Genomic DNA, 71,531 nt, shown 5'->3' on the forward strand with positions numbered 1-71,531 from the left:
GCCAGGCTGGTCTCGAACTCCTGGCCTCAACTGATCTGCCTACCTCGGCCTCCCAATGTGCTGGGATTACAGGCATAAGCCACCGTGCCTGGCCTGCCTGAGACATTTTGAGGGACTGACCAGGGGTACAGCCATAGACACAGGTCCTTGTCACTCACTGACCAGCAAGGTCACTGCCTTTGCAGGAGATGACAGGGAAGAACCAGGAAGCACCTCCTCTCCCAGCCTGGGGCTTCCCACCATCTCCTGACACCTCCACCAGAAAAGTGACCTCATTTCTCAAAGACAAAACAGATTCTAGGTCATATCCCCCTGGAATGAGAGACCAATTGATGTGATTATCTCCAAGAGAAAGAGGGGCACCTACTAAAAGTAGAACCTGGTGTCCCAGAAGGGAAGACATTGGGGAACCTAAAAAGGGGTCTCTGATAATTACCTGCCAAGATTTCACAGCGAAGGGCATCTCCATGTAATGCCAAAAAAAAAGAAAAAGAAAAAGGAAAAGAGGCTAGAAGTTTTAGAAGGTGCTCCTTCTTCATCCATTCTGCAATTTCACTCGATTTCGCCCAAAAGCAGAATTCTGCTCCCTACATTGCATGAATCAGTATATAGAACAGGTGGCACCAGCAAAGATGGTTGCAAAAAGGAATTTCTATAAAGTGTTCTTTATTATAAAAATCAAGAGAGCTGCCAGGTGTGGTTGTTCATGCCTGTAATCCTAGCACTTTGGGAGGCCAAGCCGGGTGGATTGCCTGAGCTCAGGAGCTCGAGACCAACCTGGGCAACATGGAGAAACCCCATCTCTACTAAAATACAAAAAATTAGCTGGGCGTGGTGGTGGGCCCCTGTAGTCCCAGCTAGTCAGGAGGCTGAGGCAGGAGAATTGCTTGAACCCAGGAGGAGGAGGTTGCAGTGAGCCAAGATCACACCACTGCACTCCAGCCTGAGCAACAGAGCAAGACTCTGTCTCTAAAAAAAATTAATAATAATGCATAAATAAAATAAATAAAAATCAGAGAGCTAATCTCACAAAGAAATATAACTCCCTATTGGCCTGAGTTAGAAGTATTTGGGCTTCAGTATATTGGGAGGAGGGAAATATGTATAGTTGTGTATATGCATGCACACATACACACACACACACACACACACACACACACAGAGGCATGGTGGGGGAATGAATGTGGAAATGGTTAGAGTAAAATCAAGAGCAAGTTCAGAATAAGTATCTCTGGATAGTAAAATAAAAAATAAGGCTGGCCATGGTGGCTTGTGGCCATAATCCCAGCACTTTGAGAGGGTGAGGCAGGAGGATGGCTTGAAGCCAGGAGTTCAACACCCAGCCTGGGCAACATAGCAAGACCTCACCTCTACAAAAAAAAAAAAAAAAAAAGTCAATTGTGATGGCATGCACCTGTAGTTCCAGCTACTCAGGAGGCTGAAGAAAGAGATCTCTTGAGACCAGGAGTTGGAGGCTTTAGTGAGCCAAGATTGTGCCACTTCATTTCAGCCTGGGTGACAGAGTGAGACTCTGTCTCCAGAAAAAAAAAAAAAAAAAGATTCTTATTCATTTCATTATGTTTCCCATATTTTATACATTTTATACAAGGTGCATACCTTGCTTTCATAGCTTATTTGTTAGTTTAAGAGAGGTATTTAGGCTTGGAGAGTAGTGAAAAATTTTCCCAGTCCTCGGTCTTATGTACATAACGTTTCTGTAGGATTTTTTGAACATCATTGTTTCTGTTCAGACCCACGCAGGTGAATCACTTGGAAAATGAGAGCTAATCCCAGCTCGGCAATGAATGGTTCCTTCCAGACAGGCCAGGCACAGTTGCTCACATCTGAAACCCCAGAGCTTTGGGAGGCCAAGGCGGGAGGATTGTTTGAGCCCAGGAGTTTGAGACTAGCCTGGGCAACATAGCAAGATCGTGTCTCTACAAAAACATTTTTAAATTAGCCAGGCATGGTAGCACATGCCCATAGGGCCAGCTACCCAGGAGGCTGAGGCAGGAGGATTGTTTAAGCCCAGGAGTTCAAGGTTGCAGTGAGCCATGATGGTACCACTGTACTCTACTCTGGGTGACAAAGCAAGACCCTGTCTCAAAAAAAAAAAAAAAAAAAAAAAGCAGGGCACGGTGGCGGTCAGGAGTTCGCAAATAGCCTGGCCAACAACGGTGAACAAATTGTTCTACTAAAAATACAAAAAATTAGCTGGGCATGGTGGTGGGCATCTGTAATCCCAGCTACTCAGAAGGCTGAGGCAAGAGAATCACTTGAACCTGGGAGGCAGAGGTTGCAGTGAACCGAGATCGCACCACTGCACTCCAGCCTGGGCAACAAGAGTGAAACTCCTTCTCACAAAAACAAAAAAACAAAAAAAAACCAGATAACTCACCTGTTCTTCAAATACATATCAGGCTAGAGAAGTGTCCAAAATGGGTCATCAAAGCCAGGAGCTAGCAGTGAGTTTTTGGAAGTTGATATAGAGAATGGAAACTGGGGTTGGGAGATGGAAATGAGAAGTTGGTCTGATTAAGCAATGGTCTGCACCAATTTCAATGCTTAGTAATAGTATCATATACTAGCAGCGTGTTGGTGTCAGCGTGTTAAACTAATAAAAAGCCAGAATGTAACAGCCTGCATAGCCCTAATGCATTTCACCAGAGAGCCATGTGGAAGCCAAAATCCTCACATGCAGATCTGGCATGAGGAAGCTTCCTAAGCGTCTCTCAGGTAGCTTGGTACAAGTTCTGCCCAGCAGAGGTGCTTCATACACCAGGCAGCAAGCCTACCCAAATGAGATCCCCTGGTTGGGAAGGTGGACGTACTTCATGAACAAAGCAAAGGTAGATGGTTGTGTGCAGAAGGTCATCTCACGTGAGGTGTCTCCCTGGTTCTTTGTGAAACCTTCTCTGGACCTCTTCTGGTTTTGAAATAGCTCATTCATGGATTCATTCCATTAATAAAAGTCAAAAGTAAACACATAATGCTTACTAGGTGTCAGCCATGGTGCTAAGCACTTCATTCATATTAACTCATTGTCTCCATGCCACAATCCTATTATCTGAGTTGACAGATGGGGCAACGCAGGCACAGAGATGTTAAGTGAATTGCTCGAGATCACGTAGACAGCAAGTGGCAGAATCATAATTTGAATCCTAGTTCATCTGGATCCAGAATACAGACCATAATATTCTCCTGATGCTCATGAAAATTTGTTGAACCAGATACCACTGGTCCCAGCAGCAAATGACTGTGCTAACCCCATATTCCCAAGCCTCCATCGCCAAAGGTTATCTGGCCCCATTTCTTGCTAGTGGCCCTAAAGAACGTAACGGCGGGTCTCCAGGATGGCTGGCGTGGGAGTTGCTGGTTGCCCATCTTATTCCCCCCACCCCCCATTACTGAATGATCCCTTGATTACAAACCCAGGGTCATTCATTCTTTCTTGACTGTCGCACCTCTCATTCACTCAATACGAAAATATTTGGACAGGCACGGTGGCTCATGCCTGTAATCCCAGCACCTTTGTAGGCCGAGGCAGGAGAATTACTTAAGGCCAGGAGATCAAGACTAGCCAGGGAAAAATAGCAAGACCCTGTCTCTACAAAAAAAAAAAAAAAAGAAAAGAAAATTTAAAAATAAGCTATGCATGGTGGCACATGCCTGTAGTCCTAGATACTTGGGAGGCTGAGAGTGAGAGGATCCCTTGAGTCCAGGAGGTTGAGGCTGCAGTGAGCCATGATTGTGCTACTGCACTCCAGCCTGGGTGACAGAGTGTGATCCTGTCTGAAAAAATAAAATAAAATAAAATAAAAATAAAACATGTATTGATTCTTCCACTTACATATTCCTCTAATAAGTACGTATTGAGTGCTTGCCATGAGCCACTATCTGTGCTGAGTGCTCGGTGGTGGAATACAATGGTAAATAGGAGAGGCGAGATCAGTGCCCTCATGAAGCTCACAAGTGAAAAACAAATGTCCATCATTGGTCAGAAGGATAAACAAAGTTATGGTATATAAATGCAATGGAATATGATTCAGCCATGAAAAGGACGGAAGCATGGATCCGTGCTACGACATGGACAAATCTGGAAAACACGATGCTGAGTGAGAGAAGCCAGATACAAAAGGCCACATAGTGTGAGATTCCATTGACATGAAATGTCCAGAACAGGCAAATCTACAGAGACAGGGAGCAGATGAGTGGTTACCAGGAGCTGAGGGGACAGGGGAATGAGAGTGAGCACTCGTGGGGATGAGGTTTTATTTGGGGATTGGTGAAGTGTTCTAGAATTCGATACAAGTGGTGATTGCACCACATTGTGAAGGTGTTAATGCCTCTGAATTGTGCACCTTAAAATCATTCATTGTATTTATGAAAATTTCATCTCACAAAACAATCAAGTAAAATGATCATAGCATGCGATTGATTCCATCCGTTTCTTTATTCTATGTGTATTAAGGACCCACTATGTGCTATGAACTATACAGACACTGAGGATACAAGACTAGCATGCTTCCTGTTCTAGAGGCTCTTAGAGTCAATCATCAGAGAAATGCCAATTAAAATCACAATGAGAGGCCGGGCACGGTGGCTCATACCTGTAGTCCCAGCACTTTGGGGGGCCGAGACGGGTGGATCATCTGAGGTCAGGATTTTGAGACCAGACTGGCTAACATGGTGAAACCCCATTTCTACCAAAAATACAAAAATTAGCCGGGTGTGGTGACGCGCACCTGTAATCCCAGCTACTTGGGAGGCTGTGGCAGAAGAATCGCTTGAACCCAGGAAGCAGAGGTTGCAGTGAGTCGAGATCATGCCACTGCACTCCAGCTTGGGCAACAAGATCAAAAGTCTGCCCCCCCCAAAAAAAAAAACCAACCACACACACACAATGAGTCTGGGTGCAGTGGCTCAGGCTTATAATCTCACCATTTTGGGAGGCTGAGGTGGGAGGATTGCTTGAGCCCAGGAGTCTGAGACCAGCCTGGGCAATGTTAGCAAGACTCTGTCTTTACACAAAATTTAAAAATTAGCCAAGTGTGGTGGCGTGCGCCTATAGTCCTCGCTTCTTGGGAGACTGAGGCAGAAGGATGGCTTGATATCAGGAGTTGGAGGCTGCAGTGAACCACGATCCCCCCACTGCACTCCAGCCTGGGCCACAAAGTGGGGCTCAGTCTCTTTAGAAAAAGAGAGAGAGATATATATATATACAGAATATCTATTATTTTAAAAGTAAAAAGAAAAAAAACAGAGGTTGGCAAGGATGCAGAGAAAAGGGAAAGCTTATACACTGTTGGTGGGGATGCAAATTAGTACAACCTCTAGGGAAACAGATGGCAATTTCTTAAAGAACTAAAAATAGAACTGCCCTTTGATCCAGCAATCCCACTGCTGGGTATATACCTAAAGGAAAAGAAATCATTATATTAAAAAGACATCCACACTTACATGTTTATGGCAGCACTATTCACTATAGCAAAGTTATGGAATCAACTTATGTGCCCATTAGCAGATGATTGGATGTTAAAATATGGTATACAAGCTGGGTGCGGTGATTCTCCCCTGTAATCTCAGCATTTTGGGAGGTCAAGGAAGTCGAATTGCTTGAGTCCAGGAGTTTGAAACCAACCTGGGTAACATGGCAAAAACCCCACCTCTACTAAAAAAACAAAAATAATTCACGTTTTTTTTTTTTTTACAGGCAGGCACCTGTAATTTCAGCTATTCAGGAGGCCAAGGTGATGGAATCAGCTGAGCCTGGGAGGCAGAGGTTGCAGTGAGCCGAGATCATGCCACTGCACTTCAGCCTGGGCAATTGGAGTGAGACCTTGTCTCAAATATATAAACATATATATATATAATATACATATATGCTATCTAGAGAGATCACATAGATATGCTATCTAGATAGCATATATATATCGGATACAAGTGCCCTATAAATAGCATATCTATCATATATCTAGATAGCATATATATATCACATAGATATGCTATCTAGACAGCATATATATAGCATATCTATACCAAATACATATGCCCTATATATAGCATATCTATCACATAGATATGCTGTCTAAATAGCATATATATCACATAAATATCTATATATCTATAAATATCATATATATGCTATCTAGATAACATATATATCACATAGATATCCTATCTACATAGCATATATATATAGCATATATGTCACACGCATGTGCTCTATATATAACAGATATATATCACATATATATGCCGTGGAATACTTACTCAGCCATAAAAAACAGTGAAATCATGCCTTCTGCAGCAACATGGAGGGAACTAGAGGCCATTATCTTAAGTGAAATGACTGAGAAATAGAAAGTCGAAAAAACTCATGTTCTCACTTCTAAGTGGAAGCTAAACCATGGGTACACATGGACAAACAGAGTGGAAAACAGACATTGGAGGCTGCCGTAGGTAGGAGGGTGAGAAGGGGGTGAGGGATACAGTACTACCTATTGGCTACAATGTACACTATTTGGGTGAAGATTGCACTAAAAGCCTAGTCTTCACCACTAGGAAATATATCCATGTAGCAAAACTGCACTTGTATCCCAAATCCATAAAAATAAAAAATTTTTAAAGGCTCTTAATTCTTCTAGGGCAGGTGAGAGATGCCCAAAAGTTAAAAAGTAAACCAATAAATGAATAAGATAATTTCAGATAGCGGTGAGTGCTATGAAGACACGAAAGAAAATGTAAGACTAAGCCAGTCGTGGTGGCTCACGCCTGTAATGCCAGCACTTTGGGAGGCCGAGGCAGGAGAATCACGAGGTCAGGAGTTCGAGACCAGCCTGGCCAACATGGCGAAACCCCGTCTCTACCAAAAAAAAAAAAAAATACAAAAAATTAGCTGGGCATGGTAGTGGGCGCCTGTAAGCCCAGCTACTCAGGAGACTGAGGCAGGAGAATCTCTTGAACCCGAGAGGTGAAGATTGCAGTGAGCCCAGATCGCACCACTGCACTCCAGCCCAGGCGACAGTGCAAGACTCTGTCAAAAAAAGAAAAAAAAAAGAAAGAGAGAGAGAGAAAAGAAAAGAAAAGAAAACGTAAGACTAAAAGAGCTATTTTTGGGTAGTCAAGAGCCCCAAGAACCCAGCCAGCAAAAATCTGAAGACTGCAAAGTGGCCAGCCATGGGAGTATTCTACCTGTGGGAACAGCAAGTCCCAAGCTTCCAAGTGCGAAGGCGCTTAGGACACCCTGAAGCTGAAAGAAGGGCCATGTGCTGGAAGGTAACGGCCAGAGGAATGCCTGGTGAGAAGCATGGCCCTTCTTCCATGCTTACCGACATGCGACAGAGTGTGACCTGGACAGTTGGAAGCGCTTAGGACATCCTAAAGCTGGAAGAAGGGCCATGTTGCTGGAAGCAACGGCGAGAGGGATGCTAGATGGGCTCTTTCTCAAGGAGTCAGGATGCCAACGCACTTAGGCCAAGTTCCAAAGCAAAGACTCCATCCTACTCCTCCCCCCACCTCTGGAATTCCACCTTCCTTGTTGCGCCCATCGCTATGGTGACGGGCGCTCTCAGTACACTGTCTCTACAGGCCAGGAAAGAGTTGTGTGTCTTTGGGGTCCCTTCCGCTCCGCCTAGGGGTCCCCGGCCAGGCCGAGAGACCAAGCAGGGACCATGCGCGTGTTGGCACCCCCGGCTGAGCGCTGCCAGGACACACGCGTTGGGGCCCCAGCATGGCGCGAGGCAGCTCAGGCCATGGCGAGGACCGCGCACATTCTGACCGATCGCTGCGGGCAGGAGGCGGTGACCATGTGGCAGCCCAAGGACAGCGTGCTGGACCCGAACGTGGCCCACCACCTCGGCCGCGCCGCCTACATCCAGCCCTGGCGCTTCCGCGTGGAGATGATCAAAGGCGGCGGCACCTTGGAGAAGCCGCCGCCAGGCGAGGGCGTCACGCTGTGGAAGGGCAAGATGAAGCCGCCCGCCTGGTACGCCCGCCTGCCGCTACCCTTGCACCGCAAAGCGCGCGCCCTGCAGACCACCGAGGTGGTGCACGCGCACGCGCGTGGAGCGCGCCTCACCGCCGCCCGCCTCGGCCGCGCGCAGCACCAGATTAACGGGCGGGTGCGACAGCTGCTGCGCCAGCGCGAGGTCACCGATCACAGGCTCAGCGAAGTGCGCAAGGGTCTGCTTATTAACCAGCAGAGTGTCAAGCTGCGGGGCTACAGGCCCAAGTCTGAGAAGGTGGGACCCTCCCCCACGCCCAACCCCAGCCTAATTGCAAAGACTGAGGCCTCCGCTATGCGGTGTCCAGCCCCAGGGAAACCCTTTCCATACTTTGGGAGGCCAAGGCTGGTTGATCACCTGAGGTCAGGAATTCGAGACCAGCCTGACCAACATGGTGAAACCCCCGTCTCTACTAAAAATACAAAATTAGCCGGGCCTGGTGGCGCATGCCTGTAATCTCAGCTACTTGGGAGGCTGAGGCAGGAGAATCACTTGAACCCGGGAGGCAGAGGTTGCAGTGAGCCGAGATCGTGCCATTGCACTCCAGCCTGGGCAACAAGAGCAAAACTCCATCTCAAAAAAAAAAAAATCTTTCCTTAGAGAGAACACCCAACTCCGGTGAGTAAGGGCACAAGAAGATGAGGGCCGGATGCAGTAGCTCACGCCTGTAATCCCAGCACTTTGGGAGGCCTAGGTGGGAGGACCGCTTGAGTCCAGGCCTTCCAGGTTGCAGTGAACTATGATGGCACCACTGTGTTCCAGCCTGGGTGACAGGTGAGAACCTGTCTCTACCAAAAATTTTAAAAAGTTAGCTGGGTGTGTTGGTGCACACCTGTAATCCCAGCATTTTGGGATGCCGATGCGGGAGGATCGCTTGAGGCCAGGAGTTGGAGACCAGCCTGAGCAACATAGTGAGACCCCGTCTCTACAAAAAAAAAATTTTTTTTAGTGGCCCAGCATGGTGGCATGCATTTATGGTCCCAGCTACTTGGAGGCTGAGGCAGGAGGATTGCTTAAGCCCAAGAGTTTGAGGCTGCAGTAAGCTATAATCAGGCCAACCGCAACCCAGCATGGGCAACACAGTGAGATCCCATCTCTCCAAAAATTGCAGGTAAATTAGCCAAGTTTGGTAGTTTGTGCTTGTAATCCCAGCACTTCAGGACACCAAGGCAGGAGGATTGCTTGAGGCCAGGAGTTTGAGGCCAGCCTGGACAACACAGCAAGACCCTCTCTGCACCAAAGTTTAAAAAAAAATAGTCAGGCATGGTGGTGCATGCCTCTAGTCCCAGCTACTTAGGAGGCTGAAGCAGGATTGTTTGAGCTCAGGAGTTCAAGGCTGTAGTGAAATATGATAGGGCCACTACACTTCAGCCTAGGAGATAGTGAGACTCAAAAACAAACAAAAAAAAAAAGATGATGGATACAGGCCCAGGAAGAGATGCCTAAGCCCCCAAGACCCAAAGAGTGAGCCCTGCCCAAGGAGATGAGATCCTCAGCTTCCCTGCCCCAGAGGAGAAAATTATCCAAATCTCCCAGCCAGGGAGAGAGGGTGCAGCCCCTGATTCAGACTCCTTGAAAATCTCCCCAAAAAGTAAAACCCACAGCCCTCAGCCCAGGCATAAAATCATCCACCTAGATCCTAGGCCCAGAGGGTAAGACCCTTCCATAGGTGTGAGACCCTCAGTGCCCCAGTCCTAGTGAAAACACACTCCCAACTCCCAGCTGAGGAGAGCAGCTGATACCCTGGTCCCAACCCAGGTGAAACTCCCCCCAGAATGTTAAATAAAACCCAATTCCCCTGGCTTCAGGAAGTGAAAATCTCCACCCCCAGGCCTCGTCTGTGGTGAAAGGAAGAAGTCCTCCCTACAGAGAGAGACTTCAGACTCCCAACCCTCACACCCAAAGGTTAAGCTCCCATCCAGGGAGAAAGAGTAAGACTTCTAGTACCAGTCCTGGTGAAATCTTCCCCTTAAAGTGAAATCTCAAATCCCCACCCCAAAAGGTACAAAAATTCCTGCCTCCCGGGGGAGAGATGAGACCCCACCCACAGAATGGGATTCCTACCCTCAGCCCCCAGATCCAAATATTAAGACTCCAAAAAGGTAAACCCTCATCATCCGTATGATATGATCCCTCCACCTGTAGCCAGGGAGAGGAGATAAGACCATCACTGAGGAAGGGGTGCCCAGCTCCCAGCCTCAGGGGGTGAGAACAACCCTCCCCCAAGTTGAGACACCTTCATCTCAGCCCCCTGGGCTCCTATCTGTAAAAGAGAGACGCCCCCAACCTCAAGCTCCAGAGAGCAAGACCCGCCAAGTCAGAGAGCCCACTGAAAAGATCAAACCTTCTCGAAGAGTGAGACACCCCACCCAAAGGATGAGAGTACCCTCAACTTCATCCTTCAAACTCAGAGTTTATGAGGCTGGCAAACCCTCTACCACCCTGGAAAGAGGAATCTCTTCCCAGCCCTTTCTTAACGATGTGAGGGATTCTCTCCTTGTTTTCTAGGTCCCTGACAAAGCTGACAGTATGCTTACATGGGAGAAAGAGGAGCTGAAAAGCATGAAGAGGAAAATGGAGAGAGATATGGAAAAATCAGAGGTCCTACTCAAGGTTAGGGGTGCCTGTGGACAAGTTACGGGGGCTGGAGGGGGATCCCTGGCTGCCTAATGGACAAACCACTCTGACCTGGGGACTGTCACAATAGCAGTTCCTTCAAGCCACACTGACCAGATATTCACTGCATTTCGCTTTGTGAAATGGAAAAAGGGAGGTCATGGGAGATGACGTTGGGTCTCAGAATAACAACGAACACCCACTCTGTACCAAACCCTGCGCAGTCATTGAATCCACTCCTTAAGGCTGTCCTGTGAGGCAGAAACTATGATTTCCTCAATAGAGATGGGGAAATTGAGACCCAGAGAGAGACCTCACCTAATAAGCAAAGCCATCAGTGAAAGCGCTGTGGTTTCAGCCCGAGTGACTAGAGTCTAGCTCTTTGCACTCTAACACGTGCTCCAGCTTCAGCCAGACTTGATCTCTCGCTGCATCCTTTGCACTTGCAATGAGAACTTCTTCATGAGGGCACAAATGAAGGGGGAAGAGCAGCCAGACTTCAGGGGGCCTTTTGGACCTGTTAAGGTTCGCTGGCAATTTGTGTGCTTTCGACTCATCCTTTTGATAAATACTAATCTGGTACCTGATTCCCAGGCACCAGGCTTGGCATCATAGATAAAGTGGTGACTGAGAAAGAACTAGCCTTGTCCTTGAAGAGTTAACATTCTAAAGGCATTCAAAGAAAATACAGGCTGGGAACTTGTTTTATTTCCTATTGTGAGATTGAACTGTCAAGTCTTTTATTGTTGTTGAACTTTCCTTGCTTTTATGTATAGATCTCCTCAGCTACACTACATTTAAAAAAGCATTGGACCTTGAAGGCAGATATAGTACTAAATTATATTTCATGTAGCAAAGCTCAGTAAGGTTGTGTTGACTGGGGAGTGGGGAGGAGGGGAGAAGAAGGGACAGGCTGGGGGACGAGGGTGTGGATGAGGCAGGAGACTCAGGGGGCTGCTGAAACGCTGTCCGTGGTGCTGAACCGGAATACTGCATATCTTCTGGCCGCTGTCATATTCCTTTAAATCTGATGATTCCTGAAATATCCTTCCAGGAAGTCGGAGGCAGAGAAGGGAGAAGCCCCTGAGGATGGACGTGGGAGCAAAGGGCTATAAAGAGGGAAATGGATCATGCCCATAATCTCAGTACTTTGGGAGGCCAAGGCAGGAGGATTGCTTCTTGAGGCCAGAAGTTCAAGACCAGTCTGAGCAACATAGCAAGCCCTCATCTATATTTTAAAATAAAATAAAACTAGCCAGGCACAGTTGCAAGTGCCTGCAGTCCCTATTCAGGAGGCTGAGGGAGGAGGATTGCTTGAATCCAGGAGTTCAAGGCTGCAGTGAGCCATGATCATACCTCTGCACTCCAGTCTGGGTAATAGAGGAAGACACTGTCTCTGTGAGAGTGAGAGAGAGAGGTGGGAAAGGACAGATATAGATAGAAACAGAGACAGGCTGCTTGGCAGGACCTAGTCTGAATATTGCTGGAGAAAAATACTTACCACCAATCAGATTTGTTTCAACTTAAAATCATGAAGTCAAACCTCAAATTGGCACTCAAACCTTTCCCAGATACCTCGCCTTAAGTCTCTAGAAGACTTGCTGACCTGCTGGGCAAGTGATTTCATAACTTCTCTTCCTTTAGTCCTCTCCAGCTCCCTGTGCCTTCCTTGCTCTACGGTGATTTCAATGAAAACCACCAAAGGGAACCTCTCTCATTTTTCCTCTGTCAATCCTATAATTCCACCCTTCCACCCTTCTCCTGCATCATCAACATTTCCTTCTCTCTTGGCTCATTGTCACCAGTGAACAAAGGGAGAATTATTCTTTCATGGGTACAGATCTGTTGGGATGATGAAAAATTCTGGAGGTGGATTGCAATCCAGCCTGGAAGACAGAGCAAGATTCTATATAAATGAATGAAGGAAGGAGGGAAGGAACAGAACAGGTAAAATTAATCTCCAAGTCGGCTTACTGGAGATGATGGTTGTACGAATACACTTAATGCCACTAAACTGTACACTTAGCAAGGTTAAAATAGAAACATGTTATGTCATATTTATTTTACTACAATAAAAAGCCCACCTCTCTTGATCTACATGCCCCTCTAGATACCCATTTCTCTAGTCCACTGCATCTTATCTGCATATGTCAACTTGCTCATGTTGACTCCAGGCAGGCTCCTCAGCTAAACTGCATTTGAATAAGCATTGGACCTTGAAGGCAGATACAGTACTAAATTATATTTCATGTAGGAAAACTCAGTAAGGATGTGTTGACTGGGGGGTGGGGAGGAGGGGAGAAGAAGGGACAGGCTGAGGGTCGAGGGTGTGGACGAGGTAGGAGACTCAGGGACTGGTGGAACGCTGTCCGTGGTGCTGAACTGGACAGCTGTGCTTTTTTTTTTTTTTTTTTTTTGAGTTGGCTCTATTGCCCAGGCTGGAGTGCAGTGGCGTGGCGTGATCGCAGCTTACTGCAACCTCTGCCTTCCGAGTTCAAGCAATTCTCCGACCTCAGCCTCCCGAGTAGCTGGGATTACAGGTGCCTGCCAGCACACCTGACTAATTTTTGTATTTTTAGTAGAGACGTGGTTTCACCATGTGCGCCAGGCTGGTCTCAAACTCCTGACCTCGTGATCCACCTGCCTCGGCCTCCCAAAGTGCTAGGATTACAGGCGTGAGCCACTGCGCCTGGCCTGGACTGCTGTCTTGCTGGTCACTGTATCCCCACCACCTGGCACATCGCCTGGCATCAGTAGGGGTTTAATTAATATTTGAATTCATGAACAAAAGACTTTTTAAGTCCGCTTTTTAACCAAATGAATAAATCCCAAAGATATCATATTCAGAGAAAGAAGCTGGACATAAAGTGTACACTCTGTAGGATTCCATTTATATGAAGTTTTAGATTCAGCAAGGGTTTTCCTCAAGGGACAGTTAGTAAATGCTTTCAGCCTTGTGTGCTGTGCAGTTTCTGTCACAACTACTCAACTTGGCCAGTGTGCCATGGAAACAACGAGAAATGATATGCATATGAATGGGCATGACTGTGTTTCAATAAAATTTTACTTACAAAAACAGGTCTGCCATCCATAGGATGGAAATTTATCAACTCCTTAACAACAGGCAAAACTCGGCTGGGTGCAGTGGCTCACATCTGTTATCCCAGCACTTTGGGAGGCCCAAGCAGGAGAGTTGCTTGAGGCCAGGAGTTTGAGGCCAGGAATTTGAGGCCAGCTTGCACAGCATAGCAAGATATCATCTCTACAAAAATGTTTAAAAATAGCATGCACCTGTAGTGCTAGCTATTTAGGAGGCTGAGCTGAGAGGATCTCTTGAGCCCAGGAGTTTGAGGCCACAGTGAGCCAGGATCATGCCACTGCAATCCAACCTGGGAGACAGAGCAAGATTCTATAAATGAATGAAGGAAGGAAGGACTAAAACAGGTAAAACTAATCTCCAAGTCAGCTTACTAGAGGGGGTCAGGGAGGGACAGAGGAAAGGGGAGCCAGAGAAATGTATGGCATGATGGAAATATTTTATATCTTGATGGAGAGTGTTTATAACGGTGTATACATGTGCAAATGACTTGTTTTGATATAACTCTCAAATAATTGCAAATATTAAAGGAATATGATATGCTTCATTTTATTGTGGAGGAAGTAAGATTTCGATGGCGGGATGCTGTCCAGATGAGATACAGCCTGGTGGGAGTGGGGAACTCAGAGAATAGCAGTCTCTTAATATTGATCAGAGCAGAGGAAGGGAGACTTCAAGGCTAGAGGTGGGGATGGGATGAGTGCCAGTTGAGAATCAAGGGGGTGACACAGGAAGATCAAGATGTGGATACAGTGAGTGCCAGCTCTCCATGTTACAGTGGGGAAATGCATGAGACAGGCTCCTTTCTCAGGGTGCCAGAACAGAGCCAGGCACAGAAACCAAGCAATTGACACCCAGCACAGGGAAGCTGTTGCTGTCTCTTACTGCTCCCCTCACCCCACCCCCAAAGAGTCACTGAAGGCTTCTGAACTGGGTAAGGAGGTAGCAGATGTCTGAGCTTCAACTTAGAAATTGCTTCTTCCCAAGAACACAAACAAGAGCTGGAAAGGGGCCGGGTGTGGTGGCTCACACACAAAGTAATTCCAATACTTTGGGAGGCTGAGGCAGGAGGATCACTTGAGCCCAGGAGTTCAACACTAGCCTGAGCAACATAGCATCACTCTGTCTCAAAATAAAAGAACAGGAAAGGGTCAAGAATGGAGTGAGGAAGGAAACCAATTTCTCAGAACCAATCCATATCCCAGCACTTTGGGAGGCTGAGGCGGGTGGATCACCTGAGGTCAGAAGTTTCAGACCAGCCTGGCCAACATAGCAAAATCCTGTCTCTACTAAAAAATAGAAAAATTAGCTAGGTGTGATGGCACATGCCTGTAATCCTAGCTACTCATGAGGCCGAGGCAGGAGAATCCTTTGAACCCGGGAGGCGGAGGTTTCAGTGAGCCAAGATCGCACCATTGCATGATCTGTCTGGAAGTGAGCAGACTCACTTTTACCTGATTATTATGCACAGTGCCATAAACAGAAGACAACTTTGTGAATAAAAAAGTGATTTTAAGACATTTCTCTAGCTGGGGACAGCAGCTCGCGCCTGTAATTCCAGCATTTTGAGAGCCCAAGGTGGGCGGATCGCTTGAGCCCAGGAGTTTGAGACAAGCCTGGACAACATAGTAAGACCGCGTCCCTACAAAAATTAAAAAAAAATAATTAGCCAGTGTGGTGGCAATGTGTCTGGTGTCCCAGCTACTTGGGAGGCTGAGGTGGGAGGATCGCTTGAGCACAGGATGTCCAGGCTGCTGTGAGCTGTGATCATGACACTGCACTCCAGCCTGGGAGACTGAGTGAGACCCTATCTCAAAATATATATATATATAACTTCCCTGGATTACCTGACATCCAAGTGAACACCCATCACCTGGGAAAAATGTAAGCAGAATTGCCTGACCCTTGACCCTTATTTCCACGTTCCCATACCTTAACACACCTTCCCTTCTCTAAAAGCCACGTTTTCAGGAATATCTATTCAGCACCACCAACTCATCCATGTGTTTATCTGTAATGGCTATTGAGGAAACTGTACTGTTCATGGTTGTTTTTGTTTTTGTTTTGAGACAGGATCTCACTCTGTTGCCCAGGCTACAGTGCAGTGGTGCAATCATGGCTCACTGCAGCCTCAACCTCCTGGGCTCAGGTGACCCTCCCACCTCAGCCTCCTGAGTAGCTGGGATTACAGACGTGAATCATCACACCTTGCTAATTTTTTGCTTTTTTGTAGAGATGGAGTTTCACCATGTGGCCCAGGCTGGTCTTGAACTCCTAGGCTCAAGCGGTCCTCCCATCTTGGCCTCCCAAAGTGCTGGAATTACAGGCATGAGCCACCACACCCAGCCTGAATGCAGTGATTTTTTCACAGTGTGTTCATAGGTCAAAACATCAAGTTGTACACTTTAAATAAATACAATTTTTATTTATCAATTATACCTCAGTAAAGCTGGGAAAATTAAGTGGAAAAGAATACGTTTTAAATGAACTTACTACAAAAAAATGATAAGTATGTGAGAAAATGGATATGTTAATTAGCTTGATAACATCCTTCCACATTGCATACACAAATCAAAGCATCACATTGCATGCCATAAATATATACAATTATTATTTTTCAATTAAAAACAAAAATTTAAGTAAAATAATAAAGTAAACCTTGAGGGGTGGTGTGATGTGAGTCAAAGGAGGAAAAAGAATCATTTTTTCATAAGATGTAGACATGTCTCTCCTAAAAAAGATTTCGTGAAAGAAAATATTTATCTGGAACATTGGGGAAATAAGTTAAATCAAAAAATATTCCCAGGCCAGGCACAGTGGCTCATGCCTGCAATCCTAAAACTTTGGGAGGCTGAGGCAGGAAGATTGCTTGAGCCTAGGAGTTTGAGACCAGCCTAGGCAACATAGTGAGACCCTGTCTTTACAAAAAAATAAATAAATAATACAAATTAGCTGTCTCAGGAGGCTGAGGCAAGAGGATCGCTTGAGCCCAGGAGGTTGAGGCTGCAGTGAGTTACGATTCCACCACTGCACTACAACCTGTGCAACATGTGTCTCAAAAGAAAAAATAATAATATATATATACCCATAAGTAAAAACCTTTACCAGTATCAAAAAAAAAAAATTAGGCACACTGCCTCACACCTGTAATTCCAACACTTTGGAAGGTCAAAGGAGGAGGATAGCTTGAAGCCAGGAGTTCAAGACCAGCCTAGACAACATAGTCAGACCCCCTTCTTCACAAAAAGTTTTAAAAATAGCAAGGCATGGTGCTTTACTCCTGTAGTCCCAGCTACTCAGGAGGCTTAGGCAGGAGGATTACTTGAGCCCAGGATGTTGAGGCTCTAGAGAGCTATGGTGGCACCACTGCACTCCAGCCTGGATGACAGAGCAAGATTTTGTCTCAAAAAAAAAAAAAAAATGAGAGGGTCAGTTTCCGTTTAGAGGTAGAAATGCTTTACAGCCTATAAGGCTCAAGCCTGCAGCAGAGAAATCACTTTCATCCACTTCCCTCAACCTCCCAGTTCTCACTCTGCCTTCTCCTCCCCTCCCCAACCAGACCCTGGCCTCCTGCCGAGACACTCTGAACTTCTGCTTCAAGGAGCGGCTCCAAGCCGTGGACCTCATGAACCAGCCTCTGGACAAGGTTCTGGAGCAGGCCAGACGCCACTCATGGGTGAACCTCTCCCGAGCCCTCACTCCACGCACACAGGGTCAGAAAACGCCTCCTCCAGACCCTGTGGGCACCTATAACCCAGGTAGGAGTCCACTGTACTGGGTTGTATTGGTGCCCACCCAGATCCCCTTGACTGTCAGTGCAGCCCGTCGCCCACTTAGCTGTCCCTTTCCTGGGAAATAGCCCTAGAGTCAATGGGAGGACTGAAAGCCTATCATGCTGAGCACACATTGTCACTCAGCTTTTCCCCCTGCACTCTCCTGCCCACACTCGCTGAGGACTCAGTCATTCACAGGCTCTGCTTTTTTTTTTTTTCCTTTGAGATGGAGTCTTGCTCTGTCACCCAGGCTGGAGTGCAATGGCCTGATCTCAGCTCACTGCAACCTCCGCCTCCCAGGTTCAAGTGATTCTCCTGCCTCGGCCTCCTGAGCAGCTGGGATTACAGGCGCCCACCACCACGCCCGGCTAATTTTTGTATTTTTAGTAGAGGCGGGTGTTTCACCATGTTGGCCAGGCTGGTCTCGAACTCCTGACCTCAGGTGATCCACCCGCCTCAGCCTCCCAAAGTGCTGGGATTACAGGTTACAGGCTCTGCTTCTAAGGAAACCAACCCAAGACGCTTCTTACACTATCCCCCGCGCCCCCTGGACTTTCACCCAGTTCCTCAATAAAACCCCCTCGCCCAGGGCCCACCACCACCTGAGAATAGAGAGAGGGACAGGGGCTCTGGGAACGGAAGACTTGGCACCCCCACGGGCATCCTGGGCATTTGCAGCGTGCGCCTTGGCGCTAAACGAAGCCAAGCGGTTGTTGGTCGAGTCCAAGGACACCTTGGTGGAAATGGCAAAGAACGAGGTGGACGTCCGGGAGCAACAGCTGCAGATAAGCGACCGTGTGTGTGCCTCGCTGGCGCAGAAGGCGAGCGAGACCTTGGAGCTGAAGGTGAGCGCATTACCTGCGGCTGCGGGCCAGGGTGGGACAGGGGAGGAGACGCGGACTGGGAGCCAGCATGATCCCCCTGCGCTTCCCTGCCCCCAGGAAAGATTAAATATGACGTTAGGACTGATGAGGGGAACTATCCTCCGGTGTACGAAATATAACCAAGAGTTGTACACCACCCACGGTCTCATCAAGGTACGGTTCGGGGTGAGAGCCTTCGGGGGTGGAGGCAGGGGTGCCGGTGGGTGGAGGCTGGGTTTCAATGCGCTTGCACACTGCACCCCACCAGGGTCCTCTGTCGAAAGTTCACCTGGAGACCGCAGAAAAGCTGGACAGACCCCTGGTTCGCATGTACCAGAGACACGTGGGCACCCAACTCCCGGAGGCTGCGCGCCTCGCACAGGTAAACCCCCTCCCCCGTACCCCTCTAGGCCCAGCCCCGCCAATGGTAAGGCTCCTTCCTCAAGCACATCTGGACCAGGTATGATCCCCCTCTCACCCAAGTCGGCCTGTCCTTCAACTCCTGCCACGAAGTGGGGAGGCGGGGGCTTCACTGGGTACTGAAGTGGGTACTGGCGGGGGCTTCAGTGGGTACTGGCTCAAATAAGTCCCCTCAACCCCTGTCCTCCCCCCTCACACACACCCTCACTGTCCAGCCCTGGCCTTAGTCTCTCTAACCTGTAAAATGAGGAGCACGTCAGCACCCACTTCAAATGGTGGTGGTGAGGACAGATGAGTTCATGCATGAAAGGTGTGTAGCATGGCACCTGCATAGAATACCCTTAAAGCTGCCCAGCTGTTATTATTATTATTAACTATTATTGTTATTATTATTTGAGACAGACTCTCGCTCTGTCGCCCAGGCTGGAGTGCAGTGGTGCAATCTTGGCTCACTGCAACCTTCACCTCCCGGGTTCAAGCGATTCTCCTGCCTCAGCCTCCTGAGTAGCTGGGATTACAGGTGCGTGCCACCACACCCGGCTAATTTTTGTATTTTTAGTAGAGACAGAGTTCTGCTATGTTGGCCAGGCTAGTCTTGAACTCCTGACCTCAGGTGATCCGCCCGCCTCGGCCTCCCAAAGTGCTGGGATTACAGGTGTGAGCCACCGCGTCCAGCCCTGAGCTGTTATTATTAAGCACCCTTCCTAAGGAGGATCCTTCCTACACATCTTGACTAGATGCATTCCCCTCCCTCAGCCTGCCCTGTCGCGGTTTTTTTTTTTTTTTTCCAGGCACACCTGGCCCATTCAGATGTGTTCCCCTCCTCAGCTGTGTTCCTTACACACACACCTGGCGCAGGTGTGCCTGCCCACGCCAGGTAGCCATCTGCTCTGGCTCACGGGTCTGTCCTGCTCCCTATCCAGGGCACCGACAAGCTGCAGTGCCACATCACGTACCTGGAAAAGAACCTGGAAGAGCTGCTCGCCACGCACAAGAACCTCACCTGGGGCCTCAACTGCAAGAACATCGGGCATGAGGTGGACGGCAACGTGGTGCGCCTGCGCCTGCGCCAGCGGCAACCGCACGTGTGCTACGAGCAGGCGCAGCGCCTGGTTAAGGACTGGGACCCGCGCACGCCGCCGCCGCGCAGCAAGAGCAGCGCGGACCCCTAGTGACCCCAGCGTCCCCCGCCCCAGCCAGCTGATTGGATGCTGGCTGGGACCTCGGAGAGCAGACACAGCCCCATGGCCCTCCCTCTCCCCTGACGCACCCTCCCTCCAAGCACCCTCTAGGAGAATTATAATTAAAAATAACAATAATTATCATGTATTAGGCACCTACTGTATGTCAACCACTTACCCTAGGACACGTTATAAGCGCATATCCTGGTAGTTAATAGGATGGATTTGGGTGCCAGATGGCTGGGATTTAAATTCCAGCTTCCTAGTTTCAAGCTGTGTGGCCTTGGACAAGTCACTGTCCCTCTCTGGCCTTGGTCTCTCCAACCTGTAAAATGAGGAGCATGACAGCACCCACTTCAAATGGTGGTTGTAGGCGGGGCGCGGTGGCTCACGCCTGTAATCCCAGCACTTTGGGAGGCGGAAGCAGGCGGATCACCTGAGGTCAGGAGTTCGAGACCAGCCTGGCCAACATGATGAAACCCTGTCTCTACTAAAAATACAAAAATTAGCTGGGCCTGGTGGTGCACACCTGTAATCCCAGCTACTAGGGAGGCTGAGACAGGAGAATCGCTTGAACCCAGGAGGCGGAGGTTGCAGTGAGCTGAGATCAAGCCACTGCACTCCAGCCTGGGTGACAAGAGCGAGACTCCGCCTCAAAAAAAAAAAAAATTGGTGGCTGTGAGGACAGATGAGTTCATGCATGAAAGCCCTATAGTATGGTGGCTGCATAGTATATCCTCAAGGCACCTGAACTGTTATTATTGGCATCTCCATTTTACAGTTGAGGAAACAGGCACAGAGAGGCTGTGCAGCTTGCCCAGGGTCACACAGGAAGTAGCAAAGCTGGAATTTTCATTCCAGACTCAAGAGCCTGCACTCTAAGTGGAACTTCTAGGAGCTCTGCTCTGTCCTACCCCATGTGGTGTCTGGTCCTGAGCCCAGCACTGAGAATAAAGCAGTGAGCAGGGCTGATGTGGTCCCCACCCTCAGGGAGGTCACAGGTTGATCCAGTGCAGCTAATGTCATCCATTTAGGTGTGGCTCTGGTTCAGGTCCTTCTGCTTTTCCAGTAGCCTCTTGGACACCCCGCCATCACAGGACCCCTCACACTGAGTTGTGATTCTTATCTGCTCTTCCCAGGAAGATCCAGGGTGTTGCACACATACAGAAAGAATGTGCATTACAGTCACAGGTATCTCCTAAGCAACTGCTCTGTGTCAGAGGCTGTGTGAGGTGCCAGGGATACAGCAAGGATGTGTCCCTCTGTCGTGGAGCTCACAGTGTATATGCCGAGAATGGCCTTCACAAATGTTGGTATCCTTTTGGCAAAGCCAGCCAATTGTATGGACCTAAGCACCAACGTTTAGCAGAGAAGAAAATGAAGCTCATTTTTCTTCTCATTTTCCCAGGGTTACACAGCCAGAGATGGGTAAAGCAAGATTTGAACCTGTCATGCTCCACATCTCAAGCAGGGACCAGGATCTGAATGAGTCCCCAAAACAAGAGAATGGAGATTGGGTCAATTACAGCCACTGGACAGAAAAACGCATGGGCAAAAAAGAGAGCCATCTGCCCAGGATGGCAGAGCTAGGTAGGAGTTCAGCTGGGGATCGGCTCCATTGGTCTGACTCAGAAGCATTGTGTGTCACAGCCAGCTCCCTTATGTCAAGACAGACTCTACAGCTTGGGGGTTACAGGCCCCCAGTCTCCCTGGGGCTCAGACTCCCACATAAACTATTCTTCTTCAAGCACTTCTTCCCAGTACCAATCAGGATATCAACAAGAAACAGCACACTCCATTTGAAAGAAGTTTAAGGGCCAGGTGCGGTGGCTCACGCCTGTAATCCCAGTACTTAGGGAGGCCGAGGCGGGCGGATCATTTGAGGTCAGACGTTCAAGACCAGCCTGGCCAACATGGTGAAACTCTACCTCTACTAAAAATACAAAAATTAGCCAGGCATGGTGGCGGGAGCCTGTAGTCCCAGCTACTTAGGAAGGCTGAGGCAGGAGAATCGCTTGAACCCCAGAGGTGGAGGTTGTAGTGAGCTGAGATCGCCCCACTGCACTCCAGCCTGGGTGACAGAGTGAGACTCTGTCTCAAAAAAAAAAAAAAAAAAAAAGAGAGAGAGAGAAAGAAGTTTAAGAGACCACAGTTGATCCTCATTATCCCCAAATTTACTTGCTAATTCACTTACCGAAATTTGTCACTTCAAAATCAGTACTTGTAGTGCTTTCACAATCATTTGCAGGCATGCACAGAGCCGTGAAAACATTTTTAGCCACCTGATGTTCACACTGCCCCTCTGAGGGCAAATAAGGTGATGCTGCCTTTTTGTGCCAGCTGTCTTACCGTAAACAAGTGTCCTTGTGGCAGCCTATTTAGCATCTCTGTCTCTCTCTCTTTTTTTTTTTTTTTTTTTTTGCATTTTTGTGCATTTTGTTGGTGGTTTTTGCTGTTTAAAATGACTTCCAGGGGTTAGTGCTGAAGTGCTGTCTACTGTCCCTGAGCACAAGAAGGCTGAAATGTGTCTTAGGGGAAAAATACATGTGTTAGACAAGCTTCATTCAGGCATGCATTATAGTGCTGTGGCCGTGACCTCCATGTGCGTGAATGCATCACATATATTAAATAAGGTGTCTTTTTTTTTTTTTGAGACAGAGTCTCACTCTTTTTGCCCAGGCTGGAGTGCAGTGGTGCAATTTTGGCTCATTGCAACCTCCGCCTCCTGTGTTCAAACGATTCTCCTGCCTCAGCTTCCCAAGTAGCTGGAATTACATACACACACCGCCACACCCAGCTGATTTTTTGTATTTTTAGTAGAGACAAGGTTTCACTATGTTGGCCAGGCTGCTCTCGAACTTCCGACCTCAAGTGAACTTCCAACCACCCGCCTCGGCCTCCCAAAGTGCTGGGATTACAGGCATGAGCCACCGCACCCGGCCAAATAAGTTCTCTTTAAATAGAAACACCTAAAACAAGGTTATGTCTTGATTCGTTGACAAAAGGGCTGTGACCACAGGCTCACAGAAACCTAATCCTGTATTTCCCCATGAGCCATGGTTCAGCGTTCACTGATTCAGTGTGCGTGGTGGCTTTATGGACCATTACCGCAAATAACAGGAATTAACTGTGTTTGCAAAGGTGTGGGCAGCTAGTAGGGAAACCTCAAAGGATAGCTAGCATAATATCCACATGCCAGTGATTGTGGGGAGCCTTTTCCACCTGTGTGTCTGAAGGGAAAGGGCTGTTAGCAGATGGGAGCATGTAACTCTGTGATGCTGCAGTGTAGACGCCGGGAAATGCCCCTACCCACCTCTCTGTCCATTGGCCAGTGTCCCCGATGGGCCGAACCACCCTGCTGACTTTTGACCTTCATGCAGGTCCTTCCCGGAGCTGGGAATTATCCCTTTACCCTCACCTTTGCCCATCTTGATGCCCAGAAATCTTGCATAGGAGGCAAATGCTCCCCTTGCAAGCAATGTCTCGCCCTGGGGTTTGCAGCCTGCCACCCTCACCTTGCTGTCACCGCCCCAGTTTGTGACCTCAGCTCACACAATGTCCCCAAACAGCATTTGCACAATTCCCCCCATTGCCTCAGAGCTGAGATTTCAGCTGCTGCCCTAGATGTGAGTCCTGTGCACCCAGCAAGCTTCTCCACGACACCATGAGGTGGGTGTCATTATCCCAACCTTAGAGATGAAGAAATAGGCCCAAAGCAGTACAAAATGTATAGATGCCACCACCCAGCAAGTAAGGGGCTAAGTATGGGCTGTAAAAATTGTAGGCAGGGCAGGCGCGGTGGCTCATGCCTGTAATCCCAGCACTTTGGGAGGCCAAGGCTGGCAGATCATTTGAGGTCAGGAGTTCAAGACCAGCCTGGCCAGCATGGTGAAACCCTGTCTTTACTTTAAAAAATGCAAAAATTAGCTGCACATGTTGGCACATGCCTGTAGTCCCAACTACTCAGCAGGCTGAGGTGGGCTTGAACCCAGGAGGCAGAGGTTGCAGTGAGCTGAGATCACACCACTGCACTCCAGCATGGCCAACAGAGCAAGACTCCATCTAAAAAAAAAAACAAAACTGTAGGGAGTCCCCTTACCCCCCAAAAGTCCTCCTGGCTGGACACAGTGGCTCACACCTGTAATCTCAGCACTTTGGGAGGCTGACTTAGAAGGATTGCTTGAGCCCAGAAGGTTGAGACAAGCCTGGGAAACACGGTGAGACCGTCATCTCTACAAAAAAAGTTTACAAAATTAGTTGGGCATAGTGGCCCATGCCTATAGTCCCAGCTACTTGGGAGGCTGAGGCAAGAGGATTGCTTGAGCCCAGGAGTCTGAGGCTGCAGTGAGCTGTGATCACACCACTGCACTCCAGCCTGGGTGACAAAGCAAGATTCTATCTATAAAAAAAAAAAAAAAAAAAAAGTCCTCCCATGCCCCTCAAACAATGATCAGGTATCACCTGCATGAGAACACCTACGTGCACCAGGTTCCAGAGTCACACTCCAGACCTACGGAATCAGAATCTCAGAAGGCAAAGCACAAAAATCCGCATTGCTCACGAGCTTTCTAGGAGGGTCCAATGCACACCAATGCTTGAAATGCATTGCCTGCTGTTGCTGGTTTCCCAGGGCTGACTTCTGCATTGGGCATAGTAAACACTAATGAGAGAGCCCACAAAAAATATTTTTATTGTAATTTCTTTCTTTTTTTTTTGAGACACAGTCTCGCTCTGTCGCCCAGGCTGGAGTGCAGCAGTGCAATCTCAGCTCATTGCAACCTCCGCCTCCCAGGTTCAAGCGATTCTCCTGCCTCAGCCTCCCAAGTAACTGGGATTACAGGCAGCCGCCACCACACCCAGCTAATTTTTGTCTTTAGTAGAGACGGGGTTTCACCATGTTGATCAGGCTGGTCTCAAACTCCTGACTTCAGGTGATCTGCCCACCTTGGCCTCTCAAAGTGCTGGGATTACAGGTGTAAGCCACTGTGCCCGACCTGTAGTTTCTTTTTAAATCAGAAGAAAAATATGAATATAATAATAAATATATGACATATTGCATTGTATGTTATTTATGTGATACACAATTTATATTCATCTCTATACTAATGTAGGGGTGTTTTCACATTTTGGGAGTTTTGGGGGGTTTTTGAGACAGGGTCTCACTCTGACACCCAGACTGGAGTGCAGTGGCATAATCATAGCTCACTGCAGCTTCAAACTTCTGAGCTCAAGTGAGCCTCCTGTCTCGGCCTCCTGAGTAGCTGGGACGACAGGTGCGTGCCCCCATATCTGGCTAATTTTTGTATTTTTTTGGAGCGATGGGGTCTTTCTCTGTTGCCCAGGCTGGTCTCGAACTCCTGGCTTCAAGTGATCCTCCCACCTTGGCCTCCCAGAGTGCTGAGATTAGAAGCGTGAGCCACTGCACCTTGCCTTTTCAGCATTTTTTTCATCGTGGTAAACTACACATAACAAAATTTACCCTCTTAACCATTTTTAAGTGTTCAGTTCAGCAGCATTAAGTACCTTCACAGTATTGTGCAACCTTCACCACCATCCATCTCCAGAACTCTTTAAATCTTGCAAAACAGAAAGTCTATACCCTTTAAATAATAACCGCTCCTTTCCTCCTCCGCATCCCCCAACCCCTGGCAACCACTGATACCATAGATACCACTTTCTGTATATGACTTTGACTGTTCTAGGTACCTCATATAAGCTACATCAATAAAGTTTTATGTATTTATTTTTTGATGGAAGAAGGAACTCACAAAGGTAAATGTGCCTCAGGCCCATAAAACCCAAAATTTGGCCCTACAACTTCCCCTTAAAATATTGGGCACATTCCTCTCATTCATGTATTTATTTTACTTATTTAATTTATTTATTTTTTATTTTTTGAGACAGATTTTCACTCTTGTTGCCCAGGCTGGAGTGCAATGGCACGATCTCCGCTCACTGCAACCTCTGGCTCCTGGGTTCAAGCGATTCTCCTGCCTCAGCCTCCAGAATAGCTGGGATTACAGGCATGCGCCACCACACCCAGCTAATTTTTGTGTTTTTGTTAGAGACGGGGTTTCGCCGTGTTGGCCAGGCTGGTCTCGAACTCCTGACGTCAGGTGATCCGCCTGCCTAGGCCTCCCAAAGTGCTGGAATTACAGGTGTGAGCCACTGTTCCAGGCCGACATTGGGTAAATATTTAAGTGAATACATAAACAAATAAACAGATAAAGTTTGCGGAGTGTTACTGTGTGCATTGCCTCATTTAATTTTCCACTTTAGACCTGGAAAGTTCCCTTTGTAATCATCCAGTTCACCATGCTTTGCTGTCTTCCTTATTCTCTTTCCAATTTTCCTGGAAAGTGAGAAACTGACATGGGAAGCAAGCAGCACAGCATCTGCTGTGGGAGAGATGCAGACCTGGGCTTGACCCTTTAGAGCTGTGTTACCTCGGGCAACTTGCTCAATCTCTCTGACCCTCTGTTTTCGTGACCTATAAAACTGTGGATGGGCGGGGCACGGTGGCTCAGTGAGCCTGTAATCCCAACACTTTGGGAGGCCGAGGCAGGTGGATCACCTGAGGTCAGGAGTTTGAGACCAGCCTGACTAATGTAGTGAAACCCCATCTCTACTAAAAATACAAAAGTAGCCAGATGTGGTGGCAGGCACCTGTAATCTCAGCTACTCAGGAGGCTGAGGCAGGAGGATCGTTTGAACCTGGGAGGTGGAGGTTGCAGTGAGTGGAGATTGCACCACTGCACTCGAGCCTGGGCGACAGAGCTAGACTCCGTCTCAAAAAAAATAAATAAATAAGATAAAATAAAAAAATAAATAAAACTGGATGATAAAGGTACCTCTCTCATCAAGTTGCTGGGAGGATCCGTTAAGACAATGGGGTTTTTGCATAGTATTCCATGGTGTATATGTGCCACATTTTCTTAATCCAGTCTATGATTGTTGGACATGCGTTGGCTGGGTTGGTTCCAAGTCTTTGCTATTGTGAATACTGCCGCAATAAACATACATGTGCATGTGTCTTTATAGCAGCATGATTTATAATCCTTTACATGGATGAAGCTGGAAACCATTATTCTCAGCCAACTATCGCAAGGACAAAGAACCAAACACCGCATATTCTCACTCATAGGTGGGAATTGAACAATGAGAACACATGGACACAGGAAGGGGAACATCACACACCAGGGCCTGTTGTGGGGTGGGGGAAGGGGGGAGGGATAGCATTTGGAGATTTACCTAATGTTAAATGACGAGTTACTGGGTGCAGCACACCAGCATGGCCCATGTATACATATGTAACTAACCTGCACGTTGTGCACACGTACCCTAAAACTTAAAGTATAATAATAAAAAAAAGACAATGGGGTTTTTCATTTAGTTCAGGGCCTGGCATGGGGGGAGGTCTCCACACATGGTTTATGCTCCTTTTGTTTATCGAAATGACATTCACATAAAATGAGCCATCTTAAAGTTAGTGGCATTTGGTGAATTCACAATTGTTGTGCAACCAACGCCTCTATCTAGTTCCAAGGTATTTACATCCCCCCAAAAAGGAGACCCTGTGCCCATCACCAGTCACTCCTTATTTCACTCTAAGAAAGACCTTACTGCTTCTAACCATGGAGGCCATGCTTTGCAAAGTAGTGAGTTCCCTGGCCAAGAAGCAATCAAGCACGGGCTATAATTTTTCAGGGAGCCTCATACAGGACTAAAACAGTGGGTGTTTTGTTTTGTTTTGTTTTTTTGAGACAGAGTCTCACTCTGTCACCCAAGCTGGGGTGCAGTGGTGTGATCTCAGCTCACTGCAACCTCCGCCTCCCAGGTTCAAGCGATTCTCCTGCCTCAGCCTCCCGAGTAGCTGGGATTACAGGCATGCGCCACCATGCCCAGCTAATTTTTATATTTTTAGTAGAGACAGGGTTTCACCATGTTGGCCAGGGTGGTCTCGAACTCCTGACCTCAAGTGATCCTCCTGCCTTGGCCTCCCAAGGTGCTGGGATTACAGGTGTGAGCCACTGCACCCGGCCTAAAGTAGTGTTTCTTGACCAGGCGATTCTCCCACTACTCTTAGGGACATGTGGCAATGTCTGGAGACATTTTTGGTTGTCACAACTGGGGATGGAGTGTCTTGCTGGCATCTATTGGGTAGAGGCCAGGGATCCTCTGAAATATCCCACAGTGGACAGGGCAGCTTCCTGCCATGACAAAGAAGTCCTCAGTTGAAAATGTCCGTTGTATCATGGTTGAGAAACCCCACACCAAAATAAGATAACTCAGAATCATCTTCAAAGTCAAAAACTCTTGAACAAAGCCTGGAAGTAGAGACAGCAGCATATTGGGATTGGTTATTTCAATGCATTCTTCTTTCCATCTATAGGGACACTCCGAGGTCTCATCACCAAGTATTTCTTCCACCTAAAACTCTAGGATATCTGGGGGAATGAGCAGCTCTCTCCATCAAGTCCAAATGTATTGTGATATGGTTTGGCTGTGTCCCCACCCAAATCTCATCTTGATTTGTAGCTCCCACACTTCCCATGTGTCATGGGAGGGACATCTTACACGGTGGCAGGTAAGATGATTAATTTTCTATAGCTTCCACATTGTATTCCAAAATAACTGTCCCAGCACCCCTCCTCATGCCTGTGGTCAGCAGGGAGAAGGAAGGAGGAAGGAAGAAGGAAAAGACATGTTCCTCCCCTTTAAGGGCATGACCTGGAAGTTGTACATACAACTTCTGCTCACTTCCTATTGTCCAGTACTTAGTCACATGGCTACCTGTAGTTGCAAAGGAGCCTGGGAGACATAATCTTTAGCTTGGTGGCCATATGCCAAACTCATATTTATATAACTCTGCCACTAGATGCAGTATGGATTTGGGGGAAACTTGAGGTTTTCGTGACACTCTTCATCCATTAACAAAGAATACTTGAGGCTGCAGACTTGAGGAAATGCTTGAAAGATGGAATGAAGAGTTGAGTGATCTAGGGATCAGGTTGACCATGAATGAAGTAGGGACAAGACTTTCAGTCCCAACAAAGTATTTAGTTCATGGAATTCTGCAGAGGATGGTGACTCACTTTCTAGAACCTAGAAATGGGAAAGGGAAAGGGCCCAATCACCTCATTTTACAAATGAAGCTGCTGAAACCCAGATAGGAGAGGCAATTTCATTTAGGTCTTTCACTGAGTTTGTAGCAGCTCAGGGCTAAAATTGAGGTCCCCAACTCCATTCTCAGTGCTCTCTTCACAACTCCATTCATCCTCTAGAGCTGTAGACTGAGAAAGCAAACCATGAGGCTTGTGGCTTTGACACGAAGGAAGCAGGACACTGCTAGATCCTTGAGGAGGCATATCTTGGCTAAGGATAGGCTGAGAGGGCATGGAGAAGCCATTGAGACCCGTTGTGGCTATGGAACTATATTCTGGCCAACTAAATGAGAGTAGAAGGGATATGTGAAATATTCCAGCAATTCCTTTAAGGGAAAGGAGCATGCTTCTTTCCCCTTCCCCTTTCCTCTTTCTTCCCAACTAGAACATAGGATGTGATGATAGGAGCTGAAGCAACCACTTTGGGTTACATGGTAAAGATGTACGTTCAGGCAAGCAGAGCAACAAAATAGAGAAAGTTTGGCTCCCTGGTGATTACTGAGCCTCCATTCCAGCTCTGAGCTATCTATCTGTATTTCTGCATGAAAGAAAAAAAATATAATTCTATTTCTTAAGTCAGTTACATATATGTGTGTGTGTGTGTGTGTGTATATATATATATATATGTGTGTGTATATATATGCATATATTTCTTTGAGACAGAGTCTCACTCTGTCACCCAGGCTGGAGTGCAGTGGCACGATTTCAGCTCATGCAACCTCTGCTTCCCAAGTTCAAGCGATTCTCCTGCCTCAGCCTCCCAAATAGCTAGGATTACAGTTGCCTGCCACCACACCCAGCTATTTTTTGTAGTTTTAGTAGAGAGGGGGTTTGGCCATGTTGGCCAGGCTGGTCTCAAACTCCTGACCCCATGTAATCCACCTGCCTTGGCCTCCCAAAGTGCTGGGATTACAGGCATGAGCCACCACACCCAGCCCAGTTACTTATATTCTGTAAGACTTCCAAGCTTATAAGTAATATATGGGGTCAGGAGGGGGCGGATTATTTCTTTCAGTTCCGACATTGTGTTAGTAGAAGTCCAGGGTCCCCTTTGCCTCTCCACCTCCAGAGGCATAACCATGGACCACTAAGCAGCTCTCTCCTCCCACCTTCCCCAGTTCATCACTGGAGTCATCTACTGACCTAACCATATGTCCCTGCAAAGCATTGTATCTCTGTTTGGTAAGACCCAAAAGGGGGTGATCTGCCTGCCTCAGCCTCCCAAGTTCAAGCGATTCTCCTGCCTCAGCCTCCCAAAGTGCTCGGATTACAGGCGTGAGCCACCGCGCCTGGCCAGTGATCCTTGTTTTACAGGGTAAGTTCTGAGTGCCAGAGGTGGCTAGGAAGAGCAGAGCCATCTTGCTCTGAAAAGTCCCTGCATACTTGTCCAGCCTTACCCCTCCTCCCTCTGTGCTGCAGGAAATATTAGAGAATGTGGATTCTGGAGGCAGCTATCGGTTCAAATTGTGATGCGGGTGATTATTAATTGAGAGACCTTGGCCAAACTAAACTCTCTGTGCCTCAGTTTCCCCCATATATATTTGTTATAATAAAGATTCTTATCTTGCAGGGCTGTGAGAATTAAATGAGATAGTGTTCCTTAAAGTGCTCACTACAGCGCCTAGCAGACAGTGTGTGAGTGCTCCATCAACAGAGAGGACAAATATTGACCTGAGTCATTAAAAGGATCAAAGGAGGGCCAGGCACAGTGGCTCATGCCTGTAATCCCGGCACTTTGGGAGGCTGAGGCGGGTGAATAACGAGGTCAGTAGTTCAACACCAGCCTGGCCAAAATGGTGACACCCTGTCTCTACTAAAATTATAAAAATTAGCCAGGCATGGTGGTGCACGCCTGTATGCCTGTAGTCCCAGCTACTCAGGAGGCAGAAGTGGGAAAATCACTTGAACTTGGGAGGCAGAGGTTGCAGTGAGCTGAGATGGCACCACTACACTCCAGCCTGGGTGACCGACCGAGACTCCATCTCACACACACAAAAAAAAAGGATCAAAAGGAGGAGGGCCAGGTGTGATTGATGCATAAAAATGAAGGAGATCTTACTCAGTGGAAGAGAAAGCAGGTCAGGGACGTCCCTAAGAAAGCTGACATTAAAGCTGACATCTGAAGTATGAATGGACATCAGTCAGGTAAAAAAGAGAAAGTGGAGAAGACTCAGGAAAGCATAACAGCCTGTGCAATGGCCCTGGGGCAGGCGGGAAAGCATGTGATGTGTTTGGGAAGTTGAAGATATTTTTAAGATGGTGGTGGATGAGGCTGGAGAGGTGGCTAGGGGCTCAATGTTGCAAATCAGATTCCTCTTTGAATGTCATCTGGATGCCTTTTTCCTTCATATTTATTTCACTTGGGACCCCTCTTTTTCTGTACGTCCTCCTTGCTGGAAAGTCACATTCTTCCAACAGAAATCTCATTCTCATTGATGAAAAATTCTGCAATGCATCAGTATACTTGAAGACTCAAGGACTCTTGTACTGTCAGACAGCAATCCTGGGTACCCAGTCTTTATCCACAGATTCTTAAAGAGGTTTCCCCACTCTGGGGCACTTGCAAAGTGCCTGGCCTAATCGAAGCCTTATAAATTGAGGAAAGTCTTCTCTGGGTCTGATTTGAGCAGTCTTGAATGTACTTATCTCCTTCAGTTCTGACACTACCACCTGTAGTGATTGGAGGCCAATGTGGAGAAGTTCGATTCCATTCTGTTTGGAGAAAAGACTTGCTTGAGGACAGAGGCCTGCAGGGCTGGCTCCTGCCTTTCTCCATTCAAATCTTGGGCCATCCCCTGGGCTTAGTGGCTCATACCTGTAATCTCCCAGCACTTTGGGAGACCAAGGTGGATGGATCACTTGAGGCCAGGAGCTCGAAACCAGCCTGGCCAACATGGGAAAACTCTGTCTCTACTAAAATTACAAAAAAAAAAAAATTAGCCCAGAGTCATGGCGGGTACCTGTAATCCCAGCTACTAGGGAGGCTGAGGCACGAGAATCGCTTAAACCCAGGAGGCAGAGGTTGCAGTGAGCTGAGATTGCACCACCGCACTCCAGCCTGGGCAACAGAGCGAGAGAGAAAAAAATTGGGGCGGCCATTCCCCCATCACCCTTCCCATTGGCCTCCTCTCCAGCTACAGTGATTTTGTTCATGTTTGTTCTATACCTGGGCCACCCTTTCTCACTCCCCGTTGGTCCTACACCTTTGCCCAGAAAATTCTCACTCAAGCATGTCTCCTCCTCCGGGAAGTCTTAGTAGTGGAGCCATGGCAGGTTCCTTTATGTTCTCAAAGAACTGGCTTCTCTCCTTCTGTGTGCTTATCTCAGCTTCCAAATACATATTCATTCACGTGACTGTTTTGCTAATGATTATCTCCCCCCAGTAAACTTAAGGTCCATGACAGCATTTTTTCCACTATATCTGCCACACCCTGGGGCATAGTAGGAAGACAATAAATGTTAGCAGGAAGGAGGGAAGAAAGGGAGAGAGAAGGAAGAAAAAAAAGAGGAAGGAGGAAGAGAGGAGAAGGAGGGAGGGAGGGAGGGAAGGAAGGAAGGAAGGAGAGGAGGAGAGAATGAAGGAAGAAAGGAAGGAGGGAGGGAGGGAAAAGGAAAGAAAAGAAAAGGAAGAGAGGAAGAGAGGAGGGAAGAAAGAAAGCAAGGAAGGAGGGAGGGAGAGAAGGATGGAGGGAAAGAGGAGAGAAGGAAGGAAAGAAGAAATGAAGGAAGGAGAGGAGAAAGGAAAAAAGGAAGGAAGGAAGGAAGGGAGGGAGGAGGCAGGAGGGAAGAAAGGAAGGAGGCAGGGAAGGAAAGGAGAGGAAGAAGGAGGGAAGGAGGGAAGGAAGGAAGAAAGAGGGAAGAAGAAAAAAGGGAGAAAGGAGAAAGGGAGGGAGAGAATGAAGGAAGGAAAGAAGAGGAGAAAGGAAGAGAGAAGGAAAAAAGGAAGGAAAGGAGGGAGGGAGGGAGGGAGAGAGGGAGGGAAGGAGAGGAGGAGACCTTCTCGAGGTCAGTCTTTGGGGGGTCTGATTTCACATAGACATTTTCCACTTCTGGCCTTTCAGGTTCTAGAAGGCCTCTACATCTCATCAGTAGATTCCCTTAGATTCACAATGCCCCATCAGTTGATACGTTGTTGACCACAGTGGACTTTCATGTCATCGTTCTGTGGAGAAAGGGCCTGGGGCAGGCAATTCTGCTGAAACCTCTCTTCCAGCGATCATTTTCTACCCAAGCACCCTTTCACATACTCTCTGGGATTCTCTCACTCATTCTTTCCTATCTCTTTCCTCACCCCTTTCTTGAACACAGAAACATGTTTGTGACTGTTCATTGCAAGAGTAACCACCGTTGCCATTTCTGCTTGTTCGTGGAACTAACACACAATAATTATTCCTCTGTCTTCATCTCCTGCCTCATTAACACCTCAGTGATTACAGGCATCATTAATTGCTATTAGGTCATCTCATCCCACGGTGGTGTGAACCAGGTCCTCCCTGAAGACTTGGCCCAGCTTATGGATAGTATCGGTTTATGGCCACCTCCTTTCCTCCACCTTCATCATGAAAAAGATCTGCAACACACACACCACGCAGCTTCCAAAACACCAGCCGGCTGACCAGAGACAACCTCCTTGTGGACACTAAAGAGGCGGTTGTCCTGGGGTGTGACGTGGGCCTTTCCAGGTCACACAACCAGCTAGTAGGGATTTATTAGGAGTCTACATCTGCTCCCCAGGTCACAGATATTGGACATCTCAACTAGGGCACAGAAAGGGATGTTGGAGAGAAAAGGATGAAGTCAAGAAGTATTTAGGGAGTTAAATAGAATGCTTCCTAGATGACAGAAACTCTTCCAAGTGTTTTAGATACATTAACCCCTCATCACACTCCAGTAAAGTGGGTATTACTATCGCTTCTTTACAGATAAGGAAACTCAGCCACCAAAAGGTTACATAATTCAGAATTCGAGTCACTAGGGTCAGGAATCCAACCCAGAAAGTCTGATTTCAAAGGATACATTTTTACCATTGTGCTGTTGTGCCTTCCATTCAATTATCTGTTTGCTACAGAATGAAAATTCCTCACTTGAATTTGCATCTCTTCCACCTGCACCCCTCACACCACACACACGCACGTGCACACACACACACATATCTATAGCGACTTGGTAGGGATAGAAGCAATATATAAATGGTCAAAAGATGCACCACATCAGAGAATGCAGATGTGCAGCCTTGCATGTTAAGGTGAGAGAGGGAGAACTGCCTTTGTTACCAAACCTGCTTCAGTTCCCCTAGAGCAGCTTTGACAAACTCATTCATTCTGCCAAACTCATGTGAGCTTCTCAGGATGGACCTAGAGAGTAGCCAAACATTTCCTTCGTTTCTTTTTCATGGATCCCATCCTTGGGCCATAAAGGAAGGGAAATAAGAAGACTTGGGAGTTCCAGAGAGCTGCTGTCAGAGCCCAGCTGCAACGCTTGGGAGCCAAGTTATTTAACTATTCTTAAACCTCACTTTTCTCCATGCAGTTGCACAGCTGTTGTCGGAATTAGCATTTCTATGCTTAAAATGCTCTAAGTCCTCACTCTTGTAATCCCAGCTCTCTTTGAGAAGCCGAGGTGGGAGGATTGCTTGAGCCCAGGAGGAGTTCGAGAGCAGCCTGGGCAACACAGCAAGACCCCTTGTCTACGAAAAAGAAAAAAAAAATGCTCTAAGTGAATGAAGAGCATCTCTCAATCCTGTGACTTAGGTAAGCGAAGGTCAGTAAAAGAATACATATCACACCTGAAATATGGGTATTCTGTATTGACTGACGGCTTCTGTGTATACTTTATATAAATTTTGTTTTGAAAAGTGACATGTGTGATATGCATTCCTTGCCTTGATGATAAATCAACCCCCCTTCTTCACAGAGCTGAGTTGCAAGAATAGTTGCAAATGCAATCAAGATTTTCATCCCAATACAACAACAACTACTACTGCTGGTATGACTGCTACTACTAAACGTATTCGAATTTTTTAATTGTGCGTGCACATGGCAACAGACACCCAGAAGGAACATAAAAAATCAGATGAAGTAAAAAAAATAAAGAATTATCTTGGGGATTGCTTGAGAAATTACAGCTGCACAGCTGGGCTCCCCATTGCATTGCAAGCTCAATGGCTTGCAAAACTTTCATACTTTCAGGAAGGGAAGGAACACCTGGGGTGCTTGGATGTCTTCCCAGATTGTGGAGAACAAAATCCTGCCCGACAAGATGCTGTCTCATCTTGTCGCTGGCCCATGGATTGTTTACCCCCCAAGGAAGCCCAGAATGATGAAAAGTTGCCAAAGATCTTTGAGCAACACCACCTCCTTTCAACACTGTGATGAGCTTTCACTTCTGTAACTCCCAACAAAAGTAAAGGGGGCCCCAGAGGTCAGGACCTGAGATTCAGAGAGAAGCATGGGCTGGTGACATAGATGCGAATATGGACTCCAGGCAGGGAAACAGCACTGTGGCTATGAAGATGAATTCATGGATGTGCCCAGGGGGCAAGCATGAACAATTTAGATACGTGGCCATTCTCTGATGGTGTGTGAAGGCAGAAGATATTCACCATGACTGTGAACTCTCAGGAAAATCATGCCCAGGAAGCATGAGCATGTTCAGTGAAACATATGCACTTGCTCTTCTGCAAAACAACCCAAGAGATTTGGGCTGCTTGGAGACGGGGAGCCCTCACCCACATTGACTTTCAGGCCTAAGATGCCATTGCTGGTTTTGTGTTTTGGTTTTGTTTTTGTTTTTTTTTTTTTTGTTTTGTTTTTTGTTTTTGAGACGGAGTCTCGTTCTGTAGCCCAGGCTGAAGTACAATGGCACAATCTCGGCTCACTGCAACCTCCACCTCCCAGGTTCAAGGGATTCTTCTGCCTCAGCCTCCCGAGTAGCTGGGACTACAGGCATGTGCCACCACGCCTGGGTAATTTTTGTATTTTTAGTAGAGATGTGGTTTCACCATATTGGTCAGGCTGGTTTCAAACTCCTGACCTCGTGATCCATCCACCTCAGCCTCCCAAAGTGCTGGGATTACAGGAGTAAGCCATTGCACTCGGCCCATTGCTGCTTTTTTAAATGAGTAATAGTATTTTTATTTTAATGAATAATAGTATTTTATTTCTTTTTTTGAATTTGTCAATTTTTAAATTGACAAATAATAATTGTATATATTTATGAGGTACAATGTGGTGTTTTCACATATGTCTATATTGTGGAATGAAGAAACCAAGCTAGTAAACATATCATCTCTCCTTTTTTTTCCTCTAATAAGAATATTTAAAATCTACTCTTTTTTGAAGTCTAGATATCACCAAAAAAAATTTAATGTTTAAAAATTGAAAAAATATAGCCAGGCATGGTGGCGGGCACCTGTAATCCCAGCTACTTGGGAGGCTGAAGCAGGAGAATCACTTGAACCTAGGAGACGGAGGTTGCAGTGAGCCAAGACTGCACCATTGCACTCCAGCCTGGGTGACAAGAGCAAAACTCCATCTCAAAGAAAAAGAAAAAAGAAAATCTACTCTTTCAGCAATTTTGAAATGTACAATATTATTAACTATAGTCACCATGCTGTACAAATCTTAGATCTCAAAAACATATAAGTTCTAGTGCTCTAAAGCACTGTGGGGTGACCATAGCTAACAATAATTTATTGTATATTTTCAAATGGCTAAAGGAGAAGATGTTGAATGTTCTCAACACAAAGAAATTATATATGTTTGAGATGATGGATAGTCTAATCACCCTGATTCGATCATTGTACATTGTTTATATGCATCAAAATATCGCTGTACTCCATAAATACATACAATTATTATGTGCCATTTAAAAATAATAACAACATAGAAAGACACCTGCCTCTAGTAAAAAATTAAAAAATAAAGCTGAGGCGGGCAGATCGCCTGAGGTCAGGAGTTCATGAGCAGCCTGGCAAACATGGTGAAACCCCATCTCTACTAAAAATACAAAAATTAGCCTCAAAAATAAACCCATTTCTACTAAAAACACAAAAACACACACAAAAAATCCAGCCTGTCGCCCAGGCTGGAGTAGCTGGGATCACAGGTCAAATACTATTCAGCCTTTAAAAGGAGGAAATTCTGTCATTTGCCACATGGATGAATTTAGAGAGAACATTACGGTAAGTGAAATAATCCAGACACAGAAAAACAAATACTGCATGATCTCACTTATACATGAGATCTAAAAAAGTCCGACTCATGAAAGTCGAGAGGTAGAATGGTGGTTGCCAGGGGCTGGGGCAGGTAATAGGGAGATACTGATCAAAGCATACAAAATTTCATATTATGTTCTTTTGTTTTTTTTTTTTTTTTTTGAGAGACAGGGTCTTGTTCTGTTGCCCAGGCTGGAGTGCAGCAGTGGTGCAATCATAGCTCATTGCAGCCTCAAATTCCTGGGCTCAAGCAATCCTCCCACCTCAGCCTCCTAAGTAGCTGGGACTACACCACTCCTGGCTCATACTGTATTCTTAAGGAAGGACGTAGTATTATTTCCAGTTTATATCTGTAGAGCATCTGTAGAGTGAAGGGGCAGAAGCATCAATTCTGACAACTTCAGGCCTTTGCTCCCAATGCACATTGAACATTTTTCATGTGTCATGCTGGGTGCTGCGTAAACACAACATGCATGGCTCACACTCTCACTGGCTGACTGTCTTTGGGAGAAAGAAGATATCAAAGGAGATTTATAAGAGTAAAATGACTTCCCAGGAGAAGTGCAGGCAGCCACAGTAATTTGGAACCACCTGGTCCATGAAGCGTTCAGCAGAAGCTTCCTGCAGAAGCTTCGTTTTACTTGAGATCTGATTAATCTTTTTTGTTTTTTTGTTTATTATACTTTAAGTTTTAGGGTACATGTGCACAACGTGCAGGTTTGTTACATATATATATATGTGCCATGTTGGTGTGCTGCACCCATTAACTCATCATTTAACATTAGGTATATCTCCTAATGCTATCCCTCCCCCCTCCCTCCCCCCTCCCCTACCCCACAACTGGCCCCAGTGTGTGATGTTCCCCTTCCTGTGTCCATGTGTTCTCATTGTTCAATTCCCACCTACGAGTCTTTTAACAACCAAGAGTCCTTGTGTCACTCTCCAGCTCTGAATTCCTCAATGGCTCCCCATTGCCTATTTGGATCAGGGACCACCTTATTCACTTTGCCTGGGACTTCCCTGGCTTCTTAGCAGTGAAATCCCCACATGCCAGAAAACTCTGCAGATCTGGGCAAACCAGGACGGTTGGTCACCCTACAACCCAACCAACCAAATTCAGACTCCCTTAGAGTGACTTCAAGCCCCTTCATGATCTCACCCTTTCCTGGAATCACCTCTCACCATTTGGACTCACTTCCCATCACCAGGACTCATCTCTCAACAAAGGGACTCTCCTCTCATCACTGGGCTCACCTCTCACCACCAGAACTCACATCTCACCACCTGGACTCACTGTCACCTCCTGGATTCACCCATCTGGACTCACCTCTCATCACCTAGACTTATCTCTCACCCCCTGGACTCACCTCTCACCAACGAGACTCATCCCTTATTACCTGTACTCATCTCTCACCAGCTGGACTCACCCACCTGGGCTCATATCTCACCACCTGGACTCATCTCTCACTACCTGGACTCACCTCTCACCACCTGGACTCACATCTCAACTGAACTCATCTCTCACCACCTGGACTCACAACTCAACTGAACTGATCTCTTACCACCTGGACTCACCCACCTGGACTCACCTCTCACCACCTGGATTCACCTCTCACCACCTGGACTCACCTCTCACCAACTGGACTCACCTCTCACTGGACTCATCTCTTACCACCTGGACTCACATCTCAACTGAACTCATCTCTCACCTGAACTCATCTCTCACCAGCTGTACTCACTTCTCAACACCTGGACTAGCCCACCTGGACTCACCTCACCTCTCACCTTCTGGACTCATCTCTCACCTGGAGTCACCTCTTAACACCGGGACTCACCTCTCACCTGGACTTACCTCCCACCACTTGGACTCACCTCTCACCCCCTAGACTCACCTCTCACACCCTGGACTCATATCTCACCATCTGGACTCACCTTTCACCTGGACTAACCTCTCAACACCTAGACTCATCTCTCACCACCTAGATTCACCTCGCACCACTCGGACTCATCTCTCACAACCTGGAATCACTTCTCACCACTTGGAATCACTTCTCACCACCTAGACTCATCTCTCACCACCTAGACCCATCTCCCATCATCTAGACTCATCTCCCATCACCTGAACTCACCTCTCACCACCTGGACTAACTCTCACCACCGTCTCTTACACTTAATTCTCTGGCCATGTGGAAACAGACATGGTGCCTTGCATTCACCAAGCTCACTCATTCACCTCTGCTATTTCCCCATGTTGGGACCCCTCTGCACTGGCTACCTCTCCCATATGCCCACCTGAAAAGCACCTACTCATTCCTCAAGTCTCAGGTGACATATACCTCCTCTATGAAGCCAACTTGTAACCCTGTAACCACTTTGGGAGTCAATGCATGCATTCCTCCATGGAGTCCTTACACCAGGTTGCCTTTCTTGGACCAGCCAGTTGCCAGATAACTCTGATTAATATAATTAATCAATTTAATTACTTAATTAGTTAACTCACAAGTACTCCAGCCCATGGTGACACATTCTCCCACATACTGATACTGTGTAAATATGTGTCTCATCAGAGGAGCCAGGATCTCCCGACATTTCATCATCATTGGACTGAGGAGAAATTCATGAGGAACCATCTCTGCCAACCTCCATTTTAGGAGACAAAACTAAACTGGGCATCCCAGTACACTCATCCACCCAGTTCTTCCTTCTTGGGCTCTCACTGTGTGCCTGGTTCCAAATGAAACACTCAAGCACAGCCTTCAACCCAAGAACTGGGCAGTCTAAACCCACCTGCCTCCACGCAGGGGCAGGGGCTGCCTCAGAAATGCCCTTTCAATCCTGGGCTAATCCAAGGCTAGTTCTTCCCAACTCTGCATTCAGTGATGCCATGTTTGTAACTTGAAATCAGCTACAGCAAGAGTGAATACATCATGGAAATTAGCAACATTACAAATGAGGACATTTTTTGCTTTTTATTGTTTGGGAGGTTTTTTCGTTTTCCTTTCTTTCTTTTTTTTTTTTTTTTAACGGAGTTTTGCTTTTCTCGCCCAGGCTGGAGTGCAATGGTGCAATCTTGGCTCACTGCAGCCTCTGTCTACCAGGTTCAAGCAATTCTCCTGCCTCAGCCTCCCAAGTAGCTGGGATTACAGATGCATACCACCACACCTGGCACATTTTTGTATTTTTAGTAGAGATGGGGTTTTATCATGTTGGTCAGGCTGGTGTCAGACTCTGACCTCCAGTGATCCGCTGGCTTCGGCCTCCCAAAGTGCTGGGATTACAGATGTGAGCCACCACGCCTGGCCATCCTCTTTATTTTTTAATTGACACATAATAATTGTACATATTCATGGAGTACATAGTGATGTTTTGAGGCATATGACATACAGTAATCAGATCAGGGTAATTGACATGTCGATCATCTCAAACACTTATCATTTCTTTGTGTTGGGAGCATGCAATATTCTCCTTCTAGCGATTTGAAACTATGTAATATATTATTGTTTACTGTAGTTACCCTACAGTGCTGTAGAACACTAGAACTTATTCTTCCTACCTAGCTGTATTTTTTGGTGGGGAGATAGAGCTGGGGACAAGGGCAAGTAAAAATGCCATAAAATGTTTCTACCATTTTGAAGTTACCTTTATCTTTCTTTTTCAATTTTTATTTTAAATTCAGTGGTACATGTGCATATTTGTTACATGAGTTTATTAATCCATTTTTATACTCTATAAAGAAATACCCAAGACTGGGTAACTTATAAAGGAAAGAGGTTTAATTGACTTACAGTTCCCCATGGCCGGGGAGGCCTCAGGAAACTTACAATCATGGCAGAAGGGGAAGAAGCACGTCTTACGTGGTAGCAGGAGAGAGAAGTGAAGAGCAAAGTGGGAAAAGCCCCTTATAAAATCATGAGATTTCAGGACAACTCACTCACTATCACGAGAACAGCATGGGACAACTGGCCCCATGATCCAATCACCTCCCACGATGTCCCTCCCCCAATACCTGGGGATTACAATTCAGATTACAATTCAAGATGAGATTTGAGTAGGGACACAGAGCCAGACCATATCAGTGGCTACACTACATGATGCTAAGGTTTGCTGTATGAATGATCCCATCACTCAAGTAGTGAGCACAGGACACAGTAGGTAGTTTTTCAACCCTCACCCCCTCTCCTGCCCTCCTCCCTCTAGTAGTCACCAGTGTCTATTGTTTCCATCTTCATGTCCACGAGTAGTCAATGTTTTGCTCCCACTTATAAGTGAGAACATGTGGTGGTTGGTTTTCTGTTCCTGCATTAATTCGCTTAGGATAATGGCCTCCAGCTGCATCCATTTTGCTGCAAACGACATGATTTTGTTGTTTTCTTTTCTTTTCTTTTCTTTTTTTTTTTTTTTTTTTTTTTTTTTTTTTGAGGCAGAGTGTTGCTCTATCGCCCAGGCTGGAGTGCAGTGGCACGGTCTTGGCTCACTGTAGCCTCTGCCTCCTGGGTTCAAGCAATTCTCCTGCCTCAGCCTCCCCAGTAGCTGGGATTACAGGCATGCGCCACCACGCCTGGCTAATTTTTGTATTTTTAGTAGAGATGAGGTTTCACCATGTTGGCCAGGCTGTTGTCAAACTCCTGACCTCAGGTGATCCACCCACCTTGGCCTCCCAAAGTGCTGGGATTACAGGCATGAGCCATGCACCCAACCATGATTTTGTTATTTTCTATGGCTGCATAGTATTCCATGGTATATATACACACACCATATATATATACACCATATACACACATACACACACACACACACACACACACACACATATATATATAACACGTTTCTTTATCCAGTCCACTGTTGATGGGCGCCTAGGTTGATTCCATGTTTTTGCTGTTGTGAACAGCACTAGCTGTAATTTTGTATCCTTTAACAAATCTCTCCCTATCCTCTCTTCCCCCTACCATTCCCAGCCTCTAACATCCTCTGTTCCACTTTTTGCTTTTACAAAATCAACTTATTTAGCTTCCACACATGAATGAGAACATGTGCTGTTTAACTTTCTGTTTCTAGCTTATTTCACCTAACATACTGTCCTCCAGTTCCATCCATGTTACCACAAATGACAGGATCTCATTCTTTTTATGGCTGAATAGTATTGTGGGATGTTGATTTGTTGTGGTTTTTTGGCTTCATTTTGTCTTGTTTTTAGAGAGCCAAGTGTTAGACATCTTCCAACACATCATTGCAAACACCCCGAGTCCTGACTGATTCCCCTAAGATCCAACTTTCTTAACGGACCAGACCCTGTCAAACAATGAGATTTCAAGGAGGAAGAAGACAGCAAAAGCATGCTTTAGCTAAAATTTTGGCATGGGGTAAGTGTAGGATGTTATGTCCAGTTTAATTTGGTGTTTTCCTGGGTTTTGTTTCTCTTTTAGTGAAAAGTGTGTACTTTTTATGCCATTGCAGAATTGATTCAATAGCACCACTGAATTGTCGGTCACGTGGATATGTTCAGTTTGAAAAAAATTATCAAGCTGCACATTTAAGAGTTGTGCACTAGGCCGGGCGCGGTGGCTCATGCCTGTAATCCCAGCACTTTGGGAGGCCAAGAGGGACAGATCACGAGGTCAGGAGTTCGAGACAGGCCTGACCAACATGGTGAAACCCCATCTCCACTAAAAATACAAAAATTGGCCAGGTGTGGTAGTGAGTGCCTGTAATCCCAGCTACTCGCGAGGCTGAGGCAGGAGAATGGCATGAACCCGGAAGGCAGAGGTTGCAGTGAGCCAAGATCATGCCACTGCCCTCCAGCCTGGGTGACAGAGCAAGACTTCGTCTCAAAAAAAAAAAGAAAGAAAAAAAAAGAGTCGCGCACTTTTCTTCACATAGGTTATTCTCAATAGTTGTTTAAAGAACACAAAAAAATTGAGTTTGTTCCATATGTGCTAACATGGAAAGATGACCCAGACATATAATTCGGTGAACAAGGCAAGTAACAGGACAATTTTGTAGAATGGGCCCACCTATGTAACTAACAACTTGCGAATGTGTGTAAGTCAATGCGGCAATAGGAACTGAAGGGAAATTGCTCAGTCTTGTGCCTGGGCTACCTGGAAGCAAAGGGAAGAATTGGAAGGATGAGAACGGGCCAGTTTTGCTAAAAAAAAACATTTCTGTATTGCTAGAAAGTTGCACTACTAGGAATGGAATTAAAACATGCATCAGGCTAAGCGTGGTGGCTCACGCCTGTAATCCCAGCACTTTGGGAGGCCCAAGCAGGTGGATCGTTTTCAGCTCAGGAGTTTAACACCAGCTGGGCAACATGGCAAAACCCAGTTTCTACAAAAAACACACAAAAAATTAGCCTGGCATGGTAGTGCACGCCTGTAGTCCCAGCTACTGGGGAGGCTGCGGCTGGAGAATTGCTTGAGTCCGGGAAGCAGAGGTTGTAGTGAGTTGAGATCATACCATTGCACTCCAGCCTGGGCAACTTAGTGAGACCCTGTCTCAAAAAAAAATCCACATAAAACTTGTACATAAATATGTATAACAGCATCCTTCAAATAGCCAAAAGCCTAACACAACTGAAATGTTCCTCCACAGATGAATAAATAAACAAAATGAGGTATATCTGTACAATGGACTATTATTCAGTCAGAAAAAGGGATGAAGTTCTAATATATGCTACCATGTGGATGCTATCTTCCTCCTCCTTGAAGTCTCATTGATTTATAGGATCTGGTCAGCTAAGAAGGCTGGATCTTAGGGGAAGGAATTGGAATGGAAGTGTCTGCAATGGTTTGCTGAAAGACATCTAACACTTGGCTCTCTAAAAACCAAAACAAAATGAAACAGGAGACAACAAACCAACATCCCCGCAATACTGTTCTTGAAAACATCATGCTGAATGAAAGAAGCCAGACACAAAAATCACACAGTGTATGATTCTATTTCTGTGAAATATCCAGAACAGGGAAACCTGCAGAGACAGAAACTCGGCTAGTGGTTGCCTAAGGCTGGGATGTATGGAGAGATTGGGAGTGATAGCTAAAGGGTACTTGGATTCTTTTGGGGGGTGATAAAAATGTTCTAAAATGAGCCAGGTGTGGTGGCCCACGCCTGTAATCTCACACTTTGGGAGGCCGAGTGGGGAGGATCCCTTGAGGCCAGAAGTTCGAGACCAGCCTGGGCAACATAGCAAGACTTTGTCTCTACAAAAAATCTTAAGGAAAAAAGTAACAAGGCATGTACGTGCACACCTGTAGTCCCAGCTGCCCAGGAGGCTGAGGTGGAAGGATCGAATGAGCCCAGGAGTTTTAAGCTGCAGTGAGCTGTGATCGCTCCACTGCACTCCAGCCTGGGTGACAGATCAAGATCTTGTCTCCAAAAAAAGAAAAAACAAAATGTTCCAAAATGAACTGACGCAATGGTTGCATCACTGTGAATATATTGAAACCCACTGGATTGCACACTTCAGGTGGGTGAATTGTATAATACGTAAATTATATCTCATTTAAGCTGTTGCTATCGAACCAAGTTTGTTCTTCCTCTGTGCAGCAAGCCAATCAATGTAATGACAGATTTTGCAGAAGAGAAAGAGTTCATTCATGAGGCAATTAAGCGACGAGGTGGTAAAACAGGTCTCAAATTCTCCTCCCCAAAAATAGGGTTTGAGGGTACTTATGGGATAGAAAACGGGGTGGCCTAAAGTACGGAGAAAGGTGACTGGCAGGTAGGGAAGGGGAGGTAATCAGGATTTCTGAGCAAGCGTGGTTGAGCTACATGGCTTTAGATAGGACGTTTGTGCAAAAAATAGCATTTAGCATGATCTGAAGGTGGAGTTTACGGCCCTCTGATATCAGCTACCCACATAGGTGCAGATGAAGGGTCAGTGATCTCCACTGGCTTAAACTAAACAAGAGCTGCCTCCTACCTAGTTCCTGAAAAACAACTTTAAGCACCCATTACTATAGTGTCCAACAGACAAAAATGTTATCTGTAAGGAAGCCAGTGGGAGTTTAGTTATGCATTATTTGGCTACGTTACTTGCTAGTGGCGCTTTTAAGATCAACTATAAGTAAGCAATTAAAAGTAAGTAAGCAATTAAAAGCGAGGCAGATTAAGTCTGGAGGGCTTAATCAGGTTCACCTTTGGTTTCACTATTAACATAAGAAATAAAATGAAACAAAATGGCTGAAAAATAATAAGAGGAGGAGGAAGAGAGGAATCATCATGATGCATCAGTTAAGGCAACTGGGCTGGAACCTTTTAGGGGTTGTTTGTTTGTTTTTATATTTAAGACAGAGTCTTGCTCTGTCACCCAGGCTGGAGTGCAGAGGCACAATCTTAGCTCACTGCAGCCTCAAACTCCTAGGCTCAAGCCAGCCTCCTACCTCAGCCTCCTGAGTAGCTAGGACTATAGGTATATGCCATCATTTTTATTATTATTTTTTTTTTAGTGACAGGGTCTTACTATGCCCCAGCTGGTCTCAAACTCCTCACCTCAAGCGATCCTCCTGCCTTGGCCTCCCAAGGCGCTGGGACTACAGACGTGACCCACCACACCTCACCCCTTATAGGGTTGAATGCCAACTGTGCCAATTGCTGACCTTGGGCAGTCATTTCACCTCTATGAGCCTCAGTTTCTCCATCTGCAAAATGGGAGCAAAAATACTGATCTGTCTAGACTCTTGAAGACTCGATGAGATAATAAGTGAAGTCGGTGTTATCTACACAGTGGAAGGTGAGATGAATAAACTAGGCATAATGATGATGGTAATAACCAGATGGGCTGGCTATGGAATGGGGGTTGGGAGAGGTGGCTGGGCTGGCACAGACATCTGACTCATTTAGATTCTCTGCCTAGGCCACCTTTGCCAGAGGGAGTCCCCTCAGCCTTGCGATCACTCATCCCATTGGCGTTGGCTCCATTTCCACACCACAGCTGTGTGCCAAGGGTGTGTCATGAGGTTTCTTGAGTGACAGAAAACTCACTGACAATAAAGGGCCAGGTGATTGTGCCACCCGATTCATAGACCAGGCTTCTCAGGAGAAACCCCGGGAGATTCCACACTGTCAGCCCCTTCTCCAAGATCAGTACGTGGGCCTGACTCCTCCTCGGTGCCCAGCTCAGTATTGGCAACTAGGAGAGTAGTGAGATTGAACTTGGCCTTGAGGAACAGCTGCCTCTACAGTCGGTAAGTGATTTGGTGGATATTAGCCTCTCTCTCTCTCTATCTCTCTCTCTCTCTCTCTCTCTCTCTCTCTCACACACACACACACACACACACACACACATGCACATACACACACATGCTCCCTCTCCCTTCATGAATTAATGCTCTGGCCAGTTTTGGCAGAATGGAAGAAATTTCCATCCATCCCCTCTTTCTTTTCATCTGTTCATTTTTTTCTTATTTGTTTACTCAGCAAATTCTCTCCAACACCACCTCTGTGCTCCCTGCCACACTGTTGGCCATGATGGAGACAGAGATAATGAAGTCAGGCTTTCAGTCCTGAAAACTGAGCTGCCAGTTCAGCCATGAGAGTAAGAATCAAAAACACTGCTGTAATTCAAGTAGGAGCAAGCAGAGCTGTGAGAGTCCAGAGAAGGAAGAGGAAAGTTCCAGGAGGTCAAGAGGGATCATAAAACCTACGTGGGTCGCCATTGCTGTTAAGCACCTAGAGCTCTCCCCAGGTCCTTTGCGGATGGGAAAATCGAGTCTCAGAGAGGAGAGTGAGATGCTGAAGGTCACACAGCTGGGAAGGGACTGAGGCAGGATTCGGTTCTGGCTCCAGGGCTATGCTCCTTCCACTTCCTCCCTCACAATCTTTGGTTCCTCTTTCGTCACAGCACTTGCTCTGTGTGTGTGTGAGTGTGTGTGTGTGAGACAGAGAGAGAGAGAGAGATTTAATATTCATTTCTGTCACAGACTAGAGCTACAGAAGGACAGAAAGTCAGGGAGCATGTCTGTCTTACTTAATGGATTCTAAGTGCATAACACATAATAGATACCCAGAAAATATTTGCTGGGTAGGTGGGTGGGTGGGTGGATGGATGGATGGATGGATGGGTGGGTGGGTAGATGGATAAGTAAATAGGTGGATGGATAGATGGAAGATAGAGATGATGGATGAAGGAATGGATAGAAGGAGGGCTAGATGGAGGGACAGTTGGAAGATAAAATAGATGGAGGGATGGAAGACAGAGAGAGGTAATGGATGAATAGATGGATGGATGGATGAATGAATGAGTGGTTGGATGGATAAGTGGATGGATAGATAGATGGATAGATGGATGGGTAGATATATGGGTTGATGGAAGAATGAATGGGTATATGGGATGACTGATTAATAGATGGGTAGACAGACGGATGAATAGATGTGTGAGTGGGTGGATGGATGGATGGATGAGTGGACAGATAGGTAAGTGGAAAGATAAATTGGTGGATGGGTTGATGAATAAAAGGATGGATGTGAAATTGGATTGATGGATGACTAGATAGATGCGCGGGTGGAAGGATGGGTGGATGGGATGACTGATTAATAGATAAGTAGATGGACAGATGAATAGATGGATGGGTGAGTAGGTGAATGGATGGATAGATGATGAATTAATGGATAGATGGTAGATGGATAGATGAATGAATTGATGGGTGACTGGATAGATAGATGGATAAAAACATAGATGAATGGATGGTTGATGGGGGAAGGCATAGCAGATATTATGCCACCAAAATTGTCAGAGAAGGATCTAGATAGAAAAAAAAAGAAGCATTCCCGGCGGGGTGCAGTGGCTCACATCTATAATCCCAGCACTTTGGGAGGCCGAGGTGGGCAGATCACAAGGTCAGGAGATCAAGACCATCCTGGCTAACACAGTGAAACCCCGCCTCTACTAAAAATACAATAAAATTAGCCAGGCGTGGTGGCGCGTACCTGTAGTCCCAGCTACTCGGGAGGCTGAGGCAGGATCATCACTTGTACCCAGGAGGCAGAGGTTGCAGTGAGCCGAGATCACGCCACTGCACCCCAGGCAGCCTGGGTGACAGAGTGAGATTCTGTCTCAAAAAAAAAAAAGCAAAAAGCATTCCCTACTGAGGAGAAAGCGTAGGAAAAGGCAAAGAGATGGGGAAATGCCAAGAGTATGACAAAAGTCTGTCTGTGCAGCCAGAGAAGAGAACAGGACTCAGAGATGAGAATGGAGAATGTGGACAGACATTCAGACTGAAGGAAGAGCAAGGGAGGTGGATTGACCCCTTCGTATTGGAGACCCAGTGAGATAATATCAAAGTTGCATTCCCCACTTCGATGACATTCTCCTTTAAATGCTCCTCCAAGGCATCTCTTTGAGATGGCTTCCCCAGCCCGTCATCTCCTAGGTAGAAGAGGGAAACACATGGGTCACTTGCCCTGCTCCTCATTCCAGGGCTTTCAGGGGAAGTTCAGTCCACCAGAAGCTGGTGAATGACCCACGGGAGACACAGGAAGTTTTTGGGGGCGGGGTGGGGGACATTGTGGGGTAGGCTCAGCAGTTCTGAAGAAGACATCCAGAAATGGAAGACATCGTGAAATTGTCATTCTAGGGGTGATATATTACTACTTCATGGATTATCATCTATTGCCCAGATCTGTCCACAGACCAAATCCCCACCACTTGAGTGCTATTTGGTCTCAAAAATCCAGATACATAAGCCAGTTTGTCCCCTGAGCCCCTCGGCCTCCCTTTAGAGAACTTTAACCTATCTTCTCTTGACTCCAAGGATCAGACAAGGGTGCTGAGAGCCGGGGCTCACAACCAAAGGAGAAATGAGCAATCCGCGGTCTTTGGAAGAGGTAGGCTGGGTGCAGGTTGAGGGGAGGGTGATCATATGGGGAGAAGGAAGGTGAGGATTTTAATGTTTTGGAAAGAGTGGAGGGACTGAAAAAATCATGATCTGAACTCAGAGCTAGGAGGTACTTTGTAGTCAATCAAACAGCAAAAAAAGACTCAGAGATGGAACCGAAGTTGGGTTGGGTGGTGGGGGCAGTCAAACACAGCTACCTCTGTCTCCAAAGATCAAGTTCTTCTCAACACATTAAAGGTTCTGAGAAGTCCTGCAATAAACAATTTCATGTTGATTTTTTAAAAGATGAAGTTCTTACCACTGGGGTGCTCAGTACGCTGCTTCTGTTCTGGAAAGAACTGTTGACCCCCAATATTCTTCTTCCTCAGACGGGATCTCAGTATTAGCTTCAGAAACTCTGAGACCTCTGCAAGTGAGGAGGTAATAGAGGAATGCTCAGAACACTCTTGGGGAGGATGAGGAGACCTGCAAACCCACAAAATACGACAACTGGAAGGGATCTTCAAAATCACACACACACTCATTGTCTATATTTGGAAACTGAGGCTCAGATGGGAGCAGTGACTTCCCCCAAGTTCATACCAAGCTAGAACAGAGCTGGACCCCAGGTTGGGTTGCTGTATTGGGGAACTAAAAATAAAGGACACCCAATTCAATTTGAATTTCACATCAACAACAAATAATTATGTAGTATAAGTATATCCCATGCAATATTTGGGATATACTTATACTAAAAAGGTATTTGGTTTTTATTTGAAATTTAAGTGTACCTGAGCATCTTCTATTATACCTGGCAACCCTAAGCCCAAGCCTCTCTTGTTTTGTTTGTTCGTTTTTGAGACAGGGTCTCACTTATTGCCCAGGCTGGAGTGCAGTGATAAGATCATAGTTCACTGCAGCCTCAACTTCCCAGGCTCAAGCGATCCTCCCACTTCAGCCTCCAAAGTAGCTGGGACCACAGATGCACAGCAGCACACCCAGCTATATTTTTCATTTTTTGTAGAGACAGAGTCTCACTGTGTTGCCCAGGCTGGTCTCGAACTCTTGGGCTCAACCAATCCTCCCACCTCGGCCTCCCAAAGTGCTGGGATCACAGGCATGAGCCGCCACACCCAGCCTGCATGCCTCTTTTGACTACATCTGCTTCTCCTTGAACCTCTCCATGCTGATTTCTGTCTTCTCTTGGCCCAGGAGAAATATGATATGTCAGGTGCCCGCCTGGCCCTAATACTGTGTGTCACCAAAGCCCGGGAAGGTTCCGAAGAAGACCTGGATGCTCTGGAACACATGTTTCGGCAGCTGAGATTCGAAAGCACCATGAAAAGAGACCCCACTGCCCAGGTATTGGGGTGCCTACTCCAGGCCTGTTTGGGGGAAAGGTACTAGGTTGGAAGTGTAGGCTATGGGGACCCAGCTGAGTCTGGTTCTTCCTCTCACTCCAGCAATTCCAGGAAGAGCTGGAAAAATTCCAGCAGGCCATCGATTCCCGGGAAGATCCCGTCAGTTGTGCCTTCGTGGTACTCATGGCTCACGGGAGGGAAGGCTTCCTCAAGGGAGAAGATGGGGAGATGGTCAAGCTGGAGAATCTCTTCGAGGCCCTGAACAACAAGAACTGCCAGGCCCTGCGAGCTAAGCCCAAGGTGTACATCATACAGGCCTGTCGAGGAGGTGGGGACAGATCCAAGAGCACAGAGTCTGTGGTTTGTTGTTTCTGTTTTGTTTTTTGAGACAGCACCCAGGCTGGAATGCAGTGGCGGAATCTCAACTCACTGCAATCTCCATCTCCCAGGCTCCAGCCGTCCTCCTGCCTCAGCCTCCTGAGTAGCTGAGACTACAGGCTCCCGCCACTATGTCAGGCTGATTTTTGTAGACAGGGTCTGATTATGTTGCCCAGGCTGGTCTCAAACTCCTGAGCTCAAGCAATCCTCCTGCCTCAGCCTCCCACCATGCCCAACCAAGTCTGTGTTTTTATCCAAGCCAGTCCCAGATCCAAAGCCCCAGCTGAAGCCAGGCACCATGGCTCATGCCTGTAATTCCAGTACTTTGGGAGGCCCAGGCGGGAAGATTTTTTGAGGCCAGGAGTTCAAGACTAGTGTCTGAGCAATGTAACAAGAACCCAGCTCTATGAAAAATATTAAAGATTAGCCAAGGGCATGGTGGCATGGGCCTGTGGTCCTAGCTACTCAGGAGGCTGAAGTAGGAGGATCACTTGAGCCCAGGAGTTAAGAGGCTGCAGTGAGCTATGATTACACCATTGCACTCCAGCCTGGGCAACAAAGCAAGCCCCTGTCTCTAAAAAGTTAAATTAAATTAAAAAGCCCCACTGCAAATGGCATACCACAAAAGCATCCTTTTTTTTTTTTTTTTTTTTTTTTTTTTAGACGGAGTCTTGCTCTGTCACCCAGGCTGGAGTGCGATGGCACAATCTTGGCTCACTGCAACCTCCACCTCCCAGGTTCAAGCAATTCTTCTGCCTCAGCCTCCCAAGTAGCTGGGATTACAGGTGCACACCACCATGCCTGGCTAATTTTTGTATTTTTAGTAGAGATGGGATTTGACCATGTTGGTCAGGCTGGTCTCAAACTCCTGACCTCAGGTGATCTGCCCTCCTCAGCCTCCCAAAGTGCTGGGATTACAGGTGTGAGCCACCGTGCCCAGCCCCTACCTTTCTTTTTAAGAGGCGACATCTCGCTCTGTCTCCCAGGCTAGAGTGTAGTGGTGCAATCATGGCTCACTGCAGCCTCAAACTCCCAGGTTCAAGTGATCCTCCTGCTTCAGCCCCTCAAAACGCTGGGAGTACAGGTGTGAGCCACCCTGCCCAGCCCCTTTCCTTACCTTTCTCTCTGACTTTGCCTCCTCCTCTTCTTGTTGTTTCAGAACAAAGGGACCCCGGTGAAACAGTAGGTGGAGATGAGATTATGATGGTCATCAAAGACAGCCCGCAAACCATCCCAACATACACAGATGCCCTGCACGTTTACTCCACGGTAGAGGGTATGAGCTCCCAGCTGGCCCAGGGATCCCTCTGCTCTTCCCCCTCTCCTGCCACTCCCAACTCCTGAACCTCTCCTCCAGGACCCACGCCCTTCCAGGATCCCCTCTACCTACCCTCTGAAGCTCCCCCGAACCCACCTCTCTGGAATTCCCAGGATACATCGCCTACCGACATGATCAGAAAGGCTCATGCTTTATCCAGACCCTGGTGGATGTGTTCACGAAGAGGAAAGGACATATCTTGGAACTTCTGACAGAGGTGAGTTGACAAAAGGTAGCTGGGACCACTGCCCAGGCCAAGAAGGGTGCAGGCGGAGGGGGCTGAGCCTCCTCCTAACCCCTCTCCATTTCCCTCAGCTCCAAATCCAACCCAGATCTCAATACAGAAACTAAGAAGCCCACTTTCCAACAACTTTCCCAAATGCAGGGACTCTTAAAAGCCACAGTATGGGAGATAAATTTCTATAAACAAACCCCCCTTGGATATAAACAATGTTTGGGCAAACTGTTTTCTTTTAATGTTTATATGTTTTTATTGCAAATTATAAAAAAAATGCCCAGCCAAGGATTCCATACAAACTATGGTATAGGAGGAGGCCATAAAGGTCTCTCATCTTAGGACAAGAATACCCACCTGCCCCGTTCCCTAACCCTCCCCCCATAAGTCCATGACACTGACTCCTCCAAGCTCACCACACCTGTTGCTGCAGGTGACCCGGCGGATGGCAGAAGCAGAGCTGGTTCAGGAAGGAAAAGCAAGGAAAACGAACCCTGAAATCCAAAGCACCCTCCGGAAACGGCTGTATCTGCAGTAGAAGTAGAAAGACCAGGAGGAGCTTTCCTTCCAGCATTCTTTCTGTCTCACAGAAATTTAGAGGCAGCTCTTACCTCTCCCCAAGATCTCTTCCCAAGGCTAAATGGCACCCAGTTTCTTTTTCTTCACACCCTTCATGCAGGTCCTCCTGTCCTTCTCAGAGCAAGCCAGCCAAAACTTAGCATAAGGCATGGTGGCAACATTAACATCACCTCCCTCAGGCTGGAATTTCTATCTTTATTAACGCAATCTAAGAGACCTAAGAGTGCATTCACTTATCCCACTTTCTGTTCCTGTGGTCTTCTTTCTCCCATGAAGCAGAAACTGGATAAAGCTCAAGATTTTCCATAGACAAACCAAAGCCCACTCATCCCCTCCTACCCCAATCCAACCTCTGCTGGCTCCTGCATCTCACTTGGAGGTAAAACCTCCTCCTGAGGCCAATGCATTCCCAACTTCCAGTTCTTTCCTTTACCCTGGCGAGTTAGTAAGGTAAGAACCATTCTTTCTCTCCAAAACCACTCCTCCTTGGCTGGCAAGTTGGTGTCCTAACTCCGTTCTCTTCCTAGCTCATGGCCTCTCTAGATAATAAAGTTGTCTCCTCCTTTCTGGATCTCTTCCTCCTAACACCCCTCCCCTGAAACCCTGGACTCTGCCCTCTCTCCAAGAAAATCCATCTATTCAACTATTCTTGCATTCAATTACTCTAAATGAGAGCGTGTTGGAGCTATGGCAAATTCCCTGTTGTCACCTTGCTCTTTTGCAGACAACATAATATTTAGCCTCTCATAACCAGAGAGGTTAAATAATTTGTCAAATGCAATACAGTAAGACAGAGGCAAGGACAAGGTTTGACTTCCAGCCCAGCCTCTTTTCCACAACCTGCTAAATCTTGATCCGTCTGAAAACTTTTCTAATTAGTGAAGATGACTAATAAAAATTTTCCCTACCTCCAAGGTAGGAGCTTTCTGGAAGTTTCTAGAAATTTTCAATAACCACCAGCCAAGGTTACCTCCAGGTAACCTTGCAGCACCAGGCTGGAAGTGAGATCGGCTTCACTATCTTCCAACTCTACAGCCTGTATCTCTCCATCCCCAGCTTTGACCTTTCCTGGTCAAGTAACCTACGGGCACATCCAGCGTCACTAAAAACTCAGGGCTTTTCTTCCCGGTTACTCCTCCAAGCGTTCCCTGGTATCCTCAACCTCAGATCCCAGGTTCAGATTTCTGCAGTCAATCTATGACCCCTCTCTTCTTGCATCCTTCATATGCCGCCAGACACCATGCCCAGTCCAGCCTGATTTTGAAACAACTTTCATGCCGGTCTTCTCTTCCCTGACATGTTACTGTCCAGGCTCAAGTCCTCAGCTTCTCATATCTGCATCTTTGCAACCAACTTCCTCCCTTGCCTCTCTGCTTTTCCATCCCACTTTTCATGTGTCCTCCATACCATCTATAACAGTGATCTCCCTGGAACACTCAAGAAGACACAACATACCCTATTATTTAAAGACCAGGGGACTGGACAGTGGCTCACACCTGTATTCCCAACTTTGAGAGTCTGAAGCGGGAGGATCACTTAAGGCCAGGAGTTAAGAGACCAGCCTGGGCAACACAGCAAGACCCTGTCTCTACAAAAAAAAATTAATTAACTGGGTATGGTGGCACATGCCTGTAGTCCCAGCTACTCAGGAGGCTGAGGTGGGAGGATGACTTGAGCCCAGGAGTTTGAGGCTGCAAGGAGCTATGATCATGCCAGTGCATCCCAGCTCTAGGTGAGACAGTGAGATCCGGTCTCCAAAATCAATCAATCAATCAAATAAAGACCAAAGTCAAAGCTCACATCAGGATCTCTCACACCCTTCCAATTTTGCCATCTACCAGCACTTAGCTAAACCCATCTCCCATCTCTTCCACCATGAATTCACTCTTTCAAAAAGACTAATGTCTTCTTACTCACCCTTGCCTCTAAGCCTTTGCTATCACCATTTCCCCCAAGCTGGAGGGCCCTCCCTCTCCCTTTACCCCTCTTCCACTACCTCCCACCCCTACTTTTTCCAGAAAGCCATTTCCTCTCTTTTTTCTGATTGATCCTTCCCTCTCACCCAGGATTAGATGCTGGAAATGACCACTTCTGGAGGGCAGGGAACAAGCCCTTAATCTGCATAATGAGTGTTCAATAAACAGTTGTCAAACTTTGAAAGAAAGTGTTGAAATCTTTGTTCTGTGCTGAAACCGTGAGGCTGATACGAAAGGAGTTATGGATTTAATTTCTTTTTTCCCAGTGGCTGGCTTCCTCCCAGGTGTGTCTATCATGAATGGAGAATCAGGAGCTTCAGCCTGTGTCTTCTTTCCTTTTTTTTTCTTTAAGAGATGAGATCTTGCTCTGCCACCCAGGCTGGAGTACAGTGGCACCATCATAGCTCACTGCACCCTCGACCTCCTGGGCTCAAGCAATCCTCCCACCTCAGCCTCTCATGTAGCTGGGACTACAGGTGTGCATCACCACACCTGGCTAATTTTCTTATTTTTCGGTAGAGATTGGGTCTTGCTATGTTGCCGAGGCTGGTCTCACAGTCCTGGTCTCAAGCAATCCTCTTGCCTTGGCCTCCCAAAGTGCTGAGATTACAGATGTGACCCACCACACCGAGCTCCTGTCTCTTTCACAAAAACAGACGTGTTGGGAATTTGTAAAGTTACAGGCCACACTTTCATGCTGAATGGCTATCTTTTACATAATTGTTCCATCTCCAGAATGTTTCCAAGGAAGTATGCAGACAGAAAAATGTCACTTTTCAGAACTATAAGGGACATTGGAGGTGGGCTAGTTACAGCATCAAAGACATTTAGCAAGTGTGCCATCTCTCTAGCCTGGTGCCCATGGCAGACATGACTAATCAATCACACCTATTTTTCCTAATGAACTCAAGTGTAACCTCAAAGCCTTTCTCCTCTGAGCACTTGGGAAGCTGACACCTGTCTACTGGCATAAGTACATCATTCCTGATCCATTTGAACCTCCACCTTAGGAAGTAAATTGTCTATGGTCATTTTATGTGGTACACCCAGGAATCTAGCCATGGCAGTAACCGGGGTTTTATCCATGGAGATGGAAAACCAAGTGGCCAACACAGGGGTGGGTTCGAAGGGCCAACAGATCTGGGGTGATGCATGCACTGAGCTCTATACACTTACTTACATGCCAACCTGCGGTCCAAACACCCAATGATTCTGGGAGTCTCCAAACATAAGGGTCAGAAAACTGTGTCTCACTCACCAGATCCAGTCTGCAGTTTGTTTTTATCAACAAAGCTTTGCTGGCACACAGGCATGTTTATTCACTTACATACTGGCTATGGCTGCCTTCAACCTACAATGGTAGAGTTGAGTAGTTAGAACAGACAGCATATGGCCCACAAAGCTGAAACTATTTACTATTTGGCCCCTTACAGAGAAGGTTTGACAACCCCTATCCTAATATCTTTCCAAAAATTCCAATTTTGCTATCAATACTAATTTTGATGTCAATGACGTATCACCTCACACCTGTTGGGATGGCTATTATCAAAAAGATAGGAGATAAGCATTGGTGAGGGTGTGGAGAAAAGGGAACCTTTGTTGGTGGAAAATAGAATGGTGCAGCCATTGTGGAAAACACTATGGAGATTCCTAAAGAAATTAAAAACAGGCTGGGCATGGTGGCTCACACCTGTAATCCCAGCACTTAGGGAGGCTGAGGCGGGTGGATCACTTGAGGGTGGGAGTTCAAGACCAGCCTGGCCAACATGGTGAAACCCCGTCTCTACTAAAAATACAAAAATTAGCCAGGTATGTTGGTGGGCGCCTGTAATACCAGCTACTTGAGAGGCTGAGGCAGGAAAATCGCTTGAACCTGGGAGGCGGAGGTTGCAGTGAGCTGAGATCGTGCCACTGCATTCCAGCCTGGGAGACAGAGTGAGACACTGTCTCAAAAAAAAAAAAAAAAAGGAAGAGGCTGGGCGCAGTGGCTCACACCTGTAATCCCAGCACTTTGGGAGGCCGAGGTGGGCAGATCACGAGGTCAGGAGATCGAGACCATCCTGGCTAACACAGTGAAACCCCGTCTCTACTAAAAATACAAAAAATTAGCCGGGCATGGTGGCGGGCACCTGTAGTCCCAGCTACTTGGAAGGCTGAGGCAGGAGAATGGCATGAACCCTGAAGGCAGAGCTTGCAGTGAGCCGAGATCGCGCCACTGCACTCCAGCCTGGGCGACAGAGCAAGACTCCATCGCAAAAAAAAAAAAAAACAGAACTACAAAATAATCAAGTAATCCCACTCCTAGGTATATATGCAAAATAAAGGAAATCAATATATCAAAGAGATATCTGCACTGCCATGTTAATTGCAGCACTATTCACAATAGCCAAGATATAGAATCAACCTAAGTGTCTATCAATAGATGAATGGATAAAGAAACTGCGGTATATATGCACAATAGAATACTATTCAGCCATAATAAAGAACAAAATCGTGTCATTTGCAGCAACGTGGATGAGCCTGGATGACACTGTATTAAGTAAAATCAGCCACGCACAGAAAGACAAACATCACATGTTCTCACTCATTATCTGGAAGCTAAAAAAGTAGATCTGGTGAAGATAGAGACTGGAATGGTAATTACCAGAGGCTGGGAAGGGAAGCGGGCAGAAGACGTGAAGAGAAATGGGTTACTGGGTATGAAAGTACAGTTAGGTAGGATGAATAAGTTCTTGTATTCGAGAGCACAGGAGGAAAATTATTATTAACCGTAATTATTTGTATATTTCAAAATAGCAAGAGGAGAAGAACAGCAGTGTTCCCAACACAAGGAAAAGATAAACGTTTAAGGTGATGGATATCTAATTACCCTAATTTGATCACCACCCCAAAAATCTGTACAACTATGACATATCAAATAAAAAAACAGAACTGTCCAGGCATGGTGACTCACGCCTGTAACCTCAGGATGCCAAGGCGGGAGAATCACTTCAGCCCAGGAGTTTTAAACTAGCCTGGGCAACAAAGTGAGGCTTAGTCTCTACTAAAAAATTTTTTTAATTAGCTAGGTGCGGTGGTGTGTGCCTGTAGTCCTAGCTACTTAGGAGGCTGAGGTGGGAGGATCGCTTGAGCCCAGGAAGTCAAGACCGCAGTGAACCGAGATTGCACCTCTGTGCGCCAGCCTGGGTGACAGAGCAAGATCCTGTCTCAAAAAAAAAAAAAAAAAGAAAAGAAAAAAAAAACAGACCACCATATGACCCAGCAATTAGACTTTTTGAATATATATCCAAAGGAAATGAAATTAAATCTAGTAAAGATATCTGCACTCCCATGGTCATTGAAGCATTATTCACAATAGCCAAAATGTGAAAAAATCGAAGTGTCCATCTACGGACGAATGAATAAGGAAAAGACTGTGCGTGCGTGTGTGTGCGTGTGTGTGTCTGTGAGAGAGAGAGAGAGAGACTGTGTGTGTGTGCATGTGTGTGTGTGCGCACACAATGGAATGTTATTCAGCTTTAAAATAAATAAATAAATGAGATTCTGCCATTTGCCACCACATGGATGAACCTAAAGTATATTATGCTAGATGGAATAAGCCAGCATTGAAATCTACCGTTGTATTAGTCTGTTCTCGTACTGCTATAAAGAAATACTTGAGTCTGGGTAATGTTCAAAGAAACAAGGTTGAAGGAAGGCGCCGTGGCTCACCCCTGTAATCCTAGCACTTTGGGAGGCCGAGGTGGGCGGATCACTTGAGGTCAGGAGTTGAAAACCAGCCTGGCCAACACAGTGAAACCCTGTCTCTACTACAAATACAAAAGAAATTAGCTGGGCATGGTGGCGCATGCCTATAATCCCAGCTACGCGGGAGGCTGAGATGGCAGAATTACTTAAACCCAGGAGGCAGAGGTTGCAGTGAGCACTCTAGCCTGGGTGACAGAGCGAGATTCAGTCTCAAAAAGAAAAAAGGTTTAATTGGCTCAGGGTTCCACAGGCTGTACAGGAAGCATGGCCGGGGACGTCTCCGGAAACTTACAATCACGGCGGAAGGCGAAGAGAAAGCAGACACGCCTTACTTGGCTGGAGCAGGAAGAAGGGAGGTGGAGAGGTGCTACACACGTTTAAACAACCAGATCTCGCGATAACACACTCACTAGCACAAGAACGACACCAAAGGAGAAACCTGCCCACATGGCCCAATCACCTCCCAGCAGATCCCACCTCCAACACTAGGGATTGTAATCTGACATGAGATTGAGCAGAGACAGACCCAAACCATATCAATGGCTTTGTTCTACAAGACCTGCGACTAAAGGTTTTCCCCAATTATTAAGCAAGGATGTGTAGGTTTAGCCTGGAAGTTTCATATTCAGCATCAGGAACTGATCCAGGCTTTGTAGGACCTGTACAATTGGGCAGAAAGAATCCCTCTTTAAGAAGAGGACAAACAGCAACGCAGAATTAGTACAGCCACATAAGCACATTGTCAGGGTCTCTCCTTGGACCATGCAGAGGCCCAGAAAAGTGGGGATCCTGTAGCTTTTGCCACATCAGCTCCAAGGCAAGTCCCCCTTTGTTTATCTGTTCTGCAACACGCTCTCCGATAGCAGCAGAAACAGTCGTTTTAAAATGCAGATCTGAGCCGGGTATGGTGGTGCGCGCCTGTAAGTTCCAGCTACTTGGGAGGTTGGGGTGGGAGGATCACTTGAGCCCAGGAAGTCGAGACTGCAGTGAGCTATGATTGTGCATTGCAGCCTGAGCAACAGAACTATCTCTAAAAGAATAACAATAATAAATGTGAAATAAATCTTTGAAAATGCAAATATGACCTGCTGTGCATCTTCTTAAAATCTTTCTGTGACCTCCCACTGCCCTTTGGATAAGGAAAAAAGTCTTAACTTCTAGATCCCTACATCTTTTTATCTCTACTCCTTCAGTGTTTCTTTTTTATTATTATTATACTTTAAGTTTTAGGGTACATGTGCACAATGTGCAGGTTAGTTACATATATATACATGTGCCATGCTGGTGCGCTGCACCCACTAACTCGTCATCTAGCATTAGGTATATCTCCCAATGCTATCCCTCCCCCCTCCCCCCCCTTCAGTGTTTCTGAAGTCACTTTGGACTTCTTTCTTTTCCAAAATAGGCTATTTCCTATCTCAGTTACCTCTGCTTAGATCACTCCTCCAAACCACCTTGTTATCCTTTATACTGTAGCTCAAATACATTTCTGAAGGGAAGTCTCTTTGTCCACCACCTCAGACAAGACCCGAGTTTAGAGTTCTTTGTAGACTTTTTCTCCAAGCCACAAATCACACTTTAAAATTATGTCTTTTGCGATATGATTATTTATTCAAAATCTGGCTCTTCTACCTGATGGATCCAAGATTAAACATCAATTGTCATAAGCCAGTGAGCTTTGGGGTCATGTGTTACTGCAGCATAACCTAATCTGTGCTGACTGACACATGAGACCAGCCAGGTTAAAACAGCACATTGGAATGAATGACATTCATTCTACCAGCTACCTAGGAAATGTACAGAATCTATCAGATAAAAATAAATCCACTTCCTTTACCTATGAGCAGTTTCTATTTAATCATGTTTAAATTTTATTCACTAATAAGAATGAATAAGCAATTTCCAAAGGTTCCAAAGTGTAGCACCCAGTTTAGCATGAGACACAAGAAAAGGGAAGGGAGTTCTAGCTTTGAGAATTTGGAACATGAACTGTTCACCTTCATTCTGATTGGTCGGGTTATGTGGGAATGAAATATTTCGGCTGTTTGTGAAGTTGCTCTTGCAGATGATCAATTATAAGAATGAGGTCACATTCACCCTGGCCAATTCAGTAAGCCAATCACCCTATTGCTGTGTATGCTCACCCACAGTCCACACCCATGGCCTCAAGGCTATCTCGATACACCCAGTTGGCTTGCTGTTAGCTTCTGATAGTACAAGTCACAAGAGAGAGAGAGGAAATGGGAAGAGGACAAAAAAAGAGGATTCTTCCTCTTGGAGTTGCCAGTAGCATCATGTCATTCCAGTTTGCAACTTTTTTGCCCCACACACAAAACCGGCATCATTGTGCCCCCTGAAATATACGTGCATCAGCTGGCCAGCAGCCCCGTCTCAGATATATGCACAGATATGCACATGGCACTGTCTTCTTCCTCTTCTAAGATTCTAGAGTCTGATAACGTCAACTCTTCCCAGTGTTTCCCAGGCCTCAGCTTGTCAGCTGATTCCACAGAAATTATTTCTGGGTTAGCACTAGTGTTAACCAGGTCCTTGTTAACTAGTCTTGCCTTCTTGCTTTTCTGGTCCTTCACTACCTATTTAATTAATTCCCATGTTAAATTCTTTCTGTTAAAAGACATCAGCAGATGATTGGGTAATGAAAATATGGTATATATACAGAATGGACTATGATTCAGCCATAAAAAAAAAAAGAGTGAAATCATGTCTCAGAAAGTCAAATAGCACATGTGTATTAGTCCGTCCTCATTCTGCTAATAAAGACATACCCAAGACTGGCTAATTTATAAAGAAAAGAGGTTTGATGGATTCACAGTTCCACATGGCTGGAGAGGCCTCACAATCATGGTGGAAGGTGAAGGAGGAGCAAAGGCACATCTTACATGGTGGCAGGCAAGAGAGCGTGTGCAGGGGAACTGCCCTTTATAAAGCCATCAGATCTCGTGACACTTATTCACTATCACGAGAACAGCATGAGGGTAACTGACCCCATGATTCAATTAATCCCCACCAGGTCCCTCCCATGACACATGGGGATTGTGGGAACTACAATTCAAGATGAGATTTGAGTGGGGACACAGCCAAACCATATCAACATGTTCTCATTTATAAGTGGGGGCCAAATAATGTGTAGACAAGGACATAGAGTGTGGAATTATAGACACTGGAGAGGCAGAAGGGTAAGAGAGTAGGAGGAGATGGAGGATGAGAAATTACTTTATGGGTACAATGTACATTATTTGGGTGACGGTTACACTCAAAGCCCAGATTTCACCACTAGGCAACACATCCGTGTAACAAAACTGGCCTTGTACTCCTTAAATTTATGCACATTTTTTTTTCTTTGAGACTAAGTCTTGCTCTGTCACCAGGCTGGAGTACAGTGGTGCCATCTTGGCTCACTGCAATCTCCACCTCCCAGGTTCAAGCAATTCCCCTGCCTCAGCCTCCCAAGTAGCTGGGATTACAGGCGCCCACCACCACGCCTGGCTAATTTTTTGTATTTTAGTAGAGACGAGGTTTCACCACGTTGGCCAGGATGGTCTCCATCTCCTGACCTCGTGATCCCCCCACCTCAGCCTCCCAAAGTGCTGGGATTACAAGTGTGAACCACTGCGCCCGGCCCCGTGCAAAATTTTTTCAATGGTAGCTTCTAGAAAATGTCACCTATAAGAAACTACAAGTAGAACACAAATAAATGACAGAATATGATCTTTCGGTGTCTACATTCCGTAAATCTAGTAAATAATAAATATTAACATACAGGCCAGGTGTGGCGGCTCACATCTGTAAACCCAGCACTTTGGGAGGCTGAGGTGGGCAGATAGCTTGAGGTCAGGAGTTTGAGACTGCCTGGGCAACATGGTGAAACCCCATTTCTACTAAAAATGCAAAAACAAATATCCTGGCATGGTGATGCATGCCTGTAGCCCCAGCTACTAGGGAGGCTGAGGTGGGAGGATCACCTTGATCCTGGGAGGTGGAGGTTACAGTGAGCCAAGATGGCACTACTGTACTCCAGCCTGGGTGACAGAGTGAAAACCTGTCTCAAAAGATAAATAAATAATTAACATACAAAAAAAATTCTCTCTGTTAAAGTACCTTTAGTCCTCCCACAACATGGATAAACCTTGAAAACATTATGTTAAGTTAAATAAGCCAGAGACACGACGCACAAATATTGTATGATTCCACTTTAGAAGGTACCCAGAATAGGTAAGTTTATAGAGGCGGAAAGTCGATTAGAAGTTTTCAAGAGCTGGGGATAAGGAGGAACAGGGAGTGATTGCTTAATGAGTTTGAGTTTTATCTGGGGGGTGATGAAAACATTTTGGAAATAGTGGTGATGGCTGTACAATGTTGTGAGTGTAATTCATGCCACTGAACTGCACACTTTAAAAATGGTTAAAGTGGCCAGGCATAGTGGCTCACACCTGTAATCCCAGCACTTTGGGAGTCCAAGGTAGGTGGATCACTTGAGGCCAGGAGTTTGAAACCAGCCTGGACAACATGGTGAAACCCCATCTTTACTAAAAATGCAAAAATTAGCCAGGCCTGGTGGCGCACGCCTGTAATTCCAGCTACTCGGGAAGCTGAGGCTGGAGAATCACTTGAACCTGAGAGGCAGAGGTTGTAGTGAGCCAAGATCATGCCACTGCACTCCAGCCTGGGTGACAGAGTGAGATTCTGTCTCAAAAAAAAAGTTAAAATGTGCCACATTTTCTTAATCCAGTCTATCATTGTTGGACATTTGGGTTGGTTCCAAGTCTTTGCTATTGTGAATAGTGCCACAATAAATTAGGAGATATACCTAATGCTAAATGACGAGTTAATGTGTGCAGCACACCAACATGGCACGTGTATACATATGTAACAAACCTGCATGTTGTGCACATGTACCCTAAAACTTAAAGTATAATAATAATAAAAAAGTTTTAAAAAAGTTAAAACGAGTGAGATTCTGTCTCAAAAAAAGTTAAAATGTCAAATTTTATGTTATATAATCTACCACAATGTTTTAAAATTAATTATGTAAAATATCAAAAACCAATGAATTATACACTTTATATGGGTGAATTGTATGGTGTGTGAATTATATCTCAATAAAGCTGTTCAAAAAAATAACTTGCGTGCTTTACAATGAAGAAAACTGGCAAAAGCTACCTTTACCAAGGAAAGAAGGTTAACATCACCAAGAAGGTCAAGTGGATTTCACGAAGCTTCTGATATGATGTGATAAAGGGCCCTTTCATCTCTGCAGTCTTCTTTCCAAAAACCCATCACCCCAATCTAATCATGAGAAAAATACCTGACAAACCTAGATTGGTTAACATTCTAAAGGATACCTGACCAGTCTTCCTCAAGACTATCAAAAACGGGCAGTCATGATGGCTCACACCTGTAATCCCAGCACTTTGGGAGGTCAGGGCAGGAGGATTGCTTGAGCCCAGGAGTTCAAGACCAGCCTGGGCAACCTAGCGAGAATCCCCCCATCTCTTCCAAAAATCTAGAGGAAAAAAAAGACTGTCAAAAAATCATGAAAAACAAGGAAAGGCTGAGAAACTGTCAGACCAAAGGAGACTAAGAAGACAAGATGACTAAATGCGTTGTCAGATCCTGGATAGGATTCTAGAAACAGAAAAAGGACATTTGTGGGAAAATGGGTGAAATATGAATAAAACCTGGAGTTTAGTTAGTAGTACTGTACCAATGTTAGTTTTGACAAATGTATCCCGGTTATGTAAAATGTTAACATTAAAAGAAACCAGATGAAGGAACAGTGTAGGAATTCTCTGTACTGTTCTTGCAACTTTTCTGTAAACTTAGAATTATTTCCCAAAGTAAGTTTATTTAGCGCTGCAATGAACATGGGAGTTCAGGTATCTCTTTAATACACGGATTTCAATGATTTAATCATGGCACAATGTAAACATATGTTACAATGTCACATTGTACCCCCTAAGTGTGCACAATTGTTATTGTCAATTGGAAATAAACAAAGTTTATCTAAAACAAATAAAAAAATAACTGTGGTAGTTTTCATTAACCTTGATTGCAACAGAGTGTAATCATCATTGATTACCAAGTAGGAGAAACAAACCTAAAGTATCTAATCCATGTAAATGAATTTGTCAGTTGTCATCTGTTGCTATTAAGTGAATATGATGTAATATCCAATTGGCAAATCATAAATTTTGATTTATACTTAATTTGAGAAGTGTTTGGATTTTGTACCTGGTGCTGGGGGTTAGAATAGTACTGTGTCATTCAATAGCTACAGGATTCTGGGTGGGTTTACGTTTTTAGGCAACATATCTATTCCTTTGGATAGACTCTTGGTGAGAAGTGGGTTGAAAGAGATTAGGGAACAGATATTGAGTATTTCCTGACCATGCCCAACATTTTCCCATTGATTATTCTGTAGAAACCAGCATTGGTGGGAAGACAGAATAAATGATCCCCCCATGCAAACCACGGAATTAAAGAATGTTTGCACACCCAGAAGGCACACCCCTGGTTGTTCACGTTGACTGTGCATACATCCAAATGGGATTTCTATACTACAATTTCCCAAATGTTGGTCTTTTACATGCAAACTTCATCTCATATCTGCATACCCCTGTGTGATTGTTCCGTTAATATTTTTCTTTAAAATAATTCTATTTTCTTTAATTCGAAATGAAACTGTCTCAGAATTCACCACTATATAATTCATCTATGTAACAAAAACCACTTGCACCCCCAAAAGCTATTGAAATTTAAAAATTGCTTTAAAAAGGGAACTGTTGGCCAGGCGCAGTGGCTCACGCCTGTAATCCCAGCACTTTGGGAGGCTGAGGTGAGTGGATCACGAGGTCAGGAGATCAAGACCATCCTGTCCAACATGGTGGAACCCCATATCCACTAAAAATACAAAAATTAGCGGGCATGGTGGCGCGCACCTGTAGTCCCAGCTACTTGGGAGTCTGAGGCAGGAGAATCGGGAGGCGGAGGTTGCAGTGAGCTGAGGAGGCAGAGGTTGCAGTCAGCCGAGATCGCACCACTGCAGACATAGTCTCAAAAAAAAAGTGGCCGGGGGGGTGGGGGTGGGGAACTGTTATCCATACAATAAAATATTATTTGGTAATAAAAAGGAATAAAGAGCCAGGTGGGGTGACTCACACCTGTAATCCTAGCACTTTGGGAGGCTGAAATGAGAGAACTGCTTAAGGCCAGGGGTTCAAGACCAGCCCTGGCAACAGAGGGAGACCCAGTCTCTACAAAAAAAGAAAAAAAAAAAAGAAGAAGAAAACATTAGCTGGGTGTGGTGGTGCCTGCCTATAGTCCCAGCTACTCTGGAGATGGAAGTGGGAGGATCACTTGAGTCCAGGAATTAGAGGGTGCAGTGAGCTATGATCATGCCACTGCATTCTAACCTGGGCAACAGATCAATACCCTGTCTCAAAATAAAATAAAATAAAATAATTAAATTGAAAATAAGAAAAAGAATGAAGGACTAATACAGGCTACAACCTGAATGAACCTTGAAAACATTATGCGAAGTGGGAAAAGCCCATTGCAAAAAGCCACATATTACACAGTTCCATTGCTATGAAATGTTCAGAACAGGAAAGTCCATAAAGACAGAAAGAGGCCAGGCATGGTGGCTCACGCCTGTAATCCCAACACTTTGGGAGGCTGAGGCAGGTGGATCACAAGGTCAGGAGTTCAAGGCCAGCCTGATCAATATGGCGAAACCCCATCTCTATTAAAAATACAAAAAGTAGCCGGGCGTGGTAGTGCGTTCCTGTAGTCCCAGCTACTCAGGAGGCTGAGGCAGGAGAATCGCTTGAACCCAGGAGGCAGAGGTTGCAGTGAGCCAAGATCATGCCACTGCACTCAAGCCTGGGTGACAGAGCAAGACTCCATCTCAAGAAAGAAAAGGACAGAAAGCAGATTAGCAGTTGCCAGGGGTTGATGGGAAAGAAACGAGGAGTGACTATTTAATGACTACAGGTTTCCTTTTGGGGTGATAAAAAAAACTTTTGGAATTGGATAGTGGTGATGGTGGCACAACTCTTTGAATATATCAAAAACCATTGAATTGTATACTTTCGTTTTTGGGGGGGTTGGGGGGGACAGGTTCTCACTCAGCTGCCAAGGCTGGAGTGCAGTGGCACAATCTCGGCTCACTGCAACCTCCACATCCTAGGCTCAAGTGATCCTCCTGCCTCAGCCTCCCAAAGTGCTGGGATTACAGGTAGGAGACACCAGGCCCTGCACTGAATTGAATATTTTCAAAGGGTGAATTTTATGGTATGTGAATTATATATCAATAAAGCTGTTGTTTTAAAAAAGGAAAATGTACCTATTATAAAAGGAAAGTTAGTATCACTTGCCACAATAGGAAATAACTGTCACGCGTGTCCGTATAGAAGACTACCTAAACAGGCTTTGTGTGGAGCAACAAGGCTGTTGATTCACTTGGGTGCAAGTGGGCTGAGTCCAAAAAGAGAGTCAGCAAAGGGAGATAGGAGAGGAGCAGCTTTATAGGGCTTGGGTAGGCCGTGGAAAGTTACAGTTAAAGGTAGTTGTCTATTGTCAGCAGAGGAGGGGGTCACAAGGTGCATGGTGGAGAGATGATGGGACTCATTGTCCAGAAGAATGTCACAGGGTTGATTGATCAGTTGGGGCAGGGCAGGAACAAGTCATAATGGTGGAATGTCGTAAGGTGGGTTAATTAGTTAAGGCAGGAACTGGCTGTTTCACTTCTTTGTGGTTTTTCGGCTGCTCCAGACTTTTTGGCTCCTGCAGGCCATCTGGACGTATATGTGCAGGTCACAGGAGTTACAATGGCTGAGCTTCGGCTCAGAGGCCTGACCATAACCATACCAATAAGAATATACAAGTAAAGCCTGGCGTGGTGGCTCACGCCTGTAATCCCAGCATTTTGGGAGGCCAAGGAGGGTGGATCACAAGGTCAAGAGATCAAAACCATCCTGGCCAACAAGGTGAAACCCCGTATCTACTAAAAATATAAAAATTAGCCAGGCGTGGTGGCGTGCACCTGTAGTCCCAGCTACTCGGGAGGTTAAGGCAGAAGAATTACTTGAACCTGGGAGGCAGAGGTTGCAGTGAGCTGAGATTGTGCCACTGCACTCCAGCCTGGAGACAGAGCGAGACTCCATCTCAAAAAAAAAAAGATAAAAAAAAAAAAGGATATACAAGTAAAATCTTAAGTGTTCATTTATGATCCACTAAAAGTCATCTCGATGTACCACCAGTAGTGTGAGTCTCACATACTATGTACAAACATTTCTCTAGGAGTAGTATGGCTTGTTAAAAGTGTATGAGCAATTAATCCCAGCACTTTGGGAGGCCGAGGCGGGCGGATCACGAGGTCAGGAGATCGAGACCATCCTGGCTAACACGGTGAAACCCCGTCTCTACTAAAAATACAAAAAGAAATTAGTCGGGCATGGTGGCGGGCACCTGTAGTCCCAGCTACTTGGGTGGCTGAGGCAGGAGAATGGCATGAACCCGGGAGGCGGAGTTTGTAGTGAGCCGAGATCACGCCACTGCACTCCAGGCTGGGTGACAGAGCGAGACTCCATCTCAAAAAAAAAAAAAAAAAGTGTATGAGCATTTTAATTTCAATAGATTTGTTCACTCATTCATTGCATTAAAATAATTTATCGAATCTCTGTCAAATACCAAATGCTGTACTAGGTGCTAGAAATAGCATCACCGACAAAGACAAAGTCATTGATCTCATGGAACTGACATTGTGTACGGAAATGCTGTGATAAGCAAACACATAGCACTGCAATATATATTTTTGGTAGTGCTAAGTGTCATGGAGAAAAATAAAACATCGTAAGTGGGTTACAGAATCATGGGAGCAAGATGCTTTTTTATTGTGGCAAAATACACATAATATCAAATGTATCGCTTTAACCATTGTTTTTTGTTTTTTGTTTTTTGTTTTGAGACAGAGTTTTGCTCTTGTTGCCCAGGCTGGAGTGCAGTGGTATGATCTCGGCTCACTGCAACCTCCACCTCCCGGGTTCAAGCGATTCTCCTGCCTCAGCCTCCCAAGTAGCTGGGATTACAGGCACCCACCACCATGCCCGGCTAATTTTTGTGTTTTTAGTAGAGACGGGGTTTCACCATGTTGGCCAGGCTGGTCTCAAACTCCTGACCCTAGGTGATCTTCCCACCTCAGCCTCCCAAAGTGCTGGGATTATAGGCATGAGCCACCATGCCCGGCCTCGCTTTAACCATTTAAAAATATTCAAGCACTGGCATTTAGTGCATTCACAGTGCTGTGCAACCAACACCTCTGTCTAGTCCCAGAATATTTTTATTACCTAAAAGGAAACTCTCCACCCAGACAGATGGTCATGGAGGTGACATTTGAACGGGAATCTGAAGGAAGAGCAAGTGAGCGCCATGTCAAGATCTGATCTTCTTTGCATACTACCTTCATCCCATATTAACAAACTCCTGTACTATTATTTCGTTCATATTTTCCTTTAAAGTGAGTCTGTCTCTTTACTTAAGAGTACAGTTACCTGCTGGGTACAGTGGCTCATGCCTGTAATCCCAGCACTTTGGGAGGCCGAGGTGGGTGGATTGCTTGAGGTCAGGAGTTCAAGACCAGCCTGACCAACATGGTGAAACCCCGTCTCTACTAAAAATACAAAAATTGGCCTGGCATGGTGGTGGGGGCCTGTAGTCCCACCTACTTGGGAGGCCGAGGCAGGAGAATCGCTTGAACCTGGGAGGTGGAAGTTGCAGTGAGCCGAGGTTGTGCCACTGCACTCCAGCCTGGGCAACAGAGCGAGACTCCATCTCAAAATAAATAAATAAACAAATAAATAAATGTACAGTTATCCATAGAATATAATATTATTTGGCAATTTAAAAAAATAAAGTACCATCTGTTGTTGAGTTAAACTCTGTAAAATGTTTGAAGAAATTTTTTCTGAGCCAAATATGAGCGACCATGGTCCATGACACAGCCCTCAGGAGATCCTGAGAAGATGTGTCCAAGATGGTCAGGGTGCAGCTTGGTTTTATACATTTTAGGGAGACGTGAGATGTAGGGAGCCGAAGACCCGTGGGACGTGACCAACTCAGCATTCCACCGGAGGCTACATGATCAAACAGCAAACTGTTTATCATGAATGCAGGATGTGAGCAAACTCACGACTGCTCCTGCCGACAGGAGGTTTGCCGGAGGCAATCTCTGGCGTGGAGGTTATCTACTGCAACATCTAGAGCCTGCTGTTCGAGGAATGCAGTCTTGCAAGCCTACTCTGGACTGAGCCCCCGGACTCCTTCTTCCGCCCTGCTTCTCACTATCTTTTTTGCCTAATAAATACGGAGGGCTGTGTAAAGCTCAGGGCCCTTGTCCACTAGAGGCAAGGTGCCCCCGACCCCTTCTTCCAAATATACTCTTTTGTCTCTTGTCTTTTATTCTTGCGTTCGCCCCCTTTGTTCAGTCCACCAGGGGTCGTGGCAGGTTACATAGTGGTGCCCCGAACAGCGACAGAATCAGGCTCTCAACAATGACAGCTTACCTCAATCAATACATGTAAGATGTACACTGGCTCAGTCCGGAAAGGCGGGACAACTGGAAGCAGGGACCTCCAGGTCGTAGGCGGATTCAAAGATTTTCTCATTGGCAATTGGTTGAAACGAATTATTATCTAAAGACCTGGAATCAACAGAAAGGAATGTCTGGGTTAAGATAAGGGATTGTGGAGACCAAAGTTTTATCATGCAGATGAAGCTTCCAGGTAGCAGGCTTCAGAGAGAAAAGATTATAAATATTATCAGACTTTAAAAGGTACCAGACTCTTAGTTAATTCTCTCCTAGATCAGGGGAAAGATCCAGAAAGGAAAGAAGATTCCCTATGTTAGGAATAACATGTTAGGGAACCCTGGAGGCAGGCAGATCACCTGAGGTCAGGAGTTCAAGACCAGCCTGGCCAACACGACGAAACCCTTTCTCCACTAAAAAATACAAAATAAAAATACAAAAATATTAGCCGGGCATGGTGGTGTGTGCCTGTAATCCCAGCTATTCGGGAGGCTGAGTCAAGAGAATCACTTGAACCTGGGAGGTGGAGGTTGCAGTGAGACGAGATCGCGCCACTGCCCTCCACCCTGGGTGACAGAGCAGAACTCTGTCTCAAAAAGAAACAAGAACAAAAACAAAAAAATTAGAATGCAGTACCGATTCATGCTACAATGTGGATAAACATTGAAAACAGGCCTGCCTCAGTGGCTCATGCCTGTAATCCCAGCACTTTGGGAGGCTGAGGCAGGAGGATCACTTGAGCTCAGGAGTTCAAGACCAGCCTGGGCAACACGATGAAACCACGTCGCTACAAAACATGCAAAAATTAGCCTGGCATGATGGTGTGCATCTTAGTCCCAGCTACTAAGGAGGCTGAGGTGGGAGGATTACTTGATGCCTGGAAGTGGAGGTTGCAGTGAGCCATGATCACACCACTGCACTCCAGCCTGGGCAACAGAGAAAGACCCTGTCTCAAAAAAGAAAAAGAAAAGAAAGAGAAAAGAAAGCATGATGCTGAGTGAAAGAAGCCAGACAAAGAGGGCCTCATAGTGCATAATTCCATTTGCATGAGTGTCCAGAATAGATAAATCCACAGACGTAGAAAGTAGGTTAGAGGTTGCCACGGGCTAGGGAGTGGGAATGCGGAGTGACTGCTCATGGGGATAGAGTCTCCTTTTGAGGGGGTGAAAGTGTTCTAGAAC

At 46.1% G+C, this 71,531-nt stretch overlaps 2 protein-coding genes across 3 annotated transcripts; both read left to right on the plus strand.

Annotated features, from left to right (window-relative positions):
* Positions 1-6,499: 6,499 nt before the first annotated feature.
* On the plus strand, positions 6,500-21,218 carry TEKTL1 (tektin like 1). The gene is made up of 7 exons (XM_003813593.5): positions 6,500-8,243; positions 10,515-10,619; positions 17,279-17,477; positions 18,171-18,337; positions 18,434-18,529; positions 18,624-18,737; positions 19,699-21,218. Exons 1-7 carry the CDS (start codon positions 7,674-7,676, stop codon positions 19,945-19,947), a joined length of 1,500 nt encoding a protein of 499 aa, XP_003813641.1. The 5' UTR covers positions 6,500-7,673; the 3' UTR covers positions 19,948-21,218.
* A 1,980-nt stretch (positions 21,219-23,198) lies between these two features.
* Positions 23,199-55,628, plus strand: CASP14 (caspase 14). Of its 2 annotated transcripts, XM_055104182.3 has the most exons (10): positions 23,199-23,625; positions 28,349-28,543; positions 45,786-46,069; positions 46,193-46,523; positions 49,089-49,161; positions 50,364-50,513; positions 50,615-50,840; positions 52,050-52,166; positions 52,322-52,425; positions 52,877-55,628. In XM_055104182.3, the coding sequence occupies exons 5-10, from the start codon at positions 49,135-49,137 to the stop codon at positions 52,979-52,981; spliced, it is 729 nt and encodes a 242-aa protein (XP_054960157.1). In that variant the 5' UTR covers positions 23,199-23,625; positions 28,349-28,543; positions 45,786-46,069; positions 46,193-46,523; positions 49,089-49,134; the 3' UTR covers positions 52,982-55,628. The 2 variants fall into 2 exon arrangements, with proteins under 2 accessions (XP_054960157.1, XP_054960158.1); XM_055104183.2 differs by lacking the exons at positions 45,786-46,069; positions 46,193-46,523 and having other exon boundaries at positions 52,877-54,792.
* Positions 55,629-71,531: the final 15,903 nt, after the last annotated feature.

Source organism: Pan paniscus, chromosome 20 (assembly GCF_029289425.2).
Source record: "Pan paniscus chromosome 20, NHGRI_mPanPan1-v2.0_pri, whole genome shotgun sequence".
Classification (NCBI taxonomy): domain Eukaryota; kingdom Metazoa; phylum Chordata; class Mammalia; order Primates; family Hominidae; genus Pan; species Pan paniscus.

Bases quoted from the DNA above. Each gene is read 5' to 3' on its own strand.
- TEKTL1 (XM_003813593.5), top strand. From the start codon at position 7,674: ATGCGCGTGTTGGCACCCCCGGCTGAGCGCTGCCAGGACACACGCGTT. The intron at 8,244-10,514 runs GTGGGACCCTCC...CTTGTTTTCTAG, and splicing joins ACAGGCCCAAGTCTGAGAAG to GTCCCTGACAAAGCTGACAG. The intron at 10,620-17,278 runs GTTAGGGGTGCC...CTCCCCAACCAG, and splicing joins AATCAGAGGTCCTACTCAAG to ACCCTGGCCTCCTGCCGAGA.
- CASP14 (XM_055104182.3), top strand. From the start codon at position 49,135: ATGAGCAATCCGCGGTCTTTGGAAGAG. The intron at 49,162-50,363 runs GTAGGCTGGGTG...CTCTTGGCCCAG, and splicing joins ATCCGCGGTCTTTGGAAGAG to GAGAAATATGATATGTCAGG. The intron at 50,841-52,049 runs GTGGGGACAGAT...TTGTTGTTTCAG, and splicing joins CATACAGGCCTGTCGAGGAG to AACAAAGGGACCCCGGTGAA.